Consider the following 56,687-nt stretch of genomic DNA (forward strand, 5'->3'; position numbering starts at 1 on the left):
ACACCAAGGAGATTGGAGGAGGAAGTGGGAGGGGAGAAATGATTGGTTGAGGAGTAGTTGCTTTGTTTGCTGAATAGTTTGTCTGTTACAGGCCTGTATGCATATTTGGGGATGCTGAGATTTAGTTCGCAGAACATTTTGTTTCCCCCACGCTACAGATGGCAATATCGGCCTGCTAATACAGGACTAGTAAAGGCCGAGGACACTACTTTTGTGAGGAACAATTTTTTTTCTCTAATTTCTCTTTTTTCCAAGGGTCCTGCAGCACACCTAGCACCCCTACTTCCCACGGCTAAGCCTGTATATGACATGTGACTGACTCAGTTTTACTAGTTGTCCTGTTTTATTCAACAAGTCAACTAGTTTTATTTCACCTTTATTTAACCAGGTAGGCTAGTTGAGAACAAGTTCTCATTTGCAACTGCGACCTGGCCAAGATAAAGCAAAGCAGTTCGACACATACAACACAGTTACACATGGAATAAACAAACATACAGCCAATAATACAGTAGAAAAGGTCTATATACAGTGTGTGCAATAAATAGGCCATGGTGGCAAAGTAAATACAATATAGCAATTAAACACTGGAATGATAGGATGTGCAGAAGATGAATGTGCAAGTTGAGATACTGGGGTGTAAAGGAGCAAGATAAATAAATAAATAAATACAGTATGGGGATGAGGTAGATTGGATGGGCTATTTACAGATGAGCTATGTACAGGTGCAGTGATCTGTGAGCTGCTCTGACAGCTGGTGCTTAAAGCTAGTGAGAGGTAAGTCTCCAGCTTCAGAGATTTTTGCAGTTCGTTCCAGTCATTGGCAGCAGAGAACTGGAAGGAGAGGCGGCCAAAGGAAGAATTAGCCAGTGAGATATACCTGCTGGAGCGCGTGCTACACGATGACCTGGAGCCAGTGGGTTTGGCGACGAGTACGAAGCGAGGGCCAGCCAACAAGATCATACAGGTCGCAGTGGTGGGTAGTATATGGGGCTTTGGTGACAAAAACGGATGGCACTGTGATAGACTGCATCCAATTTGTTGAGTAGAGTGTTGGAGGCTATTTTGTAAATGACATCGCCGAAGTCGAGGATCAGTAGGATGGTCAGTTTTACGAGGGTATGTTCGGCAGCATGAGTGAAGGATGCTTTGTTGCGAAATAGGAAGCCGATTCTAGATTTAACTTTGGATTGGAGATGTTTAACGTGAGTCTGGAAGGAGAGTTTACAGTCTAACCAGACACCTAAGTATTTGTAGTTGTCCACATATTCTAAGTCAGAACCGTCCAGAGTAGTGATGCTGGACGGGCGGGCAGGTGCGGGCAGCAATCGGTTAATCAACCTTGTACTGTGTGTGTGCACGATATAGATATATACACACACACACACACACACACACACACAGTGTTTGCGCATGTGTCTGATCCCAATTGCCCCTCTGTCTGCAGGAGAAGAGTATGATGGTGGGGAAGGTGACAGCTCCGGCCTGGCTCCATCAACAGCAAGAAGAGACAGAACGTCAGACCCATCACACAGCAGTTACCCAGGGTGAAAAATAGGGAGATGGGGTTGAAAGGAAGGCATGGATCAGAAAGAGATTAAATTCTACATCTACATGCAATACCCCATAATGATAAGGCAAAAATGACATTTTTGCAAATTTACAAAAAATAAACAGAAATACCTTATTTACATAAATTATTCAGACCCTTTGCTATGAGACTTGACAGTGAGCTCAGGTGCATCCTGTTTCCATTGATCATCTTTGAGATGTTTCTACAACTTGGAGTCCACCTGTGGTAAATTCAATTGATTGGACATGATTTGGAAAGGTCCCACAGTTGACAGTGCAAGGACTCTCAGACCATGAGAAACAAGATTCTCTGTTTTGATGAAACCCAGATTGAACTCTTTGTCCTGAATACCAAGCGTCACGTCTGGAGGAAACCTGGCACCATCCCTACGGTGCAGCATGGTTGTGGCAGCATCATGCTGTGGGGTCGGTTTTCAGTGGCAGGGAGACTAGTCAGGATCGAGCAAAAGATGAACGGCGCAACATAGAGATCCTTGATGAAAACCTGCTCCAGAGCGCTCAGGACCTCAGACTGGGGCGAAGGTTCATCTTCCAGCAGGACAACGACCCTAAGTATACACGCAGGAGTGGCTCCGGGACAAGTCTCTGAATGGCCCACCTAGAGCCCGGACTTGAACCTAAATCGAACATCTCTGGAGAGACCTGAAAATAGCTGTGCAGCGACGCTCCCCATCCAACATGAAAGAACTTGAGAGGATCTGCAGAGAAGAACAGGAGAAACTCCAAATACAGCTGTGCCAAGCTTGTAGCGTCATACCCAAGAAGACTCAAGGCTGTAATCTCTGTTAAAGGTGCTTGAACAAAGTATTGAGTAAAGGGTCTGAATACTATGTAAATATTTACGTAATTTTTTTTTTTACATTTTCAAAAATGTCTGAAAACCTGTTTTTGCTTTGTCATTATGGGGTAGTGTGTAGATTGATGAGGGAAAAAAACTATTTGAATCAATTTTAGAATAAGGCTGTAATGTAGCAAAATGTGATAAAGGCAAGGGGTAGGAATACTTTCTGAAGGCCCTGTATATTGACTGATGTGGGTGTGTTTTTCATGCAGTGTTCACGTGCTAGTCGGAACTGGGAAACTCAGAAATGTTTGACTTGCTAACTGGTTGTAGTTCTACATGTGCCATGTGTTTAACCAGTTAGCAAGTCGGAAATTACAGTTTCCTTTAGTTTAGTTCTGACCTAGGTTCCGACTAGCACTTGAACGGGTCATAAAAACACTTCCTGCAAATCAAGTGAGTCGCCAGTTTTTTTGGAAAGCGGAAAGAACACTATTGGCGTTAAGGAATCAGTTCTATAAATATTTTTGAAAAAAGGTGTGATTGAGGAAATATGCAACACTGCAATGACATGTCAGTGACTGGAGAAAGAAATTATACTACCCCCAAATTTTTTTAAAAAAAGGAACCAAGAGAAAAGCCTTAAAAGGAGAAACACATGAAGCCAATCCAGAGTCATAATGTGCATACTGTCTACTGGTTTATTCATTATTTTTTTTTACAAATCAGGAAGATGATTTAAATGTTATGTAACAGCCTGTACAATGCAACATACAGAAGAAAAAAAAAAAATGGGGGAAAAAGAATACAAATTCATTCTCGTAAAAAGCAGCACTGGGCTTTTAAACAACCCCATATATTTTTCACATTTTGATTGAACGTTGCAAGTACATTTTTTCAAACCCCACCTTTTTTGCAATAAGTTAGTCAACACACAGTTTTGTGTGAGGAAAGTCGACAACCTTGAATCTTGACTAAATACCACTGTTTTCCTCACCTTTTTTGCAAAACAATGACTTGGCAAGATGGTGGGGTTATTTATGCATGTAGTGATGTATGTAATACGTAAGTATCTCAGATTATTTTGTTGCCAAACAAAACAGAATGGTTAAAAGATATGCTTTGAAGAGCTGTCCACGTACAAACAAAAAATTGCTGAATATTTTAATCAGGAATTAATGAACCCCTGTGTTAATCTATGTAATGTATTATGTAAAATAAAGGGAGTTTGTTTTAACGTGAAGCAGACAGGTAGAACGTAAACGGACTACAAAAAACAAAATGACAAAAACCCTAATGAATCACATTCGCAATGTAAACTCCAGCATCAGGGCCTGCATTTCGTAAAAAGACTCCATTTACCAAGAGTCTTTGCATGAACACGCCAAGGTGAAGCCACACCCCTATGATGTGATTGGCTCTGAACATTCCTCCCATGTAAACGATGACAGAATGGATCAGAGAGGAAGACTTGAACGTAACCAGTGTAAACAATGTGAGAAAACGGGCATGTTCAGCAGTTCACAACGTTGTGGAAAGTTCAGATAGAAATACCTTTAAAACAAACTTGCCTCTCTGGTATAGAATCCTGTCAACTCCATTCATGACATTTCTATCTACAATGATCCACAAAGTTTTCCTCCTGAACTAGCTATAGAAAATGAGAGAATGAGGAGAGATCTCTTTAGGGCCGGGCCCATTTCGATCACTAGTTGAAATGGAATCGTGCCTGGGCCTTTATGCATCAAGGTCATGTTCAGTAGGGCACACCGTAAGAATGACTTTTTGCAACAGAACTGTTCTCATTAGACAAGCTCAGGTAGAACCTCCGTTTCCAAAACGTTTTCTCCCTGCTGAACACGCCCCTGGTATTCCCTCTACAAAGCATGTGTAGAATCCCTCTAATCTCCAGTGAAGTGAATATGACTCAGGGGGTAAAGCAGTGATAGGGGAGAATTCGGGAGACGAAGCTTAAATGGCCAGACTGACTGGTTGAAAAAACATTGAAACATTTCTCTCCCACTAGTTCTGACAGTGGTGTTAGTGTACATCTCTATAGTCCTTCATGGCTTCCTCTCCTCATCCACACTGATATGAATGAACCGGAACTGAACGGGTCAAAGTAAATTCCCATTAGGCAACAGCCACCAGATCGTTTTCACCTGTCCTTTGTTTTCAGATCAGTTAGTGTTACACCTGTAAACATTTTGCGCCAGTTTTTGAGTTCCTCTACAGGTGCTCTCAGGTCCTTCAGTTCACGGTTCTTTTCCAGTCTTTTTTCCTTGTTTGATCTAATGCTCTTTTTCTCCATTTCCTTCTGACCTGCGGTTAAGTCTTTCGCTTAAAAAAAAAATCCAATAGTCAGTGACCGTGTTGCGGTCGCCGTTGCGAGGTGGTTCAACAAACGGTCCAAGTCTTGGAATGCAACAGGACCGGTTCGGGTTGTGCACTCAGCCTTTTCACAGGAGAACTGAGGAGAACCATCCCTCCGTACTTGAGAAGAGGAGAGTGATCAGTCTGGGGTAAAGGGGTTGATAAAAAACAAGCTACAGTGAGGGAGGGAACAACAGAGACCAGGAAGACAAAACTGCGCTAAAATAAGAATGGCTGTGACAAAAAGTGTTGTATTATGACAGATAAAAATGTTAAAATACATGTTAAAATTAAAATAAAAAAATAAAATCGCCCACGAAGTGTCCAAAACAAAGTGCAGGCAGTGTCTGTCTGGTTGTTCTTCTCTGAATCCACCCTAGTCCCTCCCTGTTAAAAGTGTCAGAGAACAAAATAATAATAATAAACAAAACCTTGTCCTAAACAAACAAAACAATGCTGAATTGTCAATCAACAAGCCACCCAGCAACAGGAGGGAAATTCCCAAATTCCAAAGAGTCCCAAAGTCTGGAATTTGGTTGATGGAGAAGTAGTAGTTTTGGAGGCACCGCTGGGAGAGAGTAGCTCCCTTTCCCCCTCTCTCTCCATCCAACAATCTCTTCACTACTCCCGCTATCATTCCACCCGTATGAGCAGGCCGTAGAGGAGGGTGCCCCCCTGATCCTTGGTGATCCACTCGATTTCTGTGTTGCTGAAGCGGGGATCCAGGGGTTCGCTGGCTCCCAGGGTCTGGGGCCCCACCTTATAGGAGCCCGGCCGGACACACACCTGGAAACCCACCTGGGCCTGGTGACAGCAGTGAGAACGGGGGTCCCGGAATCTGGAGGGAGAGAGTGAAAGGGCCGAGTGAGGAGATCAGGAGTCATGGGAAGAAGAATGAAAGCAAGACAGTGAAAGAACAAGGCAGTAATCTTTTCAATTTGAATAACAGCAAAAGGCAGATAGAGAGAGAAGAGGATGAGAGAGATAAAACAGAGAAAGACAAGGTAGAAAACAGTGGTAGTGAGTGACAAACGTACTGCACTTTAGGGGCGAACATCTCCAGGCCGGAGTAGCGCATGGTGGGGGACAGCTGAACCCGGGGCACCTCCCTGTCCCGTTCCCTGTCCCTGCCAGGGAGGCTGTTGCTGCTGTTCTCCTCAGGCTCACTGTAGCCGTTAGGACCCTCCGTCTTCACCGGAGACACAGAGAAGATGGACGACGTCCCTGAAACACCAAGACAACACGGTTTAGTTCATTTACAACACCCTCAACATTCTTTAATCATGAGTGGAAATGGTTCTGGAAATCGACCATGTCTTTCAAAAGGCTAGAAATGCAGTTATTGCTTTCGGAGAGAAACAGCAGTTTGAGGTGATATGCTCCTCAGAATAAGCAACCTGTGGTCAATTCACAATCTTTTGTTGGTCCAAAAGTGGATAAGGAAATAAATGTGTCGTACCAGAGAGCAGCTGGGCATGGTCCAGTGTGCGTCTGAGGGCCCCTACGCTGGTTCCGTGGTAGGCTATGTGCCACTTCTTAAACGAATTGGACACCTCACAGTGGGGCTTGATCCTGCAGGCAGGCAGAACACACACACACCATGATGTTAGATAACCCCTCTACCTGAGTCATATGACATTGATACTCAGACAGTTTTCAAAGCTTTACTGTATACTATTTTTACTTTCATTCTCCCCTTCTCTCGCCAAGGTGAGAATAAGTAATTCAGGTATTTGTTAATTGAACTAGATAAAACTAATTCAGGCTGATTAATTGGACTTGAAGAGCACCGTCACTGATGTTAAGAGTGGTTGGTTGAACATAGTTCACACTACAGTGTGATTGGAAGAAGACAGTTTTTGAAGCCCACTGATTGGCTGTCTGTAACCTCTGACCTCAGAGCGAAGCGGCACCAGCCAAAGGGCAGGGCGTAGTCCCGTGGGGGCTCCCCTCTCTTGTAGTAAGACTCGTCCCCCCGCAGCTTGTGGCACGACTCACAGTAACACAGGTTATACTTGGCATCCTCGTTGAAGTAACCATCTGAGAGAGATGATAGGGGGAGGGGGCAGAGGGAGGGAGAGAAAATCTAAATATGGAGAAGTTATGATTAAGTCAGAGAGCGAGACAGAGAGCGAGAGGGCAGTACACAAAGACAGTAGTGTGTGTTCCTCACCTGGCAGTGTCAGCAGGTCCTTGAAGCGCGAGCACAGGGCCTGGTACTCACAGGTCTTGTTGGGGTTGACCTCTGGATGGGGCGTCCAGCAAACACTCTCTTTGATCCCTGGAGGTCAGATGTCAAAGGTTAGCACTGGTTCAGCCCAGAGCCACAGAATTAAAGGGTCTGTATAGAGTTGCCAAAGTAGTCATGCTCTCCTCCTCTCACCATCAACCATGTCCGCTTTCTCCATGTCGCCCTGGCAACGCGCCTCGCCGCTCTCCCCTCCCACAGTCGACACGGTGTTGGTCACTATGGTAACCTGCCACGACAACGACATCAGAGGGTGTCACTGAACTCTCTCAGCCCCTGGTGCCACACAGATTATGTAGTCCCAGGCCAGGCAACAGATTATTAAACCGGTCTGGTGGGAGGGCTGGGATTACGCAGTTAAACACCTACTCAAGACGGAGCGTCTAAATGAGATTGGGATTATGACTGTTACACTGTGTAACTTTAGCCAGATGGAGGTATTTCAGGATTAAAGGTTATAGAGCAAAAGACTAGCAGATTAGCGTTTCTAGCTACTGATCTAAAAGTGGCCCTGAGTAGGACTGAGTCCCAAATCAAATCAAACTTTGTCACGTGCGCCGAATACAACAAGTGTGGACCTTACAGTGAAATGCTTACTTACAAGCCCTTAACTCTTCTTGAACTGCACTGTTGGTTAAGAAAATATTTACCAAATAAACAAAAGTTAAAAATAAATAATAAAAAGTTACACAATAACGAGGCTATATATGGGGGTACCGGTATCGAGGCAGTGTGCGGGGGTACAGGTTAGACGTCATTTGTACATGTAGGTAGGGGTGAAGTGACCATGCACAGATAAACAGCGAGACGCAGCAGTGTACAAAACAAATGGAGGGGGGCTCAATGTAATGGTCCAGTGGCCATTTGATTAATTGTTCAGCAGTCTTATGGCTTGGGGGTAGAAGCTGTTAAGGAGCCTTTGGTCCTAGACTTGGAGCTCCAGTACCGCTTGCCGTGCGCGGCAAAATAGATGGCATCATGAGGCAGGAAAATTATGTGGATATATTGAAGCAACATCAAGACATCAGTCTGGAAGTTAAAGCTTGGTCGCAAATGGTTCTTCCAAATGGACAATGACCCCAAGCATACTTCCAAACTTGTGGCAAAATGGCTTAAGGACAACAAAGTCAAGGTATTGGAGTGGCCATCACAAAGCCCTGACCTCAATCCTATAGAAAATTTGTGGGCAGAACTGAAAAGGCGTGTGCGAGCAAGGAGGCCTACAAACCTGACTCAGTTACACCAGCTCTGTCAGGAGGAATGGGCCAAAATTCACCCAAATTATTGTGGGAAGCTTGTGGAAGGCTACCCGTAATGTTTGAACCAAGCTAAACAATTTAAAGGCAATGCTACCAAATATTAATTCAGTGTACGTAAACTTCTGACCCACTGGGAATGTGATGAAAGAAATAAAAGCTGAAATCTATCACTCTACTATTATTCTGACATTTCAATTTCTTAAAATAAAGTGGTGACCCTAACTAACCTAAGACAGGGAATTTTTACTAGGATTAAATGTCAGCAATTGTGAAAAACTGAGTTTAAATGTATTTGGCTGAGGTGTATATAAACTTCCGACTTCAACTGTAGGTCCTGGATGGCAGGAAGCTTGTCCCCAGTCATGTACTGGGCCCTACGCACTACCCTCTGTAGCGCCTTACGGTCAGATGCCGAGCAGTTGCCATACCAGGCAGTGACGCAACCGGCCAGGACCCAAAATGGCACCCTATTCCCTATATAGTGTGCTACCAGAGCCCAATAGTGCACTACTTTGACCAGGCTCTGGTAGCACACTATATAGGGAATAGGGTGCTATTTTGGATGCAGGCCATGACTACCAGTCTGTTTGTGTAGAAGTAGAGAGCCCAGGCCGGATTTACAGTAGGCTCAGAGGGCTACCTGGATGTTGGGCTGGTTTTCCACTGACTTTTCATCATTAAATCATGTCAACAGCTTTCTTTTTCCAGGTAGACGTTTCTTAACTTCCTCAACCTCTAAAATTATTCTGACGGTTTGGAATGGGAGTGGGGGAGTGGCAGACGTACCTGTTCACACTGTCCGTATAGGTCTATGAGGGGGTAGCATGGCGTAGGGATATCCTGGGCTGCTACTCCCTGGTCCATACCGTTTACATAAAGGTGCAGACAGCTGTTCCCATCCACCAGCAGACCCAGGACTGTACCCTCTGGACATGTGTCCAGGTTAGGACCATAGTTCTCACAGATCTGATGGGGAGGAGTGGAGCGGGGGATGAAGACGGGGAGAGAAGGGGGGTGAAGTGATGGAGGGAAAGAGAGAAGAGAGATCTCCATTAAGCTTTGTGTTGTGTTTGTCTTGCTATCTGTACCTTGAGTGTGTGCGCAGTGTTTCCCCTAGGATTTAATTCAGCAGCTGTGGCAGAAATATCGGAGGTCGTACAGTCGTACAACAAAACTTACGGTGACTTTTTTCAACTCAAATGTATGAAAATTAAAAATGTTCTTTCTTTGAAACTCAAGGACAGTTGAATTGTATCTCTTGATCTCAATAACATCACCAGCCACTTCTATATTAACCGCAAAAATGATTTCACTGGCGTAAGGTTCCTGTATCTTAATAGGGTTGGTTATACTTCCAGGATTACAAGCTCGTTAGCTAGTTACCTTGGAGGTTTCTCGGATGATCTGATGAGAATCTGAGGAAGATATGTAACTTGTTGTACCTTGTCACTCTGATCTTAAAAGCTCATCTTGGCAGGATGTTTAAAAATATATATATTTTTGTATTTGCAGTGGCGGCAATGACTTAGCAGCGGCGGTGTGCCGAAATGAACATAGGTGAAACACTGATGTGTGTGTGTGCAGTACCTTCAGTGAGTTGTGGAAGACAGAGTCTCTCTGCAGCAGCCACACAGAGCGTTTCAGACAGCACGCAGTGGAGGGAAAGTTGAGGCGGTCTGGGGAGTGGCCTATCACCCCTAGCGACAGGGACGACGTCCACGACGCGTTCAGCCGGTCGATCTGAAACTATGGCAACATTGATAGTCAAAATGTCATTCACAAACTATGGCGACAGAATGTAGTATAAAATATTGTGTGCCCCTATACAACATTTAAACACCGCAATCAAATCCTGACACACACACACCCTTAACCCTACCACTCACACAGTACCTGGAACAGTTGTTGTCGGGGCAGGGGTTGTGCTGTGACTAGGAGGCCCTGGTTGTAGCTGGAGACACGGGCCGCCGTCAGGTTCTGATGGGACAGCTGGATGTTCTTCCCATGGTTCTCCAGGAAGGCCATGACTGTGTTGTGCACCAGGGCCGGCTCACCACCCTCAACCTGGTGGATGGAGAGAGGAGAGAGGGGGAGGAGAGAGACGGAGAGTGAGATGGAGAGATTAAACAAACTATTATTATTATTATATTTTTTTTTTTACTTCTGTTGCCTTAGATCAATTCACACAAAAACACTGAGTGTACAAAACATTAGGAACACCTGCTCTTTCCATGACACAGACTGAGCAGGTGACTGCTATGATCCCTTATTGATGTCACTTGTTAAATCACCTTCAATCAGTGTAGATGAAGGGGAGGAGATCAGTTAAAGAAGATTTTTAAGCCTTGAGACAATTGAGAAATTGATTGTGTATGGTGCCATTGAGAGTGAATGTGCAATATAAAAAGATTTAAGTGCCTATGAACAGGGTGTGGTAGTAGGTGCCAGGCGCACTGGTTTCTGTTAAGAACTGTAACGCTGCTGAGTTTCACGCTCAAGAGTTTCCCGTGTCTATCAAGAACGGTCCACCACCGAAAGGACATCCAGCCAACTTGACAACTGTGCTAAGATTTGGAGTTAACATGGCCATCATCCCTGTGGAACGCTTTCGACACCTTGTTGAGTTCATGCCCCGACGAATTGAGGCTGTTCTGAGGGCAAAAGGGGCTGCAACTTAATATTAGGAAGGTGTTCCTAATGTTTTGTACACAGTGTATTTAACCACCTATGGAGCAATTTCAGGTTTCCTACTGTACTTTGAGATGCTTGCATGACAAAAGCGGAGAATTATTTTTTCCCCACATTTTCTTATTTTAGACACAAAGTTTAACATTGTAGTTGTCAAGATATAGTCACTAAAGATCCAGGCGAAAGCATATCATCCATCAGTCCCTCATCTTCCTCCTATCCCCCTTCTCCCTCTTTCCCTCCATCCCCACACCAGTGTCTCACCGGCGTGCGGTCCTCCTCTCCTTCGCTGCAGCTGTCTGAGGAGAGGGAGGGGGCCTTGACGCTCCCTGCGTCCTCCAACACCGACGAACTGACGATGGACACCGCCGTCACACGACCATACAGGTCCAACACTGCATACACGTTCTATAGGTAGGGGTGGTAGTAAAACAAGGAAAATTGTGGGGACATTTCACCGGTCCCAAGGAAATAGGCTATTTGAGGCTTAGGTTTACAATTAGGGTAAGGAGTTAGGGCTAGGGGTTAAAGTAAATAGGATTTTGAATGGGAATCAATGTTTTGGTCCCAACAAGGATAGGAAAACAATTGTGCGTGTGAATTGAACAAGTATGACGTGTGTATGAGAGAACTGTTGTACGTTCATGAAGTGTGTGTACCTTGGCCACAGCGGTGGCAGCTGGTCCCATGTCCTCTCCGTCGATAAGGACATGCATGGTGTCATCGCTGCATCTCTTCACCCCGACGCGGTTACCCACCTAGACACACACACACACACGATACAGAATCCAACTCAGGCACCAAATGTAGTACCTACTTATCTATTCATCACAATCCTTCTATCCATTCCATATGCACTAATGTTTATAGTCTCCATCTTTCAATCCCAACCAGTTGTTCCCTCCCCCTCTTTCTTTCATTGTTTCTCTCTGTACAACAAATGACAAAATAAGTTCAAAGTATTGATTCAACAAAGCTTCGGAATCCAACGCCCTGTCTCTCACCGTCAGTCTGTCCAGGGAGGCGCCGTAGTTCTGTCTCTGCAGGAGCCCGTTGCGTCTGACCTCTGACCCGGCTAGCAGCCAGGTGACCTTGCACCGGAGCTGTGTGAGGGAGGGGGACAGGCCTGACATGGGGCAGGAGGGCAGCTCTGGAGGGGCTAGGGTGGTCAGACCCATGTGGAGGGAACCAGACCACTGGTCATCCACCTCGTCTATCTTCACCTGGGGGTGGGTGGAGGGGACAATAATACAACGTCAATAATGAATGTTATGCGCGTGCATATATAAGACAACAGATTAATCAAGTGTTATGAAAATAGAGCGGTCTGATTGCTTCTGGATAGATAACAGTGCACTGCTCACCTCAAACAGTTCGTCTGTTTTGAGTTCCTTTGCGCTGAAGACAATGCCATGTGCGTATCCTCCCACCCTGACGGCCTGGCAGCCCTCTCCCAGCAGAACCACGTTCTTACCATGCTTACTGTGGAGCCGGTGGGCCACGCCTGCCACTACGCACGTACGGAAGAAGGAGAGATGTTGAACGAAAGACAGGCTCACAACTTATTTAGATTCATAGCCTGAGAGAAAAACCACACACGCGGTCAGTACCTGGGGAGTGTATGGAGAAACTCTTCTCTGTGATGTTGCTGGTACACAGACTGTTATCCTGAGGGCCAGAGGAACTGGTGATGGACACCTGGACACACTGACCATACAAGTCTATCACCGCATACACCTCTGATGAAAGGAGGGAGAGGAAAGAGGGGTTGTCCAAGTTCACCATATATTTGGAAAGTGTAGATGCTTGACAAAGAGATCTCAGTGAGACTAGCCTTGATAAATACAAGTTGAAATATTAAACAAAATAGCAGTGAGATTTGAGCTGTTAGGTGGATTTATTCAGAGACACTTCTACCATCTAGCTACAAGGTGCATAGTACACACCCATCAGCTCCATTTCAAAATCAGTTCATGAGCCTTTTGTCCCCGACCCCTCGCCTATGTATGGGGTCGTAATAACAGGTTTATGATCACTGGTTCCATTCACCTTTACCTGGCGGCAGCCCGGTGCAGGCCACCCCCTGGTCCACCCCGTTGATGTAGTAGTGAAGGTCGCCGGTGGCCGAGCGCATCATGCCGATCCTACTGCCCGTGGTCAGAGTGTCCAGGTCACAGCCGTAGTTGTTACGCATAGTGTTGCCGTCCTGCATGATGGCTGTGCCACTGGGGGGGGGTGAGAGAGGGAGTTCAAATGAAACTTGGTTTATTTCATGCACAAGGCAGAGGAAGGTATTCCCTTAGATGCTTCTTAGTGAGATCCATTGTAGCAGATGGATACAACAGTAGGATTCGATAACAGTAGACTGAATCTAATCTATGTTTCAAAATCATTCATTTAGAATGGTCAAGCACTGAAACAGACAAAACAGACCCCCCCCCCCTTACCTAAGCATCCAAGTATCGTAGTCTATATCCGTCATGGTGTTGGGAAACTCCAGCTCTTCTGGCCTGATCGCAGTCACACCTGGACAGAACACACACACGGACAAACATGTATCACTCCACTGCTGTGTGTGTGGATAGGGCTGTGTGAGAAGGTCGAGAGGGGTAAAATAGAAACGTCTTACCTGCCATTATCTTACCTGCTTCTATTGACCCCGACCAACGGTCCACCATCTTCTGAATGACTATCTCAAAGAGCTCTCCGTCTCGAAGGCACCTGACAACGGACAACACACAGTCAGGACACGCACAAACACATGTGTGTGTGGACCTTCTGACCTGTTGGAGATGACGCAGGTAGGTGTGTGTGTGTGTGTGTGTGTGCGCGTCACACTGACCTGTTAGAGATGACGATGGCGTCGTTGAACTCGGATCGACAGTTCTGTCTGAGGGCGGTGCGCCCCCCGTTGGTGATTACCGCGTTAGTGCCGTGCAGCTGGTGGAAGCGCAGGTCGTTGGCACTGTTGCCCCCGGCGACCGAGCATGGGCTGCTGGGCGACATGACGGTGGGGCCCTCCGAGCTGTCCTCAGGGAGAGGGGGGAGGTCTACTAGAGAGGGGAGAAACGGTTGAGGATGGTTGTTGACGCAAAGCTAGTTGGATGAGGATATTCACATACCATCTACAGATACATTCCATGTCTTCAGTATATAACGTGGTTCCAAAACCTTTTTGATCTGACGCCCTAGAAACTTCTGGAATCTTCTTAGGAACCTTTAACAACCCTTCTCTACCCCCCCCACCCCCCCCTCGCTCACCCACGTCGTCCATGATGGTGGCCTGTGCGGCCTGGCCGTAGAGGTCCACCACGGCGTAGACGCTGGGTGGGACGTTCCACGCCGCCGGGCCCTGTGCCACCCCATTCACAAAGAAGTGGAGGCTCCCATCCTCCTTACGCACTACGCCCACTGTGTCCCCCGCCTGGAAAAAGAGACAGAGACGACAGTGGTCAGAGATAAAGAGATGAAGCACACAGCAACATGTGATCAGTACGATAGCATGCAAGTGTTGATAGTGACTGAGAAGGAGTGAAAGACAGCGCAGGAACAGGACAGAGCGAGAGGGTGGGAAATGGAGAAATAGAGAGGGGGGGGGTAGAGTTGAATAATCTAAGGATGACTGTAAAGTATGTCTCCCACTCACTTTGAGTCGGTCCAGGTTGTGTCCGTACTCGTCCAGTATGGTGGTTCCGTTGTGCATCACCCCGTTTCCTGTCATCATCCAAGTCCCTGGGACACAAAACCAGAACATCAGACAACCTACAACAAAACATCAGTCAACCTGCAGTACCAGTCAAAAGTTTGGACACACCTACTCATTACAATGTTTGCCTTTATTTTTACTATTTTCTACATTGTAGAATAATAGTGAAGAAATCATTACTATGAAATAACACATATGGAATCAGGTAGTAAAAAAGTGTTAAACAAATCCAATTACATTCTGTATGAGATTCTTCAAAGTAGCCACACTTTGCCTTGACAGCTTTGCACACTCTTGGCATTCTCTCAACCAGCGTCATGAGGTAGTCACCTGGAATGCATTTCAATTAACAGGTGTGCCTTGTTAAAAGTACATTTGTGGAATTTATTTCCTTCTTAATGCGTTTGAGCTAATCAGTTGTGGTATATAGAAGGTAGCCCTATTTGGTAAAAGACCAAGTCCATATTATGTCAAGAACAGCTCAAATAAGCAAAGAGAAACGACAGTCCATCATTACTTTAAGACATGAAGGTCAGTCAATACAGAACATGTCAAGAACTTTGAACGTTTTTTTAAGTGCAGTCGGAAAAACCATCAAGTGTTATGATGAAACTCATGAGGATTGCCACAGGAACAGAAGACCCAGAGTTACCTCTGCAGCAGAGGATAAGTTCATTAGAGAGTGACCAGCCTCAGAAATTGCAGCCCAAATAAATGCATCACAGAGTTCAAGTAACAGATATCTCAACATCAACTGTTCAGAGGAGACTGCGTGGGTAAGGCCTTCATGGTCGAACTGCTGCAAAGAAACCACTACTAAAGGACACCAATAAGAAGAGACTTGCTTGGGCCAAGAAATATGAGCAATGGACATTAGACCTGTGGAAATCTGTCCTTTGGTCTAATGAGTCCAAGTTTGAGATTTTTGGTTCCAACCGCCATGTGTTTGTGAGATGCAAAGTAGGTGAACAGATGATCTCCCCATGTGTCGTTCCCACTGTGAAGCATGGAGGAGGTGTGACGGTGCTTTGCTGGTGACACGGTCTGTGATTCATTTAGAATTCAAGGCACACTTAACCAGCATGGCTCCCACAGCATTCTGCAGCGATACGCCATCCCATCTGGTTTGCCATTTGTTTTTCAACAGGACAATGACCCAAAACACACCTCCAGGCTGCGTAAGGGCCATTTGACCAAGAAGGAGAGTGATGGAGTGCTGCATCAGATGACCAGAATCCCCCGACCTCAACCAATTTGAGATGGTTTGGGATTAGTTGGACAGCAGAGTGAAGAAAAAGCAGCCAACAAGTGGACAGCATATGTGGGAACTACTTCAAGACTGTTGGAAAAGCATTCCAGGTGAAGCTGGTTCACAGAATGCCAAGAGTGTGCAAAGCTGTCATCAAGGCAAAGGGTGGCTACTTTGAAGAATCAAAAATATTTTGATTTAACACTTTTTTGGTTACTACATGATTCCATGTGTTATTTCATAGTTTTGATATCTTCACTATTATTCTACAATTTAGAAAATAGTACAAATAAACCCTTGAACGACTGTACAAACAACACATCAGTCAACTTTCAACAAAACCAGTACATCAGTCAAACTACAACAGAATCATCAAATCAGTCAATCCACAGCCCTTTCTAAACATGGTTTGAGTATGGAAAATTAGATTAATCAAGCCCCCATCCTCTAATCCTGGGAGGATTAGAAGGGTGTGAGTTGGAAACTCAACCTAGCCTAAAAGAAGGCTAGTTGGGCCTACTAGTGTATTGCTTTCAGATCTACAAGTAACCCTGCTAGGGGGGCAGGGGTAAGAGGTTGGTATTACCTGATTGGTTGGTATTACCTGAGCGCAGGTTGGTCATGGTGGAGGGCAGCTGCAGGTAGGCGGGGTTGTGCGTGGTCACGCCGATCTCGATGGAGCCCGCCCATTTGTCCACCATCTTGTCGATGCGTACCTGGAACACCTCGTTGGAGCGCAGCGGGCGGCCGCTCAAGACCACGCCATGATTGAAGTCGTCCGTAGCACTGCCCGAGGAAAAATACACACAATTAAATGTATCTATAATATACTGTACATTATAAACTGGGTGGTTCAAGCCCTGAATGCTGATTGGCTGAAAGCAGTGGTATATCAGACCGTATGCCATGGATATGACAAACCATTTTTTCCCCCGGCTCTAATTACATTGGTAACCAGTTTATAATAGCAATAAGGCACCTCAGGGTTTTGTGTTATATGGCCGATATACCACGGTACACCTTGCGTTGTGCCTAAGAACAGCCCTTAGGCGTGGTATTTGGCCATATACCACACCCCCTCGTGCCTTATTGCATAAATATACTAGGACCATGGTTACAATACATACTGAGGGCGAAGCGCCGTCCTGCCCTCGCTGATGATGGCTGCCTTTTGGCCACAGTTGGAGTGGAAGAGGAGGCGGTCGGGAGCGTCGGTGTCCGGCGTGAGGGAGAGGGCGGGCCGGGGGCGACCAACGTCTGGCGACAGAGCCCGCATGATGGCGTTGTTGCGGCGGAGGCGGTCGCTGTGGTTGTGATTGTGGACGATGGTCACCTTGACCGCCATGCCGTAGAGGTCGACCACGCCGTAGACCACGGCAGGTGTCTGGGCCGCTGCCACGCCTAGGGGGCAGGGTCAGAGGTCAAATTGAGGTTATGGACGACTTGGATGAAATATGGTAATGATTTGCAATTGTACGTGTTTCTCGAACTGACATTGATACATTGTATTGGGCAAAACTCCTCTGCATGACAATTACGTAAACAGTCCATCAATTGACAACAAGAATGTAAAACATAGCAAGCATTAACGATGTGCCTCTTAATAAATAATATACTCCATGCATTTTTGCGGCATTTTCAGTATTGCCATATTAAATTGCAGCATCATGGTTTGCCTGTCCTTCACACTGCAAGGTTAATAACAGCTGGTGCACAAAATCTAAGGAAGTCTCTAGATTTTGCCTGAAGTAGAGTATCTTATGATAAGCTGTATACCACACTATTTGCCAAGAGAGTTTTCATCTGTACTTCTCGTGGCTGTTTATTTACCACCACAGACGGATGCTGGCACTAAGACTGCACTCAGTCAGCTGTATAAGCAAACAGGAAACCGCTCACCCAGAGGCGGCGCTCCTAGTGACCGGGGACTTTAATGCAGGGAAACTTAAATCCATTTACTTAACTTCTATCAACATGTTAAATGCGCAACCAGAGGGAAAAAAAATGTCTAGATCACCTGTACTCCACACAGAGATGCGTACACAGCTCTCCCTCGCCCTCCATTTGGTAAATCTAATCACAATTCTATCCTCCTGATTCCTGCTTACAAGCTAAAATTAAAGCAGGAAGCACCAGTGACTCGGTCTATAAAAAAAGTGGTCAGATGACGCAGATGCTAAACTACAGGACTGTTTTGCTAGCACAGACTTGAACATCTTCTGGGATTCCTCCGATGCCATTGAGGAGTACACCACATCAGTCACTGGCTTTATCAATATGTGCATCGAGGACGTTGTCCCCACAGTGACTGTAAGTACATACCCCAACCAGAAGCCATGGATTACAGGCAACATCCGCACTGAGCTAAAGGGTAGAGCTGCCGCTTTCAAGGTCCGGGACTCTAACCTGGAAGCTTATAAGAAATCCTGCTATGCCCTCCGACGAACCATCAAAATGCAAAGCGCCAATACAGGGCTAAGATCGAATTGTACTACACCGGCTCCGACGCTCGTCTTATGTGGCAGGGCTTGCAAACTATTAGACTACAAAGGGAAGCACAGCCGCAAGCTGCCCAGTGACACGAGCCTACCAGACGAGCTAAATCACTTCCACGCTCGCGTCGAGGCAAGCAACACTGAGGCATGCATGAGAGCATCAGCTGTTCCGGACGACTGTGTGATCACGCTCGCCGTAGCCGACATGAGTAATACCTTTAAACAGGTCAACATTCACAAGGCCGCAGGGCAAGACGGATTACCAGGACATGCGCTCCGGGCATGTGCTGACCAACTGGCAGGTGTCTTCACTGACATTTTCAACATGTCCCTGATTGAGTCTGTAATACCAAACATGTTTCAAGCACACCACCATAGTCCCTGTGCCCAAGAACACTAAGGTGACCTGCCTAAATGACTACAGACCCGTAGCACTCACGTCCATAGCCATGAAGTGCTTTGAAAGGCTGGTCATGGCTCACATTAACACCATTAACCCAGAAACCCTAGACCCACTCCAATTTGCATACCGCCCAAACAGAGCCATAGATGATGCAATCTCTATTGCACTCCACACTGCCCTTTCCCACCTGGACAAAAGGAACAACTACGTGAGAATGCTATTCATTGACTACAGCTCAGTGTTCAACAACATAGTGCTGGATGCTCCTGGCGTGTCACTCTCACCTTGGTCGATGCCATTGATGTAGAAGTGAAGAGCTCCGCTGGCCTTGTGCATCAAGCCTATGTGATCCCCCTCCTGGAATGGAAGTCAGAGTATCATGGTTAAGATGTTAGGGATGTGTGTGTGTGTGTGTGTGAGAGAGAGACACTGACCTGCAGTTCATCCAGGCTGAATTCACAGTACTCCCGACGGGTTCCCTTGCCGTTAGTCAGGATCCCACAGCCACTCATCATGATTGTACCTGGAAGAGCAAGAGAGAACACACACAGCAAGATGTAGCCTTGTACTTTGCAAAGAACAAGATTGAACAGTCCCTCCAGGATTTCGCTGGGATTTACTTGTGATATTTGCAGGCAAACCAAATCTTTTTTCAGCGGCAATTCTGACATTTTGCATGGCAATATGCAATGACTGTCAATTTTCTTGCGAAAATGCGCTGACGAAGGAAATGGTTCGTGGACGTGTTGCTTGATTGAACCATATTATGCGGTAAATGTGTGGTGATGGGTTGAAAATGCAAGCCTTCTTTTTGTACTGCGTTGATGGGTCAGTTTTATGTGATAATATTGCAATGATTTGACTGTTTTACAGCAAAAATAGTGCAGTGATTGGTCAAGTTTGCAAGCCCTCGCATAACATGCGGGAAATTGTTGATTTTGCAAAAAAAATAATTGTGATGCAGAATCCTGGAGGGATTGATCGAACATGCGTGCAGTTTGTTGTGGAATGAATAGATCTAGTTGTATATTGGGTTAGAGAAAGACTACGCTAGTGTGTTTATGTATGTGTTACGTACCTGACCGCAGATTTGTCATTGTGGCTGGATAGTCCAAGTTGTTGGGGTTGTGTGTTGTCACGCCGATCTCGATCGACCCCGACCACTTGTCCACCAGCTTATCTATGCGGATCTGTGGCACAACAGAAACCAGGGGCGCATTCAGAAACTAGAGGCGCAAAAGGTTTCGCAACGGAAACAAGCATTTCTTATTGGAGAAGTTCAGGCAGTCCTTTCCCTGCTTTGGTCTATTTGGTTTCTAGTGAATTCTCTCTCTCTCTTTTAGAATATAGAAACACTTACTATTTTTCTATTATTAATCTCAAGCTGCAGTCCAATGGAAATGTTATAATCTATTCATTCACATTGTGGCTGTAACATGAATATTCGGTAACACTTTACTTGACACCCAGCATCAACACGATATGACACAGTCATAACCATGTCATAACTGACAACCTATCATATGGTCATAACACTCATGACCTATATATTTAATCCTGTTTTATGGCTGGTTATGACATCTACACCACATAAGTGTCAAAATCCACATGTATTCAAATTTATTTTTTTCCCTGCCAGTTTTATTGCTTCTTTAAAATCAGAACAGTTTTCAGCTGTGCTAACATAATTGCAAAAGGGTTTTCGAATGATCAATTAGCCTTTTAAAATTACAAACTTGGATTAGCTAACACAACGTGGCATTGGAACACAGGAGTGATGGCTGCTGATAATGGGCCTCTGTAAGTCTACGAAGATATCCATAAAAAAAAATCTAAAATAAAATCAGCCGTTTCCAGCTACAATAGTAATTTACAACATTTACAAAGTCTACACTATTTCTGACCAATTTCATGTTATTTTAAATGGACAATTTTTTTGTTGCTTTTCTTTCAAAAACAAGGACATTTCTAAGTGACCCCAAACTTTTGAACGGTGGTGTATGTCAAAAACAGGTCTAAATATGTGTCATGACAGTGTTATGACCATATTGTGACAGGTTATGTCAAGTTAGGTCAGCTGTTATGACTGACAAGTAAAGTTATCGAATATTCATTGGCTAATCTGAAAGATTCAGCTCTACCATATGGAGATTAGAGGATTAGCTTCAAACTCTGACACGTCAATTTCAATGGTGATATTTACTTGACCCCTCCGTCATTAGAGGTCATGAAAATTAACATAACCAGTTATGACAGCTGGTGTCAGTAATGACAGCTGTTACATTATTACTTTGACAGCTGTTATGTCATTACTATGACAGTGGTGTGTAGGCTATTTCTTATGAGCATTCAAATTAAGAATTACCAGACAAATGTTATTAAACACCTTGATCTAAGCCCCTCGTTTCAACCCCTTCCTAGAATTCACATATCTCAGTATCGGAGCCAATGATTGGCCGCACCTCAAACATCTCGTTGTGTCGAAGCGGCCGGTTGGTCATGACCACGCCGTTGTTGAATTCGTCTAGCGGCCGCCGCCTCTCCGCCGTCTTGTTGTTGTTGCTCAGCTTGATCAGTGTGCCGCACTTCTCGTGGAACAGCAGCGCATCATTGGTCAGCATCCCGCCCGTCACTGCCCCGAGTCTCGCCCCTCCGCCGCCTGCTGGGCTGTTACTGACGCTTCCAGTATTGCCGGTCCCGCCACCGCTATCACTACTGTTACCGTTAATGGATCCCCCTCCGCTGCTGCTCCCCCTGTCCCCTCTACTTCCTGTTCCTGAGTCTGTCCCTGTTCCACCTCCCCCCAGGTCTCCCCCTCCATTGTCCTCAGAGCGGTAAAGGGATACAATGGCATTGTTTAACACGTCGAAGAGCTGGTGCTCCGTCAGACCTATAGGAGAGGGAGAGAAAGATGGAGAGACTGTTACATTTGGTCAATGGTGCAACTGAGATTGGGGTAGAGGTTTTGATTTTCTTACCCGTCTCAGGCTCTAGGTTGTTGGGAAACTTGTCAGGTCGGTTATGAGTAGGAGGGAGCTCAGGCACTGAGACAAAGCAGGAATGAGAAGACAAAACAAAAGAGTGAAGAGTCTTTCCCTCATTACTACACCCTTTCACACAATGACACAACAAACCCTCCATTTCAATAGATAAACAAAAACATCAACAACTCCTACCTTCCTCTAACGTTCCGTTTGTCGCCGCGGCCAGGTTCACCGCTGACGTCAGACCCCCAAACTCCCCCTCCCTGACCCCGCACACCACCACCTCTTCCTCCTCGTCTTCCTGCTCCTCCACCGTCTCCCTCTCCGTGTCTCTCTCCGCCAAGGACGGCGGCTCGCAGCTCATCACCGTCACTTGCGTACACTTGCCATAGAGGTCCACCACCGCCCAGAGGCCCGTCGGGAGACCACTGGCAGCCGCGCCACAGTCCTGCCCGTTGACCCACAGGTGGAGCTCGCCGTGGGCGCTCCGCTGTACAGTAGAACAGAAATAAGAAAAGTGATAATTTGTCGATTTTTTTTGCCTAGCCCATCTAAACCTCTCACTTGTCCTTGTTTTTGAAAGAAAAGAGACAGGGTCAGCCATGAAGCAGCGCCCCTGGATGGAGAGAATTGTAGAGATTATTACCAATTTAGTGCCTGGCCCGGGGCTTGAACCGGCAACCTTCCGGCCACTAGTCTGCCATGTTAACCCACTAGGCTACCTACCTGTATGCCCACACGGTCGCCCTCTGACAGCTGGTCCAGGTCTCGACCGTACTCCTCGAGGACGGAGCGGCCGTCACGTAGCACCGAGCAGCCAGACACGATCCAGGAGCCTCCCTTCAGACCTGTAGCGCTGCTGGGGAAGTCGAGACCAGCCGGGTCCAGAGAAGTCACCCCGATCTCTATGGAACCGCTCCAAGAGTTCACCTGTAGCAGGAAGAGAAGGGTATGTTTATCTACATTTATCTATTCATTTGTCAATTTCTACATTGTCAGTTATGTTCAATACATTGTATATCTTCGTAAGCCTACACGTCATTCCAAATGAGTTCATTTACTTTTTCCTCTGTTAGACGGGTTGGTTGTTTAGCAACAAAAGCATTGGGTGCGCAACTATGGGGCTAAACAGACACGGTTGGCTTAGACTGACGACATGCAAACTATAGTCTCCAAATGTTTATTGAAAACAAATACATTGCACAATGAGCACTTGTCTCAAATACATTGTTACAGTTGTTGGATAGCTAGCGAATTTGCCATATTAGCATAGACATGACAGTCAAAACAAGACATGGTATCAATAACAAGACACAACAAGCTGAAACGTTGCCACCTATGATTCCCCACATGGCAGCTTCACGTCATTGTTGCTAGCTATCTGACCGTTCAGAATCATAACGCACGCCTTCCGGCCACATCGCCATCCCTTCTGTTCGGTCTATCTTTTCATTTATCGAGTCCTATTTAGACATTTATTTACACTTTATCTATTAAAAGTCAACTCCTGATAAGGGCACATTCTGTGAACAACAAAGTCACATTTGACTTGAAGACCTGACCAAGAATCAAACTGAGTCGGTCAATTCAAGTCAGTCAAAGCGTCGCAGTAAAATGTTAGACCAACAGGAGAAGCCAGGTCAGCGAGTACAAGAGGTTGAGCTGGGTTAAAACAAGGAGTCAATAGTATACTGCAAACTGAGCCAGAGGATTCATATCTAAAAAGGGGTTTTACAGGGCTGTGTGTCATGTCTGTTAGCTAGGTGTTCAGATTTAAGATGCCGGAATGCCAGATCTTGTTATTTTTGTTTGACAGTATTATATGATGTATAGGCCAAAACTCTTGTCATTGGATGCCCTTGGAAAGTGTGATTGATCACGAGTTGTGTATCAATTTCATTCATTGAATGCCCAGAGTGGAACTGCACACTCAAATGTCTCATTTGAGGAAACATTAAACATACAATTCAAATGTGTCAAAAAGAGCAGTTTTTAAACCACTATAGACTCTTCTCACCATGCCCATATTTTACTCGTACCTCCCCATCCATCTGCTCGGTCTTTCAAACCATTTTTGAACCGCTCTCACCATCTGTCTGTCTTGTTTTTCTCTCACCATCTCTCGCCTGCCTGTCCCCCAGTTGTTTAGGGTTAGGTGCTAGGGCTAGGCTATGTAAGAGAGTTACAACAGCCCAGGGATAGGAGTTACAGATCTGGACTAGGCCTAAGACTGGATATGCCTTATCGTGTGGAAAGCGTTGAATTAGGAATTTGAATACTAGAATGGACATGAACCTTCTTGTGATGGTATACTCTGAGTCCATATTCACGTAGTAAGGAATTCCCATTGACCATACACAAAGTTAGGAAAACATTATTTCCTATTGACCCCCAATGTAAAGGAGACAACTTTGTTGTTGATTATTTGTTATACAGAAATAACAAAACATGCCCGAAAAGCTGCTGTGTTTAATTCTTTATTTTATTTCACCTTTATTTAACCAGGTAAGCTAGTTGAGAACAAGTTCTCATTTACAACTGCGACCTGTCCAAGATAAAGCAAAGCAGTGCGACACAAACAACAACACAGAGTTACACATGGAATAAACAAGCGTACAGTTAATAACACAATAGAAAAAAAAGAAAGTCTATATACAGTGTGTGCAAATGGCATGAGGTATGGCAATAAATAGGCCATACTAGCAAAGTAATTACAATTTAACAAATTAACACTGGAGTGATAGATGAGCAGATGGTGATGTGCAAGTAGAAATACTGGTGTGCAAAAGAGCAGAAAAGTAAATAAAAAAAATATGGGGATGAGGTAGGTAGATTGGGTGGGCTATTTATCCCCTCTCTCCACTGGGATTCTCTGCCTCTAACCCTAATACAGGGGCTGAGTCACTGGCTTACTGGTGCTCTTCCATGCCGTCCCTAGGAGGGGTGCGTCACTTGAGTGGGTTGAGTCACTGACGTGGTCTTCCTGTCTGGGTTGGCGCCCCCTCTTGGGTTGTACCGTGGCGGAGATCTTTGTGGGCTATACTCGGCCATGTCTCAGGGTGGTAAGTTTGTGGTTGAAGATATCTCTCTAGTGGTGTGGGGGCTGTCCTTTGGTAAAGTGGGTGGGGTTATATCCTGCCTGTTTGGCCCTGTAGTATTGCATCGGATGGGGCTACAGTGTCTCCTGACCCCTCCTGTCTCAGCCTCCAGTATTTATGCTGCAGTAGTTTGTGTCGGGGGGCTAGGGTCAGTCTGTTATATCTGGAGTATTTCTCCTGTCTTATCCGGTGTCCTGTGTGAATTTAAGTATGCTCTCTCCCTAGGACCATGCCTCAGGACTACCTGTCATGATGATTCCTTGTTGTCCCCAGTCAACCTTGCCGTGCTGCTGCTCCAGTTTCAACTGTTCTGCCTGCGGCTATGGAACCCTGGCCTGTTCACTGCGATTACTATTATTTGACCATGCTGGTCATTTATGAACATTTGAACATCTTGGCCATGTTCTGTTATAATCTCCACCCAGCACAGCCAGAAGAGGACTGGCCACCCCTCATAGCCTGGCTCCTCTCTAGGTTTCTTCCTAGGTTTTGGCCTTTCTAGGGAGATTTTCCTGGCCACTGTGCTTCTACACCTGTATTGCTTGCTGTTTGGGGTTTTAGGCTGGGTTTCTGTACAGCACTTTGATATCAGCTGATGTAAGAAGGGCTATATAAATACATTTGATTTGAAATTTGATTTACAGATGGGCTATGTACAGCTGCAGCGATCAGTTAGCTGCTCAGATAGCTGATGTTTAAAGTTAGAGAAGGAGATATAAGTCTCCAGCTTCAGTGATTTTTGCAATTCGTTCCAGTCATTGGCAGCAGAGAACTGGAAGGAAAGGCAGCCAAAGTAGGTGTTGGCTTTGGGAATGACCAGTGAGATATACCTGCTGGAACGCGTGCTACGGGTGGGTGTTGTTATCGTGACCAGTGAGCTGAGATAAGGCGGAGCTTTACCTAGCAGAGACTTATAGATGAAATGTACATGTAACCAGGTGAAAAATCCCGAACTACGGATTGCAATGCTCCCACGTAGGGAAATAGAGCCTGCGACAAGAGCCCTGTGGCTTCAGGCATGGAAAATGTGGGGACCCGGTGTCCAAGTAGGCTACAAAACCATCTTTATCTTTACCCCTCTCTAACACAGCTACAATGTAGCTATGTTTGTGGAAAACATTTCAACCCAGGTAAGACATTAAACTTGTTTAGTATAGTCTGTAAGTCCACTCACTACTTGTAGCTGTTTATAGTCCGTTTGTTTGCATTGTAGGTCTTGGCTAGCTAGTTACTCGCATGGATGCTAGCACCATCATGAAAAGGGGCATGCGGGAAGCCTTACAAGACCACTTGGGAGCAGGCAATGTTTTAAGTCATCTTTAGACATGTTGTACTTAAAGAAACTTTGAAAAGAATATTGCATTTGAAAAAGGTACTAGTTTTTACTGTGAGTCAATGGGGTAACCTAGGTAATCACAGGTTATTTTCCCCACAGTTGGGAAGGGTAGAAACATTCTATATAATACTGACTGGGACTATAAAAGGTCAACCATTGGTGAGGGAGTTGGTCAACCATTGTTTGCCAGTGCTGTAATAATGTAAATTTATCAATTTGAAGAATTTACACTACATGACCAAAAGTATGTGGACACTTGCGCTTTGAACATCTAATTCCAAAATCATAGCCTTTAATATAGAGTTGGTCTGCCCATTTGCAACTACACTACCGGTCAAAAGTTTTAGAACACCTACTAATTCAAGGCTTTCTTTATTTTTTACTATTTTCTACATTGTAGAATAATAGTGAAGACATCAAAACTATGAAATAACACGTACGGAATCATGTTGTAACTAAGGTGTTAAACAAATATATTTTAGATTTGAGATTCTTCAAAATAGCCTTTGCCTTGATGACAGCTTTGCACACTCTTGGCAATCTCTCAACCAGCTTCATGAGGTAGTCACCTGGAATGCATTTCAATTAAAAGGTGTGCCTTGTTAAAAAGTTAATTTGTGGAATTTCTTTCCTTCTTAATGAGTTTGAGTAAATCAGTTGTGCTGTGACAAGGTAGCGGTGGTGTACAGAAGATAGCCCTATTTGGTAAAGGACCAAGTCCATATTATGGCAACAACAGCTCAAATAAGCAAAGAGAAATGACAGTCCATCATTACTTTAAGACATGAAGGTCAGTCAATACGGAAAATGTCAAGAACTTTGAACGTTTCTTCAAGTGCAGTCTCATGAGGACTGCCACAGGAAAGGAAGACCCAGAGTTACCTCTGCTGCAGAGGATAAGTTCATTAGAATTACCAGCCTCACTTTGCGTCTGAGCCGTTGTCGCGCCTAGAAGTATTCACTTCACAGCACTTACAGCACTTACCAGGGCAGCTATAGCAGGGAAGAAATTTGACGAACGGACTAGTTGGAAAGATGGCATCCTATGTCGGTGCCACGTTTAAAATCACTGAGCTCTTCAGTAAGGCCATTCTACTGCCAATGTTTGTCTATGGAGATTGCATGGCGGTGTGCTCTATTTTATACACACTGTCAGCAAAGGGTGTGGCTGAGATAGCCGAATCCACTAATCTGAAGGAGTGTCCACATACACTTTGTATACAATAGTATCTGCACTGTACGTTTGTTAGCTAGCCAGACAGTTTTAGAGGAACTAAAATAAAATCTTTAACCTTTATTTAACTAGGCACGTCAGTTAAGAACACATTCTTATTTACAATGACCAAACCTGGACGACGCTGGGCCAATTGTGCGCCGCCCTATGGACTCCCAATCACGGCCGGATGTGATGCAGCCTGGATTCAAATCAGGTACTGCAGTATTGCACTGAGATGCAGTGTCTTAGACCACTGAGCCACTCGGGAACCCGAATGATTCCATAAACGTGTCTAAATAACTGCCAATATGCCAACATTCCATTCAAACAACACCCAGCCATGCACTGGCTGAAATCAGTTGATGATATTGCATTAACAACTTGTCTAAGTACTAAGTACTTTTGTCTCATAACAGCACTCACAGCTTTCCAATAAAACAAAAACTGAGACAGTCTGTTTACATATATTTTAGATGCTATTTCTACAGACAATTGGTATAAAACCCATATAAACTGTATTTATAATTATATTTTTATATTTATATTATATTCCCACACATAATAGCGAGATATTTAATCGTATACAAATGTAAGCAAGGTTGGAAATTATTATGTTTTAGTCAAATATTATATCCGTTTAGGCTTCTTGCAGTCAATCTGCAATTTACAAATGTGTAATTATATTCCTGCCCCCTGACCACCCACTCAAGAATAAAATCTGAGGCTGAATATAGATGATGATCCCCTCTAGTAATTTAATAGGATCGATATGATGGAAAGACAAAGTTATCTTCCATCATCCACTTACATGGACCAACCCAGTCCATCTCTAAACACAACACAGTATGTGAGATGTGTAAATTCAAATGTTGCAATCTAGGCCCTCTCTCAGTCTCTCTCATACAAACAAACACACGCACACTCATACCCATCTCGCTCCCTTTCTAATCATACGCACGCATGGTATACATCGTCCAAGGAAATGCATTTCCTTGGACGATGTATACCATACATATCCCGTACAAACGACGAACAAATCTTAAAACACATCTGCAAACGAACGCGTACACAAACACAGAAAAACTAATCTGTGAACAATCCACTGCAGCTCCTCATCTCTGACAGACACACTACAAAGACAGCAATCGGTGGAGTTAGGCAGGCACATACTACTGCTTACCATACTACTGTCCCACATATACTCTACTGTCAACATTACCAACACCATAATATTCCACTTAGAGCAAACTGATGGGTCGTTCTACCTCAAAACACAAGAGAGGGTTGACATTCACCATCTGATTGTAACCAACGATTTCAGAACAAACAGATATCATTTTGCAGGAATGCTAGTTTTGTTGAATATAATTTGAGCTGAGAAATTAAACTAATTGATTAAACTAATTGATTGCACCCAAATTGGCCATTTTAAATTTATAGAATTCATATAATATTCAATAAATATAGTATCTAACATCCGATTTTAACTTTTTTTCTAACATGACGAACACAAAGAAAGTCAAAAGCCACCCACACCAACAACGAGTATATAGCATCAGTTCTGTTTGAACAGTACGGAGCTGCGGCTCGGAAGATTGTTTCTTCATCCTATTCATTGTATTCTCAGTGAATTTCATTTTTCCCCCCCTGTTCAGTGAAACTAGTTGGGTTTATGTCCCATCCTACATCCTGATATTACCAAGTTCTGACCACTAGATGGTGCGTTTCCTACTATTAGGTGATCATTTTTTTAAAGAACCCCCCAAATTGTTAAAGGGATAGTTCACCCAACTTAATTTGTGGTTTTCTTACCCTGTAAGCTGTCAATGTACCAGGTATGACAGCAACCCATGCTTTGATTTTGTTTACCTGACGACTGTTTCAAATGCTAACTTTTTAGCATTTGTGTCAGAAATCCAGTGCAAGTTAATGGTACCTATATTAGGCATTTTCACGCACGTCTAAATCATTCTAAAGAATCAAAAATTTGAGTTTGCAACTCAATGGTGTTACTCAATGGTGTTACTAAAAAGGTACCAGTCAAAAGTATGGACACCTACTCATTCAATGGTTTTTCATTATTTAATACATTTTAGAATAATAGTGAAGACTATCAAGACTAACCCTAACCCATGAAATAACATGTGGAAGCATGTAGTAACCCCCCAAAAAGTGTTAAACAAATCTAAATATATTTCTGATTCTTCAAAGTAGCCACTCTTTGCCTTGATGACAGCTTTGCACTCTCTCAACCAGCTTCATGAGGTAGTCACCTGGAATGCATTTCAATTAACAGGTGTGCCTTGTTAAAAGTTAATTTGTGGAATTTCTTTCCTTCTTAATGCGTTTGAGCCAATCAGTTGTGTTGCGACAAGGTAGGGGTGGTATACAGAAGATCACCCTATTTGGTAAAAGTCCATATTACGGCAAGAACAGCTCAAATAAGCAAAGAGAAACGACAGTCCATCATTACTTTAAGACATGAAGGTCAGTCAATACAGAACATTTCAAGAACTTTGAATGTTTCTTCAAGTGTAGTAGCAAAAACCATCAAGCGCTATGATGAAACTGTCCCTCATGAAGGTCAGTCAATACAGAACATTTCAAGAACTTTGAATGTTTCTTCAAGTGTAGTAGCAAAAACCATCAAGCGCTATGATGAAACTGTCCCTCATGAGGACCACCACAGGAAAGGAAGACCCAGAGTCACCTCTGCTGCAGAGGATAAATTCATTAGAGTTACCAGCCCAAATAAATGCTTCAGAGTTCAAGTAACAGACACATCTCAACCTCAACTGTTCAGAGGTGACTACGTGAAACAGGCCTTCATGGTCAAATTGCTGCAAAGAAACCACTACTAAAGGACAACAATAAGAAGAATAGACTTGCTTGGGCCAAGAAACACAAGCAATGGACATTAGACCGGTGGAAATCTGTCCTTTGGTCTGCAGTCCAAATTTGAGATTTTTGGTTGCAACCGCCTTGTCTTTGTGAGACGCAGAGCAGGTGAGCGGATGATCTCCGCATGTGTGGTTCCCACCGTGAAGCATGGAGGAGGTGTGATTCTATTCTACTGTATCTTAGTCTATGCCGCTCTGACATTGCTCGTCCATATATTTATACATTCTTAATTCCATTACTTAGATTTGTGTGTATTGTTGTGAAATTGTTACAGTGGGGAGAACAAGTATTTGATACACTGTCGATTTTGCAGGTTTTCCTACTTACAAAGCATGTAGAGGTCTGTAATTTTTATCATAGGTACACTTCAACTGTGAGAGACGGAATCTAAAACAAAAATCCAGAAAATCACATTGTATGATTTTTAAGTAATTAATTTGCATTTTATTGCATGACATAAGTATTTGATCACCTACCAACCAGTAAGAATTCCAGCTCTCACAGACCTGTTAGTTTTAAGAAGCCCTCCTGATCTCCACTCATTACCTGTATTAACTGCACCTGTTTGAACTCGTTACCTGTATAAAAGACACCTGTCCACACACTCAATCAAACAGACTCCAAGCTCTCCACAATGGCCAAGACCAGAGAGCTGTGTAAGGACATCAGGGATAAAATTGTAGACCTGCACAAGGCTGGGATGGGCTACAGGACAATAGGCAAGCAGCTTGGTGAGAAGGCAACAACTGTTGGCGCAATTATTCGAAAATGGAAGAAGTTCAAGATGACGGTCAATCACCCTCGGTCTGGGGCTCCATGCAAGCTCTCACCTCGTGGGGCATCAATGATCATGAGGAAGGTGAGGGATCAGCCCAGAACTACACGGCAGGACCTGGTCAATGACCTGAAGAGAGCTGGGACCACAGTCTCAAAGAAAACCATTAGTAACACACTACGCCGTCATGGATTAAAATCCTGCAGTGCACGCAAGGTCCCCCTGCTCAAGCCAGCGCATGTCCAGGCCCGTCTGAAGTTTGCCAATGACCATCTGGATTATCCAGAGGAGGAATGGGAGAAGGTCATGTGGTCTGATGAGACAAAAATAGAGCTTTTTGGTCTAAACTCCACTCGCCGTGTTTGGAGGAAGAAGAAGGATGAGTACAACCCCAAGAACACCATCCCAACTGTGAAGCATGGAGGTGGAAACATCATTCTTTGGGGATGCTTTTCTGCAAAGGGGACAGGACGACTGCACCGTATTGAGGGGAGGATGGATGGGGCCATGTATCGCGAGATCTTGGCCAACAACCTCCTTCCCTCAGTAAGAGCATTGAAGATGGGTCGTGGCTGGGTCTTCCAGCATGACAACGACCCGAAACACACAGCCAGGGCAACTAAGGAGTGGCTCCGTAAGAAGCATCAAGGTCCTGGAGTGGCCTAGCCAGTCTCCAGACCTGAACCCAATAGAAAATCTTTGGAGGGAGCTGAAAGTCCGTATTGCCCAGCGACAGCCCCGAAACTTGAAGGATCTGGAGAAGGTCTGTATGGAGGAGTGGGCCAAAATCCCTGCTGCAGTGTGTGCAAACCTGGTCAAGAACTACAGGAAACGTATGATCTCTGTAATTGCAAACAAAGGTTTCACTACCAAATATTAAGTTCTGCTTTTCTGATGTATCAAATACTTATGTCATGCAATAAAATGCAAATTAATTACTTAATCATACAATGTGATTTTCTGGATTTTTGTTTTAGATTCCGTCTCTCACAGTTGAAGTGTACCTATGATAAAAATTACAGACCTCTACATGCTTTGTAAGTAGGAAAACCTGCAAAATCGGCAGTGTATCAAATACTTGTTCTCCCCACTGTATATATTACTTGTTAGATATTACAGCACTGTTGGACCTAGAAACATAAGCATTTCGCTACACCCGCAATAACATCTGCTAAACATGTGTGCGAACAATAAAATTTTATTTGGGCTTTGCTGGTGACACTGTCAGTGACATATTTAGAATTCAAGGCACACTTAACCATCATGGCTGGCACAGCATTCTGCAGCGATACGCCATCCCATCTGGTTTGCGCTTAGTGGGACTATCATTTATTTTTCAACAGGACAACACACCTCCAGGCTATTTGACTAAGAAGGAGAGTGATGGAGTGCTGCATCAGATGACCTGACCTCCACAATCACCCGACCTCAACCCAATTGAGATGGTTTGGGATGAGTCGGACCGCAGAGAAGGAATAGCAGCCAACAAGTGCTCAGCATATGTGGGAACTCCTTCAAGACTGTTGGAAAAACATTCCAGGTGAAGCTGGTTGAGAGAATGCCAAGAGTGTGCAACGCAGTCATCAAGGCAAAGCGTGGCTACTTTGAAGAATCTCAAATATATTTTGATTTGTTTAACAATTTTTTGGCTACTACATGATTCCCTATGTGATATTTCATAGTTTTGATGTCTTCACTATTATTCTACAATGTAGAAAATAGTAAAAATGAAACCCTTGAATGAGTAGGTGTGTCCAAACGTTCGACTGGTACTGTAGACAATTTGGATATGAAGCGTGAAAATGCATTGCATATATGAATCTACCAGCTTGGTTTTGGTGCATTTGGACAGAACACAAGAGCACGCTCAACCAATGTGAATTCACTACAAGCATTACTGTAGCAACAATGCCATGTTTGTTGCACAAACATAGATATTGATATCCCTCATGCAATTACAGATATGGATCCATTATAGCTTCGATACATGTGATGATACTGGCCATGAAACTATTGTCAGTGAAGACATATCGGGTCACTCAATGTTGGGAGGAAGTAAGGCCTATCTGTTAATGTTATCTGTCTAGCTAGCTATGCGTTTCATGTGTGAGTTTGTTATCAATGTATCTAGCTAGTGATCTGTTCCATTACACATAAGAGTCATTGGATTAAAAATGTATTCTGCACGGGGGTGTTTTGTTAAGAACCCCGACACTCAATCTGAACATTAGCTTGTGGTACGGTATTGGAAGCATAAGGACCGTATCTTTCATATCAGCAAGAAATCATTTTCAAAGAACAAAAGGTTAAATTGACACACACCTTGATAGGGTTAGTGTTCTCACACGGCCATATCTCCATGTTACAATGCTTGTTTACAAAAAACAGACGAAAGACAAGAGGCAACCACCTGCGCTAAATAACAATCTAGCAGGCTCTGAACACCTACGTGTAAGCGTAACTCGGGAAGTGTGGCAGGAGTGTAGTTTCGTCGGATGGAGGCTATATAGCTGTATGGATCTGTGCAAAACTGCTACAGTAAACGTCTCTTTTTATTTTAAGGATTTTTTCTCGACGATTAAAGATAAGGACCATATGTTCTGTTGCCCTCTATGTGTTCACTGAGCTGTGTGTCACCCCAGTTGGCACCTAGGCATTGGAGGAAACAGTACTAATGCCCTCTGCCAACAACCCACACAGGTTTGAGAGGGACACTGACTGCTGCTATGTTGTTGACACACCACCAGGCCAGCAGACCAGTAATCATGGCAACAGGCCGGCTATCTGCCATTATAATTGGATAACAGGCAAACTAGTTGCTGCGGTCGGCATAGTGATAAGGAGTCTAAATGCTGCACAGTCAGGTAGACCTATAACAGTAACTAACCGTTAGCCTAAAACTACATGATGATAGATTAGGGCTCAAAACAATGTGCATCACATAGAAACTACAGCTATGTTTTTCAGGAATAAGCCTGTGCAGAATAGGGAGAGGTTTTCCCCTAGCAGACCGGTCAGTTGTTTTTGTCAAAATGTGTAAATTATCTGACCAAAGAGCTGTGGTTAGGGGTGAATGCAACTTCTACCTCGAGATGACAATGCACCAACTAGGATAATACTGAGATCTGCTTTGCCCTTTACCCGCCGTCTTTTGCTTATCAAGACCACCGAGAATATATTAAATGGGGTTCTACTGTATGCATCTATGGTCAAGAACACAGTAGTGGCATAGGGGCTACCTGACAGATAGGTTAACTTGAATCAACCAGTATGCTTCTCTCGTCTAGATGTCATTAGGTAGACGTCCTCTGACTACTAGCTAGTACTAGCTGGACATGTCACTAACTGAAATGCTGCTGTCAACCAAGTGACTGTGGCTAGCTAGCTAGTTGGAGTGCTGCTGTCAAAAATGATCTACCTAGCTAACGTTAGCTCTACTTTGCATGTCAACCAAGCAAACTCATGACTAACGTTAAACGAGCTAAGTTTTCTATTCAACTGAACCCATCTGGCTCGATGTTGGTCGTGGTAATAATAGGCAATTGACTAAACTAGTCTAACTAACTAGTTAGCTAGTAGCAAGTCGTTGAAAACTAACTAACGTTAACCTATTGTGTTGACAGCGATGCACCTACTGGTTCGATCAACACACCAAAAAAGCTCGCTAGTACGGCTAACGTTAGCTATAACTTAGATAACTACTGTAGAGCTAGACTTGAAATCGGTAGCAAAGATATGCTAGTTAGCCGTCTAAACTAGCTAACGTAGCTAGCCACCTTCAAAAACATTAACTGGACCACACAAACACCACCCCATGCTAGCTCGCTAATTATGTTAAACACTTTCAGTTGTCAATAGGCCATTACAAAAATGTTAGTGCATTTTGGACAGGATATAACTAAACTTATAGCTGTAAATCCCGTACTGCTTGATTGTCATACAGCGCACGCCCAAGCAGCACTGAATAGAAGGTACGAGCACCACTGCGGACAAGAGACCCCGTCCCCACTGGCACTAACGCGTTAGCTGCACTCTCCCCCTTCCGAAAGTGACAGTTCTATTTACCTTCTTGTCAATACGGACGGTGAATACATCACGATCTTTCAGCGGCTCTCTGCTTAGAACCAAACCGTTGTTAAACTCCTGGACTGGTTGGTTCCGCTGAGCGGTTCGGTTCGAATTCGACAGTCCGATTAGCTTTCCGCTACACGGGTGCAGCTCAGCCGCCATCTTCACAGGGGCGGCTTGCTTCGCGACACACGGGTTTGCGACAATATAAAGCTCCGTTTTTTCTTTTGCGTGTAACTCGAAATAAACGCCCACTTTTTTTTAAAGATGAACGGCATAAGGTCAAGCGAGCAAACTTGCTATATGCAAGTGTGGTAGCGCGCGTTCTCTCCATAATCAATCCAATCAATCAACAGAACATTTATCACTGATTTCCGAGAATGGGCCTTGATTTATATGCATACTTCTACCATAAACCACAACTTAATATAAACGCTTTGAAACCAGGAATTTCCAGTGGTGGAAAAAGTACTACATTTTCATACTTGAGTAAAAGTAAAGGTACCTTAATAGAAAATGACTCAAGTAAAAGTGAAAGTCACCCAGTAAAATACTACTTGAGTAAAGGTCTAAAAGTCTTTGGTTTTAAATATACTTAAGTATCAAAAGTAAATGTAGTTGCTAGAATATACTTAAGTATCAAAAGTAAAAGTACAAATAATTACACATTCCTTATATTTTATTTATTATTTATTTATTTACGGATAGCCAGGGTCACACTAACACTCAGACATCATTTAAAGTCCGCCAGATCAGAGGCAGTAGAGATGACCAGGAATGTTCTCTTGATAAGTGTGCGAATTGGCCCATTTTCTGTCCTGCTAAGAATTCAAAATGTACCGAGTACTTTGTATGAAAATGTATGGAGTAAAAAGTACATAATTTTTTTAGGAATGTAGTGAAGTAAAAGTAATAGTTGTCAAAAATATAAATAGTAAAGTAAAGTACAGATATCCCCCCAAAAATCCCCCCAAAAATACTTAAGAGAAAATTGAAAAAAAGTCGCGGATCTGTACTTTACACCACTGGGAATTTCAAGCACATAGAACTTACAGTTTCTGGTTCATTCAGCATCCAGACAGGTAGCACTATATAAGGCATGCATTATGCTACGATGATACTGTTCATTAATAATGCATAAATATTAAAATAGAGATCAATCATTGATAGCAGTGCGTGAGTCAGCTGGATATTGCAAATCCAAGTCATTATGATGACTTGACATAAGTATGCCTTGGTCACTGAATGGGACATTATCAGTTGCTGTGTATTGAAATATCACATTATTTTATGGAAATAATTTTGCCCAAAATTGAGCTATGAAGAAAACATTTTTACAGTGAAAGACTCCATTATATAGTACCACAGTATGAGTCATATTACCTATAAAACATAGCGGTCAAACAAGGAAATAGATCCAATCATTATTCTAATAGGGGATTTTCGAAACACTTTAAATAAGAGCTGTGTTTCGTGTAAGCTTACCCTGGTGTGACGTTTTGATAACCATGTAAATCTTTCTAGGACAAGGTGACTTTCGTATTTACCCCCCAAAATGTAATGCTAATTAGCTGCTAATGTGGCTATCATAAAGAACTACAAATGTCATGATGACCTGAACGAGACTGCTGAAACGAGGCAAAAGTAAGCATCTCTGCAGTAGCTATCTAATGTTAGCTACATGTAGTAATAAATAAGTTGGCTACATTTCATTAAATTGACAATTCTGTGAAAGTTTTCAATTGACACAATACCTGTTAGCAAAGGTGTCAGCTAAAGATGATGTGCATGAGCTTGCAGGGATGATGTCTACTTTGATGCTAATTAACATTTTAGAATCTGAGAGTAAATAGAAACGAATATATTAATAAAAGCCACCTTGTCCGAGAGAGATTACATGGTTACCAAAACGTCACCCGAGGGTAAGCCTACACGAAACACAGCCCTTATTTGAAGTGTTTCTAAAATTCTCTATGGGGAAAATTAATGGTGTAAAAATGATTGGAACCATTTCCCTGTTGGACAGAGGTTTTATATGACACCTCCACTGCTCTATTTTCTTCACTGTTTTGATGGAAAAGTTGCAGGACTCATGTTACAAGATGGTAGCCTAGCAGTTAAGAGCGTTGGGCCGTTGTGGTTCAAATCCCTGAGCTAATTAGGTGAAAATCTATCAATGTGCCCTTGTGCAAGGGCACTTAACCCGAATTGCTCCTGTAAATCGCTCTGGTTAATGGCGTCTGCTAAATTACAAAAAATAAAGATGGACCACTAGAGGGCGCACGAGGCTGTTGGAGGAGGGACTAAGTTTTGACATCCAGTACAGCAGGTGGCAGTAATGCACCTTTCTATGTCATGTCAAGCTGGCAGAAGTATATATCTACTGTACTGTCTGATATTTCCGTGTGTTCAACTTCATCAGTTTTTTGTTAAAAATGTAACATTAGTGGTTGATAATTAACTACCAAATACAAGATGTGGCAGCCCGATCCTGTCCACAATGAGTTGGTCTCTATTATGAATGAATTAATGATGTCGTTGGAGGAGGAAATTGACAAATGTATGGCGTTCTCGGTCTCCTCAACACAATACAGTACAGGCATTGATGCAGGAGAGACAGGGGAAATTGAAAGAGAATCCAAGTTGGAGGTAAAAGTAAGTGGCCGACTTTACTTCTACAAATACGAAATGTTATCTTCCGTGTTAATCATTTGTTTTATATAACCAGCTTGGATACAGCTTGTTGTTGAATGACAAATAAGTAGCCTGTTCTCTGATTGTAGGTCGAGTTGACATGTGTGATGAAACAGTTCGTGAAACAGACTCTCACCAAAATCAACCAGTTGATCTCCAAAGGCACTGAAGCACTGCGTTCAGAGATTTGCCAGAGTCAAAGTGAGATGAAATCTCTGAAAATGAAGTTATTGGAGATGGCTGATGGTAAGGAAGTACCTGAAAATACAGTGGAAAGAACCCCACAGACAGAGGAAGAGGAGGAATGGACGGAAGCACCTTTATCACCAGAGTTTGCAGAGGATTTTGAGGTATGTTATATTTTACATGTTTGCAAGAATCGTGGGGGTTGAAGTTATCCATGGAGTTGAAGTTATCTTTGAGAATGAGCCTACTACTATTATTATCCGGGGCGGCAGGTAGCCTAGTGGTTAGAGCGTTGGACTAGTAACCGAAAGGTTGCAAGATCGAATCCCCAAGCTGACAATGTAAAAATCTGTCGTTCTGCCCCTGAACAAGGCAGTTAACCCACTGTTCCTAGGCTGTCATTGAAAATAAGAATTTATTCTTAACTGACTTGCCTAGTTAAATGAAGGTAAAATAAAAATCCTTGAATACTAGGACTGACTGGTACTGCCTTTGGGCTCTGCTCTGCGGCTGAGTTACAATTCCAAAAATCGCAATGCTTTTTTTTTTCAGGTTGACGTGCCAACTCCCAGTGGTGAGGCTGACAACACTACAAATGTCAAGAAGGAGGCCACGATCAGAGCTAAAACCATAGCGATGGAACAGTCATTTATATCTCTAGCTAAAATACCTTCCTCCTCACTCATTGAGTCTATCAAACAGGTGGCTATTGCAGACAAACAGGCAGCAAGCAGGCCTACAGACAAACAGGCAGCAAGTAGGTCTATAGACAATCAGGCCACAAGTGCAGACCCCCAAACTCCCAGTGGGGACTCTGTGATGTCCACCAGACCCAGGAGGAAGAAGAGAATAGAAGCGCAACCCACAGCGGCAGAATCAGACGGAAGTGAGGAAAACGCTGATGACCAATGGGAGGAGGAGAGTGCTAAAGCTGGACAAACCTCGAATGACGAATATGTTCACAACATAAAGCCAAGGCCCAACATAAAGAAAAACAAGACTACCACCACCAAGAAAGAGCACCACTGTCTGGATTGCGGTAAGGTTTTTAAGAATTCAAGTAATTTAAAACTGCATCAACAGACTCACACAGGAGAGAGACCTTATTGTTGTGAATTATGCGGGAAATGTTTCCCGACTGCTTGGAAGCTCAGAATACACCAAGCAGTGGTCCACAGAAGAGAGAAGCCGCTTGAGTGTCCAACATGTGGGAAGTGCTTTGCAACAAAGAGTTATTTGGACACTCACGCAAGTGTTCATTCAACAGAGAAACCGTTCCGATGCCTCGTGTGTCAGAAGTGTTTTAAAAGTAAAAAGGGCTTCAAGGAACACACAATGATGCACAGTTCAAATTCAGATTCATATGCGTGTGACAAATGTCCAAAAGCCTTCGTTAAGTTGAAATACCTCAAGAATCACCAGCTAACTCACAGTGGAGGAGGAGCTCACCGTTGTGAATTGTGTGGGAAAGGTTTCAAGACTCCTTCTCAGCTCAAACAGCACCAAGCATCAGTCCATAGGGGAGAGAAGCCATTCCAATGTCCCACATGTGGGAAGTGCTTCGCAACAAAGACCAATTTGAAAATTCACACAAGTGTTCATTCAGGAGAGAGAGCATTCCAGTGCACTCAGTGTCAGATGTGTTTCAAAACCAAGTATACTCTTAACGCCCATAAGAAGACACACACGGACTCCAAGCCGTATGCTTGCGACAAATGCCCAATGACCTTTATTCGGTCTTATTACCTCAGAAGGCATGAAATCTCGCACCTGACCAGCAAGCCATTCGCGTGCAGCCACTGTGGGAAAGGCTTCAAAGGTGAACGTGGGCTCAAGGGACACGAACGCACCCACACCGAAGACCCACCTTATACCTGTGACGAATGTGGCAAGGGTTTCTATCAACACGAATCGTTTCAAGTCCATGCAGCCTTGCACACCGGAGAGAAGCCGTTCACCTGTGATTACTGCAGTAAAAACTTTGCCCTGGCGTCCTACCTTAAAACCCACATCGCAAATCATCACTCTGTCAACAAACCCCACGTCTGTGGGAAATGTGGCAAGAAATATAAGGATTTCACCCATTTCAGAATCCATATGTTTCAGGGTTGTCAAGAGGAGGCTGCGGTGTTGGTTTGACTTTTTATTGTTATTTTGGAATTGTGACGTTGTAATATGTTATGTTTTCACTACAAACATGCATGTTTCCTTGCACAGTACCAATAACATTTGTTTTGAATATATATTTTTTGATGTATACAGACTTGGCCAGTAATACATTTTAAAAATGAACATATTAGGGGATCTATAACCCTCTTAAATTGCGCCTCTGGTTGGATGCAGGTTACAGGCACAACCTGTATCTTTCATTCTGACAATGCTTTGTCATTCATTATTATTTTGGAATTGGGATTAAAGTTGTAATGTTCTTGTTTCACTACAAACATGTGTTTACTTGTTAATCAATATACAACCTTTAGACTTGGCTATGATAGAGCGCAGTGCCACACATTTGTTTTTAAGTCATTTTTTATATAGATGTCAGTATTGTGGAATAGATGAACATCTGAAAAAATCATACTTTGACCATGTAAAATATTAGGCTATAATGATAGTCACTACAAAACATGAATAATAGAGACTTTCACCCAGTAACTACTCAATAACGACTCAAGCCCTCAATAAGTTTATTTCACAGTAATACATCGAGCAGACAGATGCCTCCCTGAATTAACACATCTCCATGTTTAGAAGTCATCAAGATCATGCAGGGCTGTATCCAATGATGTGAAACATTCTGGCAGTTGCCTATAGAAATAGAATGAATAGAGCTGACACAATTCCTTATTCTAACAACCAATCATATCTGTTCTACACGACACGTTTCTGAATTTAACATTCTGTAACAACATCTCTCTGAACAGGCCCCAGTTGTGGCCGCTGTAGCTTGTGGTTAGGACCAGGAGTTTTCACATGACCATGTGACTTCACCAGGAAAACATCGTCTACAGACTCTTTAGCAAAGTCAATGCACTATCTAGTAGTGCACAACAGGTGGCGGTATATACTTACCTCTTAGAAAGGGAAACGCGTAGAACCAGTGTCTGGTTCATTCAGCATCCAGACAGGCATCGCTATATAAGGCATGCATTATGCTTCAATGATACTGTTCGTTAATAATACGTATACATTAAAATAGAGATAGAGATAGAGAAAATAGAGATCAATCAATGATTGCAGTGCTGGATATTGCAAATCCAAGTCAATATGATGACTCGACAGGAGTAGATGCCTTGCTCACCGAATGGGACATTATCCGTTGCGGTGCATTGAGATATCACATTATTTTATGGAAATAATTTGCACCGAAAGTGTGCTATGAAGAAAACATCTGTACAGCGAAAGACTGCATTATTTCCTTCGTTGTTTCGATGCGAAGTTGCAGAGAACGTGCTACAAGACCGACCACTAGAGGGCGCACGAGGCTGTTGGATGAGGGACTACGTGTTAACATCCAGTACAGCAGGTGGCAGTAACGCGCCTTTCAATATAATATACAGCAATGTCAAGCTTCTCGTAGAAGAATACATCCGTTGGTGCGTTGTTGTCAAACGGTCTGTGGTTGTTGTCCTTAACATTTTAACGTTAGCGGTTGATAGCTAATTTACTACCAAAATCAAGATGTGGCAGCCTGATCCTTTCCATAATGAGTTGGTCTTTGTTATGGATGAATTAATGACGTCGTTGGAGGATGAAATTGACAAATGTATGGCGGTCTTAGTCTTTTCCACACAAGACAGGACAGACATTGATGCAGGGGAGACGGGGGAATTTGAAAGAGAATCCAAGTTGGAGGTTAAAGTAAGTGGCAAACTTTACTTCTACAAATTCAAACTGTTAACATATGTGCTAATTAGTTTGCTATTGATAGTGCAGGTTGGCATTTATTGAGAAGACTCATGTACTGTAGTTTAAATAAAGATTAAATAATTAAATAAAATACTGGAGGCAACTCTGCAGAGTGGTCACTAGCTGGCACAGCCACAATGTCATCAAATCTGATTTTAAACCTAACATTAACCACACTGCTAACCCTAATGCTGTGTTTTTATATATTTTTACGATATAGCCCATTTTTACTTTGCTGCTGGCCCATCTGAAGGAAACTGCATCCAGGGTAGGGTTGCCAGGTTGTGCTAATATTTCTCAAAACCCGCCCACAATGCCGGGAAAACGAGACAATTTATTTTTCTGTCAGCCAAGAGAGCTGCCACATTTGAACCAATAAACACTTTCTCCATTAAAAAAAATCTGAGAGCAGCTTCTAGTTTTGTGGCAACATCCATCAAATTCCTTAACTTAAGTTTTTATTTGTATTGTACTGTAGCCTACATGTTTTTGTGTTATGTGTCTTGTATGTACCATTCTTCACCACACATGAAGTCCCCTCCCAGGAAATAAAAGTTATTTTAATTGAATAACGTTATGGAGTGAAGAATGATCATACAACGGGTGGGTCTAATCCTGAATGCTGATTGGTTAAAACCGCATTCCAGCCAGTGTCTATTTCACAAGTTACCACTGGCTAAATCTATGACTTTAAAATAAATGCCTTAACAACCACCCATGTATATAAAAAAGTGATAATGCCCTCGAAGCCGGTGCTTTTGGGTGGATATATTGGCACGGTTTGCCGGCCCGAGACGAAACAACACCCGTGCCAATATATCCTCCAAACACCAGCTTCTCCGGCATTATCATTTAAATATCGACGTAAGACAAAAAAATTGTTTTCTATCAAAATAATAGTTATTGCGAGTTAATAACGTGACGTAATAAAGGAATCTGAATATGTCGCAAGAAAAAAACATAATTCAACCTTATCAAATTTGCCAGATAATTTTCCATCAATGGATGTCGATTTAACTCATTTGACTGAAATGATTAAGCATTAAGGCCATTAAGGCCAAAGGGGGTTTGGTATATGGTCAATATACCACCACTAAGGACAGTTCTTATGCACGACGCAACGCAGTGCCTTATTGCTATTATAAACTGGTTACTAACATAATTAGACCAGTAAAAATAAATGTCTGATATACCACGGCTGTCAGCCAATCAGCATTCAGGGGTCAAACCACCCAGTTTATAATTGTAAATACATTGCCTTTGCACATGTGCATAACTATAGATAAATCCGACAGTAGAGTTTGAGTGATGAAAGTTGGGCAGAGGATCACGAAGTCTCTGCGCAAGAATCACAATTCTTTTGGCTATTTTCTGGCAATTGTGCCATTATTATGTGCCAGATGTCAAGACTACAAACTGCTATAAATTGCCTATTTGCGAGATTCACTTGTCATTTCTAAAATCTTGGTTTATGATTAATTCAACTTTGCCATGGTGTGCTTAGCTAGATGCAGGCCACAAAGACAGTATGATAGGCCTGCATCTCATTTCAGATGGCCAACAGTAGCGTAGGCAAGATGTAGCCTAAACAGAACTATTTAGCAGCTTGCTTAGTTCAAATTGACAGACTCATTTATTCAGCATGAATAGTGAGGCGATTCGAGGTAAGAAGTATTTGTGTTGCCCAATAGCCTGCTGGAATAGGCTTGGGTCGTAATTTTAATCACTGATTCAAATGTGATTCATAATATGGATATGAACTGAATATGCTTGTCAACAACAGCCAGTGTTAGTTTTTTTACCCCCAGCCTAATCTGACTGATACCGTTAATTGCATTCTAACCGCAGTTTATTGGCAATTGTGATAGAGCAGTGACAATGATCACAATTGATCATTTCCAATTTTAATTAACTAAACATGGCCATTAATAATTGCATAATAACGCAAGGCTACAACAACAAGTAAAGGAATAGGCTATTTATTGAATCTATTTGCCAGCTCTAGTTATGCTACACAAGTGGCACAAATTGATTTGCAATGACTCCAGTGATCATCATTTCAACACATTTATTGTATCAAATGGTAGGCTACATTTGATTATTAGGCTACTTGATGGCCAACAGATGCAAATGTATCATTCTCCACATTTAATGTTAGTTTCATTGTGGACTTTTCCCCGTAACAGAAGCACGCAAGGGAGTTCCATAACTTCCATTTCAAATTTCTACTCACGCGGTGCTCGAGACCCAAGAACTGAGTGAAACCCGTCGCCTAATACGGTTTTCTGTAAGTGAAGTCCAGTTCAAACCACCTCCAAGCAACAGTATCTAATGCGCTCTAGTGCTCCTAAAGTCGTTTTCCAGTGCTTTGTTGCCATTATTACTTGATACGCATCAGTTCTAGAGCGTTAATATGTTTAATGGAAAAAGCGTTGGAAATAGGTGTCTCCATAATGATGCTCTAAATAGCCTACCTACAACTGGTGAAAAGTTGTCACGTCTGCCCGCGTGCTGCTCTGTCTCCTCTGTCACTCACGTGACTCTGCGATCTCTCAGGGTTTCCCAAACTAGGTCTCCCCCCATTTTAGTTTTTGCCCTTGAATTATAATAACCAACTCATTATCAGGGGGGCCCCAGGACCGAGTTTGGGAAACCCTGTCTCAACACAAACACCATTCCGACCCTCCCCACCATTCACTCAGCAACATATTCTTAATAGTCAGATGCAGCAGGTCACAGCGAAATGAAATCTATATGATTTTTTAAAAAGAAAAATGCCATGGCAGCATGAATGCTATATATATATATATATATATAAGTAGCCCAAAAACACACAACCCGCAACATCATTTTCAAAGTAGGCTAATTTGGCGAGAGAACCGATGACATGGCAACCCTGCTCCAGTGCAAGACTCATGATGACAAACATCAGCAGCTTGAAAAAAGGTTGTTGTGGAATAAAAAAAGAAGTGTATATCTGTTCTCTGATTGTAGGTCCAGTTGACATGTGTGATGAAACAGTTCGTGAAACAGACTCTCACCAAAATCAACCAGTTGATCTCCAAAGGCACTGAAGCACTGCGTTCAGAGATTTGCCAGAGTCAAAGTGAGATGAAATCTCTGAAAATGAAGTTATTGGAGATGGCTGATGGTAAGGAAGCACCTGAAAATACAGTGGAAAGAACCCCACAGACAGAGGAAGAGGAGGAATGGACGGAAGCACCTTTATCACCAGAGTTTGCAGAGGATTTTGAGGTATGTTATATTTTACATGTTTACAAGAATTGTGCAGTCCGACCATGGGGTTGACATTATCTGTGAGAATGAATCCTATTACTATTATTATCCTTGAATCCCAAAACTGACTGGTACTGCCGTTGTACCTTTGGGCGCTGCTCTGCGACTGAGTTACAATTCCAAAAATTGCAATCCTTTTTTTTTTTTTTTTTAGGTTGACGTGCCAACTCCCAGTGGTGAGGCTGACAACACTACAAATGTCAAGAAGGAGGCCACGATCAGAGCTAAAACCATAGCGATGGAACAGTCATTTATATCTCTAGCTAAAATACCTTCCTCCTCACTCATTGAGTCTATCAAACAGGTGGCTATTACAGACAAACAGGCAGCAAGCAGGCCTACAGACAAACAGGCAGCAAGCAGGCCTACAGACAAACAGGCAGCAAGCAGGCCTACAGACACACAGGCAGCAAGCAGGCCTACAGACACACAGGCAGCAAGCAGGCCTACAGACACACAGGCAGCAAGCAGGCCTACAGACACACAGGCAGCAAGCAGGCCTACAGACACACAGGCAGCAAGCAGGCCTACAGACACACAGGCAGCAAGCAGGCCTACAGACACACAGGCAGCAAGCAGGCCTATAGACAAAAAGGCAGCAAGTAGGTCTATAGACAATCAGGCCCCAAGTACAGACCCCCAAACTCCCAGTGGGGACTCTGTGATGTCCACCAGACCCAGGAGGAAGAAGAGAATAGAAGCGCAACCCACAGCGGCAGAATCAGACGGAAGTGAGGAAAACGCTGATGACCAATGGGAGGAGGAGAGTGCTAAAGCTGGACAAACCTCGAATGACGAATATGTTCACAACATAAAGCCAAGGCCCAACATAAAGAAAAACAAGACTACCACCACCAAGAAAGAGCACCACTGTCTGGATTGCGGTAAGGTTTTTAAGAATTCAAGTAATTTAAAACTGCATCAACAGACTCACACAGGAGAGAGACCTTATTGTTGTGAATTATGCGGGAAATGTTTCCCGACTGCTTGGAAGCTAAGAATACACCAAGCAGTGGTCCACAGAAGAGAGAAGCCGCTTGAGTGTCCAACATGTGGGAAGTGCTTTGCAACAAAGCATTATTTGGACACTCACGCAAGTGTTCATTCAACAGAGAAACCGTTCCGATGCCTCGTGTGTCAGAAGTGTTTTAAAAGTAAAAGTGGCCTCAAGGAACACACAATGTTGCATAATTCAAATTCAGATTCATATGCGTGTGACAAATGTCCAAAAGCCTTCGTTAAGTTGAAATACCTCAAGAATCACCAGCTAACTCACAGTGGAGGAGGAGCTCACCGTTGTGAATTGTGTGGGAAAGGTTTCAAGACTCCTTCTGAGCTCAAACGGCACCAAGCATCAGTCCATAGGGGAGAGAAGCCATTCCAATGTCCCACATGTGGGAAGTGCTTCGCAGAGAATAAAAATTTGAAAATCCACGCAAGTGTTCATTCAGAAGAGAGAGCATTCCAGTGCACTCAGTGTCAGATGTGTTTCAAAACCAAGTATACTCTTAACGACCATAAGAAGACACACACGGACTCCAAGCCGTATGCTTGCGACAAATGCCCAATGACCTTTATTCGGTCTTATTACCTCAAGATTCATCAAGCTTCGCACCTGACCAGCAAGCCGTTTGCGTGCAGCCACTGTGGGAAAGGCTTCAAAGGTGAACGTGGGCTCAAGAGACATGAACGCACCCACACCGAAGATCCAACTTATACCTGTGACGAATGTGGCAAGGGTTTCTATCAACACGAATCATATAAAGTCCATGCGGCCTTGCACACCGGAGAGAAGCCGTTCACCTGCGATCACTGCGATAAAACCTTTGCTCTGGCGTCCTACCTTAAAACCCACATAGTGAAACTTCACTCTGTCACCGAACCCCACGTCTGTGGGAAATGTGGCAAGAAATATAAGGATTTCACCCATTTTAGAATCCATATGTTTCAGGGTTGTCAAGGGGCTGCGGTGTTGGTTTGACTATAAAAAAGAATTGTCTATCATTGGAAATTACAATTTCTCATCTTTCTAATGTTGGAGGGGATCAGAATGTATATTGGAAATATATGGTACATGGAAATCAAGATATGGGGATAGGTGGGATGGGCTGAGAGTAATTGAGGGGTGGGATTAGAAACTCATAATCTGTGTAATAGTTAGGAGTGAAAACACCATATCATGCATACCGGAAATGCCTGAGTACCATTTCAGGTGTAATGTGTATATCAAACTATTTCTGACATGTAATACCTTGTATAAAAATACTATGTCTGAATAATGTGCATGTAACAAAAATGGAAAACAAAGCAAACCCCCCCCCCCCCCCCCCCCTCTTAAATTACTCCCCCCTGGTTGGATGCAGGTTACAGGCCCAACCTGTATCTTTCATTCTGACAATGCTTTGTCATTCATTGTTATTTTGGAATTGTGAATAAAGTTGTATTATGTTCTTATTTCACTACAAGCATATATGTTTACTTTGATAATCAATATACAACCGTTAGACTTGGCTATGATTGAGCAAAGTACCACACATTAGTTTTGAAAAAAATATCTGTACAGATGTCAGTATTGTAGAACATTGGATCAAATCATACTTTGACCATGTAAAATATAAGGCTATAATGATAGTCACTACAAAACATGAATAATAGAGACTTTCACCCAGTAACTACTCAATAATGACGCAAGCCCTCAATAAGTTTATTTCACAGTATACTGTGAGCAGACAGATGCCTCCCTGAATTAACACATCTCCATGTTTAGAAGTCATCAAGATCACGCAGGGCTGTATCCAATGATGTGAAACATTCAAGAGTGTGATTGCGGCCTGTGGAAAAACTCATGCTTTTATTTACCTTTTAACCCACATTTTAATCGCACAGACAATCAGGGGAAATCCAGAATATCAAAAGTGTCATGTAAACACAAGCCACATGCAGGAACCAATGAGATGCTTGGGGGGGGTGCAGGAACGCCCTGAATTGTGGGCCTCATTCACACACACTTGCATTCTGACAGTTGCCGATTAGAAATAGAATAAGGAATCATGTCAGCTCTGTTCATTTTATCTGACAACCAATCATCTATTCTACATGAGGCTGCTGAGGGGAGGATGGCTCATAATGATGAATGGAATGGTATAACTCATGGAAACCATGTGTTTGATGTGTTTGTTATCATTATATTTATTCCGTTCGAGCCATTCTAATGAGCCCGTCTTTCCCAATGAATCTGAATCTGAACATTCTGTAACAACATCCTTGGGCGGATTTGATTATACTGAGCCGCGGGGCAGCGGGCAAAGGCCCGTCAAGTCACTGGCCGAAAGCGGGGAGGGAGGAGCGGCCTTCTTAATTGGGTCACTTTTGTTTTGGGCCGACTTCGCTGTGAGCTTTAAACAGGACACCTGGCTCACGCCCGGGAGGCAGCCCCGTTCCAAATCGAATGCAATCAACTTTCAGCCAATGTAAAACAGTCCTACATGGGCGCCCGGGCGAGATTAATTGAACCCCTTCCTGAACAGGCCCCAGTTGTGGCTACTGCAGCTTGTGGTTAGGGCCAGGAGTTTTCACACAGTGCTGAACCGTCAGGGCCATCTACGCCCTCAGAGAGTGCCTAAGGATAGATACAAATCTGTATATATTTTTTATATATTATCATTTGTAATTTTGTTTTCGTTGATTTAATATTTTTTTGTCTTAATTGTAATGATCTCCTTTTCAATTTCTTCAGTTTGTATTGGAAAAAGAAGGGTTAATATCCAAGAGAAAAAATATCCAATGAGAATTTTTCTTTGGTAGTCTCTTAGTAGAAATAATCTAGCTGGGCTCAACGCTCATTGAATAGACCCCCAGGCTTTGAATAAAAGGGACCAGCCAATGTCGTTGACATTGACTTCGATTAGAGCAGCATTTTGGAATGACAGAATCAACCAATCACAAATTGTCTTGTAATAGGTAGGACAATTGTATGATGTATACGTCACTAATTCAGAGCCAATAGCGAGCCGTATCTTGTTTTCTCACACTTGAGCCTAGCTAGCTTTTTGCAGTGAGTGTATGTAACGATGGCGATGGCAACTGCAGAGAGAGTAATCAAGGACGATGTGGTGGCTAAATTGTTAGCATCGTGCTTTTCAAGACTAACTTTTAATGAAAAATGTAATATTGTACAGACCGGGAGACCAACTCCTGTGCTGCCTGATTTGGTGCAACGAGGAAAGAGTTTTGAAAGGCATTTTCAAGTTAATAATTATGAGCGCTATCCGTGGCTGTGAGCTGACAAAAAAGCTTTACTGTTGGAATTGCCTACTTTTCAGTACCGATAATAGCTCAACCTGGACAACTGGTTTCAAAGATTTAGCCTGTTTGACAAAGTCAGCACTTCGACACCAAATTCAGGGAGTTACATTTTTTGGGAGAAACATATCTTGAGAAAAATGCTGCTAGGCCACCAAGATGAGAAAAACATTTCTTGCATTTTTTTAGTTTACCAGCACCTTGTAACATCACCAGATTAAGAGTGTGCGCATAGCAATGAATGAACAGAGTTTGCGGGAAGTTTCTTTCACCTTGGCTTGTACTGCGTTTATTCCAGAGGCCATGACTGCAGCCCCATCATAACAGTGTGCCACTCGTCAGTGAAGAGCACTGTTTGCCAGTCCTATCTGGTCCGGCGACGTTGTTGCCGGTGATGTCTGGTGAGGACCTGCCTTACAACAGGCCTACAAGCCCCCAGTCCAGCCTCTCAGCCTATTGCGGACAGTCTGAGAACTGATGGAGAGATTGTGCGTTCCTGGTGTAAATCGGGGAGTTGTTGTTGCCATCCTGTACCTGTCCCGCAGGTGTGATGTTCGGATGTACCGATCCTGTGCAGGTGTTGTTACATGTGGTCTGCCACTGCGAGGATTGATCAGCTGTCCGTCCTGTCTCCCTGTAGCGCTGTCTTAGGCGTCTCACAGTACGGACATTACAATTTATTGCCCTGGCCACGTCTGCAGTCCTCATGCCTCCTTGCCCAGGGTCCCTCCTCCTCTGCACGTTCACGCAGATGAGCAGGGACCCTGGGCATCTTTCTTTTGGTGTTTTTCAGAGTCAGTAGAAAGGCCTCTTTAGTGTCCTAAGTTTTCATAACTGTGACCTTAATTGCCTACCATCTGTAAGCTGTTAGTGTCTTAACGACCGTTCCACAGGTGCATGTTCATTAATTGCTTATGGTTCATTGAACAAGCATGGGAAACTGTATTTAAACCCTTTACAATGAAGATATGTGAAGTTATTTGGATGGTTACGAATTATCTTTGAAAGACAAGGTCCTGAAAAGGGAACGTTTCTTTTTTTGCTGAGTTTATATATAAAAAAAATATTCTTCACATTTTCAAACAGTACATTTATATTTTCCAACGGGGATATACATTTGGGTGAGTTTTTTTAATCGCCTGAGTAGCCTAGTTTCACTGCCAAAAATCTAATTAAACCATCTAGTGTTCAGCGAAATAACAACACAATGTCAAATACAGGTAGCCTAGTCAAATAATTAACATCCAATCACATTAACCGTTACTCTATCACGGGAAACCTTCACTCTTGCGCAGACATTTAGAAACGAAACATGACAATTTGAAAAATAAGCCACGGGAGTTTTTTGAGTAAGAATAAAGAAGACTTTCGAGTAGTAAGACATGTATAAAAGCAACAGATGCTATTAATAAGAAGGGGCTAGAAGTGTCTTATATGGTGAGCTACCGAGTGGCTAGGACAGGCAAGCCCCATACTATTGTGAGGACTTAATTCTTCCTGCTGCTGCGGATATGGCTGGGGGGAAAGGCCAAAAGAACTACAGACAATGCCTTCATCAAACAACACTGTTTCACGAGCATCCGTGACATGGCAGGAGATGTTTTGAAACAATTACTGCTTCGCATATAAGCCAGTGAATTATATGCGTTGCAGCTGGATGAGTCAACAGACGTTGCGGGCCTGGCACAGCTCCTGGTATATGTCTGCTACGTTTATCGGGGATCAATTAAGGAAGACATCCTTTTCTGCAAACCACTGGAAAACAGGAAAACATGAGAGGATATTTTTGAAGTGCTGGACAGCTTTATGACATCAAATGGACGTTGGTGGTCAAGATGTGTTGGTATCTGTACTTATGGTGCAAAAGCCATGACAGGGAGACATAGTGGAGTGGTAACGCGTGTGCAAGCAGTTGCTCCCGACGCCACTTGGGTACACTGCAGCATCCACCGAGAGGCTCTTGCTACCAAGGGAATGCCTGATGTTGGAAACTACAGTGAAAATGTTTAACTTTGTTAAAGCAAGGCCCCTGAACTCTCGTGTATTTTCTGCGTTATGCAATGATATGGGCAGCGACTATGTAACGCTTTTACAACATACAGAAGTGCGCTGGTTATCAAGGGGCAAAGTATTGACACGTTTTTTTAAATTGAGAGACGAACTTAAAGTTTTTGTTACTGACCATCATTTTCACTTGTCTGACCGGTTGAATGATGACACGTTTCTCACACAACTGGCCTATCTGGGTGATGTTTTTTCTCACCTGAATGATCTGAATCTAGGATTACAGGGACTCTCCACAACTATATTCAATGTGCGGGTCAAAATTGAGGCTATGATTAAGAAGTTGGAGCTCTTTTCTGTCTGCATTAACAAGGACAACAAACAGGTCTTCCCATCATTGTATGATTTTTTTTGTGTGCAAATTAACTCAAGTTTATGGACAATGTCAAATGTGATATAGCGAAGCACCTGAGTGAGCTGGGTGCGCAATTACGCAGGTACTTTCCCGAAACGGATGACACAAAACAACTGGATTCGTTATCCCTTTCATGCCCTGCCTCCAGTCCACTTGTAAAAATTCATGAAAACAAAAATGTGCTTTTAGGTCTTTTGAAGGTTAGGCATAAGGTTAGCAGTGGGGTTAGGGTTACATTTTAAATCTGATTTTAAGAAGGGAATTGTAGAACTAGGCTGGCTTCATGACTTTGTGGCTGTGGTAACAAGTGACGACCTAAAATTTGCTTGACTCGAGTTACTGCCTGATGACAGATGGCTTCATCAACAACGGTAATGTCTTTATTGAAGACTCATCTCTTCAGTAGGTCCTATAATTGAGTGCAGTCTGGCCCAGGAGTGTGAAGGTGAACGGAAAGGCACTGGAGCAACGAACAGCCCTTGCTGTCTCTGCCTGGCTGGTTCCCCTCTCTCCACTGGGATTCTCTGCCTCAAACCCTATTACAGGGGCTGAGTCATTACAGGGGCTGAGTCGCTCTTCCATGCCGTCCCTAGGAGGGGTGCGTCACTTGAGTGGGTTGAGTCCCTGACGTGATTTTCCTGTCCGGGTTGGCGCCTCCCTTGGGTTGTACCGTGGCGGAGATCTTTGTGGGCTATACTCGGCCATGTCTCAGGATGGTAAGTTGGTGGTTGGAGATATCCCTCTAGTGGTGTGGGGCCTATGCTTTGGCAAAGTGGGTGGGGTTACATCCTGCCTGTTTGGCCCTGTCCAGGGGTATCGTCCGACGGGGCCACAGTGTCTCCCGACCCCTCCTGTCTCAGCCTCCAGTATTTATGCTGCAATAGTTTATGTGTCGGGGGGCTAGGGTCAGTCTGTTACATCTGGAGTATTTCTCCTGTCTTATCCGTGTCCTGTGTGAATTTAAGTATTCTCTCACTCACTCACACACACACACTCAGAGGACCTGAGCCCTAGGACCATGCCTCTGGCCTGATGACTCCTTGCTGTCCCCAGTCCACCTGGTCGTGCCGCTGCTCCAGTTTCAACTGTTCTGCCTGCGGCTATGGAACTCTGACCTGTTCACCGGACGTGCTACCTGTCCCAGACCTGCTGTTTTCATCTCTCTAGAGACAGCAGGAGCGGTAGAGATACTCTGAATGATTGGCTATGAAAAGCCAACTGACATTTACTCCTGAGGTGCTGATCTGTTGCACCCTCGACAACTACTGTGATTATTATTATTTGACCCTGCTAGGTCATCTATGTTATAATCTCCACCCGGCACAGCCAAAAAGAGGACTGGCCACCCCTCATCGCCTGGTTCCTCTCTAGGTTTCTTCCTAGGTTCTTTTCCTAGCCACCATGCTTCTACACCTGCATTGCTTGCTGTTTGGGGTTTTAGGCTGGGTTTCTGTACAGCACTTTGTGACATCAGCTGATGTAAGAAGGGCTTTATAAATACATTTGATTGATAATGTCTGTTATGTAAAAAGTAAAAAAATACCCGGGTTGATATAAACTATACTGAACAAAAATATAAACGCAACATGCACGAGTTACAGTTCAAATAAGGAAATCAGTCAGTTGAAATAAATGCATTAGGCCTTAATCTATGGATTTCACATGACTAGGAATACAGATATGCATCTGTTGGTCACAGATGCCTTTAAAAAATATAGGGGTGTGGATAAGAAAAGCAGTCAGTATCTGGTGTGTGTGACCACCATTTGCTTTCTGCAGCACGACACATCTCCTTCGCATTTAGTTGATCAGGCTGTTGATTGTGTCCTGTGGAATGTTGTCCCACTCCTCTTCAATGTGCGAAGTTGCTGTATATTGGCGGAAACTGGAACACGCTGTCAAACATGGGTGACATATCTGATGAGTATGCAGGCCATGGAAGAACTGGGACATTTCAGCTTCCAGGAATTGTGTCCAGATCCTTGCGACATGAGGCCGTGCATTATCATGCTGAAACAAGAGGTGATGGCGGCGGATGAATAACACAATGGGCCTCAGGATTTTGGGCTGCCCATAACATAACCCCACTGCCACCATGGTGAACCGCTCGCCCACACAACACCATACACGTGGTCTGCAGTTGTGAGGTCAGTTGGACGTACTGCCAAATTCTCTAAAACAACGTTGGAGGCGGCTTATGGTAGAGAAATTAACAGTCAATTCTCTGGCAACAGCTCTGGTGAACATTCTTGCATTTAGCATGCAAATTGCACGCTCCCTCAAAACTTGAGACATCTGTGGCATTGTGTTGAGTGACAAAACTGCACATTTTAGAGTAGCCTTTTATTGTGCACCTGTGGAATAATCATGCTGTTTAATCAGCTTCTTTATATGCCACACCTGTCAGGTGGATGGATTATCTTGGAAAAAGAGAAATGCTCACTAACAGGAATGTGCTGGCTTCTGATTAAATTAGCTTTTTGTGCATATGGAACATTTCTGTAATCTTTTATTTCAGCTCACCCGGAAGCTTATAAGAAATCTTGCTATGCCCTCCGATGAACCATCAAACAGGAAAAGTGTCAATACAAGGCTAAGATTGAATCGTACTACACCGGCTCCGACGCTCGTCTTATGTGGCAGGGCTTGCAAACTAATACAGACTACAAAGGGAAGCACAGCCGCGAGCTGCCAAGTGACACGAGCCTACCAGACGAGCTAAATCACTTCTATGCTTGCTTCGAGGCAAGCAACACTGAGGCATGCATGAGAGCATCAGCTGTTCCGGACGACTGTGTGATCACGCTCTCCGTAGTTGACGTGAGTAAGACCTTTAAACAGGTCAACATTCACAAGGCTGTAGGGCCAGACGGATTACCAAGACGTGTGCTCCGGGCATGTGCTGACAAACTGGCAGGCGTCTTCACTGACATTTTCAACATGTCCCTGATTGAGTCTGTAATATCAACATGTTTCAAGCAGACCACCATAGTCCCTGTGCCCAAGAACACGAAGGCAACCTGCCTAAATGACTACAGACCCGTAGCACTCACGTCCGTAGCCATGAAGTGCTTTGAAAGGCTGGTAATGGCTCACATCAACACCATTATCCCAGAAACCCTAGACCCAATTTGCATATGCCCAAACAGATCCACAGATGATGTAATCTCTTTTGCACTCCACACTGCCCTTTCCCACCTGGACAAAAGGAACACCTACGTAAGAATGCCATTCATTGACTACAGCTCAGTGTTCAACACCATAGTACCCTCAAAGCTCATCACTAAGCTAAGGATCCTGGGACTAAACACCTCCCTCTGGAACTAGATCCTGGACTTCCTGACGGGCCGGCCCCAATTGGTGAGGGTAGGTAGCAACACATCTGCCACGCTGATCCTCAACACTGGAGCCCCTCAGGGGTGTGTGCTCCGTCCCCTCCTGTACTCCCTGTTCACTTATGACTGCATGGCCAGGCATGACTACAACACCATCATTAAGTTTGCCGATGACACAACAGTGGTAGGCCTGATCACCGACAAGGATGAGACAGCCTACAGGGAGGAGGTCAGAGACCTGGCCGGGTGGTGCCAGAATAACAACCTATCCCTCAACGTAACCAAGACTAAAGAGATGATTGTGGACTACAGGAAAAGGAGGACTGAGCACACCCCCATTCTCATCGACGGGGCTGTAGTGGAGCAGGTTGAGAGCTTCAAGTTCTTTGGTGTCCACATCACCAACAAACTAGAATGTTCCAAACACACCAAGACAGTCGTGAAGAGGACACGACAAAGCCTATTCCCCCTCAGGAAACTGAAAGGATTTGTCATTGGTCCCCAGATCCTCGAAACGTGACCGGTTGCATCCTGACCGGTTGCATCACCAACTGGTATGGCAACTGCTCGGCATCTGACCGTAAGGTGCTACAGAGGGTAGCGCGTACGGTCCAGTACATTACTGGGGCCAAACTTCCTGACATCCAGTACCTAGGCGATGTCATTGGAAGGCCCAAAAATTGTCAAAGACTCCAGTCACCCAAGTCATAGACTGTTCTCTCTGGTACCGCACGGGAAGCGGTACCGGGACGCCAAGTCTAGGACGAAAAGGCTCTTTAACAGCTTCTACCCCCAATCCATAAAACTGCTGAATAGTTAATTAAATGGCCACCCGGACTACTTACATTGAAAACTGTTGAGCGTGAAAAACCCAGCCGCATTGCAGTTCTTAACACAAACCGGTACGCATTGCCTACTACCATACCCAGTTTAAAGGCATTTAAATCTTTTGTCTTGCCCATTCACCCTCTGAATGGCACACAAACACAATCCATGTCTCAATTGTCTTAATGCTTAAAAATACTTCTTTAACCTGTCTCCTCCCCTTCATCTACACTGATTGAAGTGGATTTAACAAGTGACATCAATAAGGGATCACAGCTTTCACCTGGATTCACCTTGTCAGTCTGTGTCATGGAAAGAGCAGGTGTTCATAATGTTTTGTACACTCAGTGCATGTAGGTAATACATTCACTCAGAGATAGCGTTACAGTATTATACAAAGGAAAACAGTTAAAAACCACGGAATGATACAGCTGCTCTCCTAAAGAAGGTGTGTGTGAGTCCAACGTTTCATACATGGAAGCCTGTGCATAAAATACAATTACAGCAGTGGAGGCTGATGGGAGGAGCTATAGGAGGACGGGCTCATTGT

At 43.7% G+C, this 56,687-nt stretch overlaps 3 protein-coding genes across 9 annotated transcripts; 2 read left to right on the forward strand and 1 right to left on the reverse strand.

The window, feature by feature from the left end:
- Nucleotides 1-3,041: 3,041 nt before the first annotated feature.
- LOC120030314 (neuralized-like protein 4) lies at nucleotides 3,042-35,344 on the reverse strand. Of its 7 annotated transcripts, none has more exons than XM_038975668.1 (30): nucleotides 35,168-35,344; nucleotides 22,503-22,706; nucleotides 21,969-22,266; nucleotides 21,771-21,836; nucleotides 21,255-21,682; nucleotides 19,871-19,982; nucleotides 19,227-19,315; nucleotides 19,077-19,149; nucleotides 17,022-17,295; nucleotides 16,499-16,680; nucleotides 14,586-14,671; nucleotides 14,201-14,363; nucleotides 13,782-13,989; nucleotides 13,569-13,660; nucleotides 13,387-13,465; nucleotides 12,989-13,164; nucleotides 12,550-12,678; nucleotides 12,304-12,449; nucleotides 11,944-12,162; nucleotides 11,599-11,697; nucleotides 11,204-11,347; nucleotides 10,145-10,315; nucleotides 9,839-9,997; nucleotides 9,038-9,217; nucleotides 7,128-7,221; nucleotides 6,918-7,025; nucleotides 6,640-6,784; nucleotides 6,204-6,316; nucleotides 5,782-5,968; nucleotides 3,042-5,582 (listed from the first exon to the last, which is right to left on the reverse strand). In XM_038975668.1, the coding sequence occupies exons 1-30, from the start codon at nucleotides 35,330-35,332 to the stop codon at nucleotides 5,378-5,380; spliced, it is 4,794 nt and encodes a 1,597-aa protein (XP_038831596.1). In that variant the 5' UTR covers nucleotides 35,333-35,344; the 3' UTR covers nucleotides 3,042-5,377. The 7 variants fall into 7 exon arrangements, with proteins under 7 accessions (XP_038831596.1, XP_038831598.1, XP_038831597.1 ...); XM_038975670.1 differs by having other exon boundaries at nucleotides 13,584-13,660; nucleotides 13,782-13,992; XM_038975669.1 differs by having other exon boundaries at nucleotides 12,995-13,164; nucleotides 13,782-13,992.
- A 2,201-nt stretch (nucleotides 35,345-37,545) lies between these two features.
- LOC120030376 (oocyte zinc finger protein XlCOF6-like) lies at nucleotides 37,546-40,488 on the forward strand. The gene is made up of 3 exons (XM_038975763.1): nucleotides 37,546-37,825; nucleotides 37,954-38,214; nucleotides 38,603-40,488. Exons 1-3 carry the CDS (start codon nucleotides 37,646-37,648, stop codon nucleotides 40,187-40,189), a joined length of 2,028 nt encoding a protein of 675 aa, XP_038831691.1. The 5' UTR covers nucleotides 37,546-37,645; the 3' UTR covers nucleotides 40,190-40,488.
- Nucleotides 40,489-41,651: 1,163 nt separating this feature from the next.
- LOC120030241 lies at nucleotides 41,652-45,991 on the forward strand. The gene is made up of 4 exons (XM_038975591.1): nucleotides 41,652-41,911; nucleotides 44,954-45,214; nucleotides 45,411-45,692; nucleotides 45,932-45,991. Exons 1-4 carry the CDS (start codon nucleotides 41,732-41,734, stop codon nucleotides 45,989-45,991), a joined length of 783 nt encoding a protein of 260 aa, XP_038831519.1. The 5' UTR covers nucleotides 41,652-41,731.
- The last annotated feature ends 10,696 nt before the right edge of the window (nucleotides 45,992-56,687 follow it).

This window comes from Salvelinus namaycush, chromosome 36 (genome assembly GCF_016432855.1).
Source record: "Salvelinus namaycush isolate Seneca chromosome 36, SaNama_1.0, whole genome shotgun sequence".
Classification (NCBI taxonomy): Eukaryota; Metazoa; Chordata; class Actinopteri; order Salmoniformes; family Salmonidae; genus Salvelinus; species Salvelinus namaycush.

What these genes read in the sequence shown, in the direction of transcription:
- LOC120030314 (XM_038975667.1), bottom strand. Translation starts at nt 35,332, where the DNA reads ATGGCGGCTGAGCTGCACCCGTGTAGCGGAAAGCTAATCGGACTGTCG. An exon ending in TATACGGACAGTGTGAACAG is followed by an intron (nt 7,222 to 9,037) that starts GTACGTCTGCCA and finishes TTGTCGTGGCAG; the next exon opens with GTTACCATAGTGACCAACAC. An exon ending in ATGTTCGCCCCTAAAGTGCA is followed by an intron (nt 5,583 to 5,781) that starts GTACGTTTGTCA and finishes CTCTCCCTCCAG; the next exon opens with ATTCCGGGACCCCCGTTCTC.
- LOC120030376 (XM_038975763.1), top strand. Translation starts at nt 37,646, where the DNA reads ATGTGGCAGCCCGATCCTGTCCACAATGAGTTGGTCTCTATTATGAAT. An exon ending in AATCCAAGTTGGAGGTAAAA is followed by an intron (nt 37,826 to 37,953) that starts GTAAGTGGCCGA and finishes CTCTGATTGTAG; the next exon opens with GTCGAGTTGACATGTGTGAT. An exon ending in AGTTTGCAGAGGATTTTGAG is followed by an intron (nt 38,215 to 38,602) that starts GTATGTTATATT and finishes TTTTTTTTTCAG; the next exon opens with GTTGACGTGCCAACTCCCAG.
- LOC120030241 (XM_038975591.1), top strand. Translation starts at nt 41,732, where the DNA reads ATGTGGCAGCCTGATCCTTTCCATAATGAGTTGGTCTTTGTTATGGAT. An exon ending in AATCCAAGTTGGAGGTTAAA is followed by an intron (nt 41,912 to 44,953) that starts GTAAGTGGCAAA and finishes CTCTGATTGTAG; the next exon opens with GTCCAGTTGACATGTGTGAT. An exon ending in GGCCTACAGACACACAGGCA is followed by an intron (nt 45,693 to 45,931) that starts GCAAGCAGGCCT and finishes GATGTCCACCAG; the next exon opens with ACCCAGGAGGAAGAAGAGAA.